Source organism: Heteronotia binoei, chromosome 14, assembly GCF_032191835.1.
Source record: "Heteronotia binoei isolate CCM8104 ecotype False Entrance Well chromosome 14, APGP_CSIRO_Hbin_v1, whole genome shotgun sequence".
In the NCBI taxonomy this organism is placed as follows: Eukaryota; Metazoa; Chordata; class Lepidosauria; order Squamata; family Gekkonidae; genus Heteronotia; species Heteronotia binoei.
Genome location: NC_083236.1, coordinates 13,628,300 through 13,700,388, shown reverse-complemented (window position 1 = coordinate 13,700,388; position 72,089 = coordinate 13,628,300). Strand labels below are relative to the sequence as shown.

The 72,089-nt window shown below is 47.6% G+C and overlaps 1 non-coding gene across 1 annotated transcript; it reads right to left on the bottom strand.

The window, feature by feature from the left end:
• Positions 1–44,518: 44,518 nt before the first annotated feature.
• Positions 44,519–44,628, bottom strand: LOC132582823 (U6 spliceosomal RNA). The gene has a single exon (XR_009556204.1). It is a non-coding gene; the product is annotated as a U6 spliceosomal RNA (small nuclear RNA).
• Between the last annotated feature and the right edge of the window lie 27,461 nt (positions 44,629–72,089).

Genomic DNA, 72,089 nt, shown 5'->3' with positions numbered 1-72,089 from the left:
CAGCTGCGGAGAACATCCTCAACGCCACTGAGGATGTTCTCTGCAGCTGAGAACGAAACGTCTGGAAGAAAAACTTTCTCCAGTAGAACACAGCACTTGAGCCCAAAAGATTCTACAAACCCTAACCTGCCATGGAAGGTTGCTGGGGGAGACACTCTCAATCAGAGCTACCCCCACATGGCTGGTGTGAGGATAAAATGGAGGACAGGAGAACAATGAAGCTTTCGGTCCTTGTTGGGGAGAAGGAATAGGTATGGTATTTGTAATGGCATTTGTAATGATGTTTTTTAAAATTACATCATTTGCCGAATAGCAAAGTAGGCTTTACAAAGGGCAATCTGATCTTCCACCAGCATAATAATGATTAGCCTGAACTGGGAGTTGTAACTTGTGTTCCAGGAGTATAATCACTAAAACAGATTAATGTTTCATTGGCTTGCATGTAAAGGGTGGGGGGAGTGACGCATCATTTTACTAATTTGTTAAAACATAGGGAAACATTAACTCCCCCCCCCTTCTATTCATAATATTAACAATTGTTTGCTGCCCTACTGTACTACTATTAAGTACATTCTGTTCCCAAGCAGGAAAGAGCTGAGAAGGTCTTGAGACCAATAATTAAAAATTAAGGGGCGGGGGAGGGGACATGGAAAAATTAGGTGAAGAGAGTCAGAAATGAATGAGAAAGTGCAGAAAAGAGGGAAGAAGAAGAAGATATTAGATTTATATCCCGCCCTCCACTCCGAAGAGTCTCAGAGCGGCTCACAATCTCCTTTACCTTCCTCCCCCACAACAGACACCCTGTGAGGTAGATGAAGATATTGGATTTATATCCCGCCCTCCACTCTGAAGAGTCTCAGAGCGGCTCACAATCTCCTTTACCTCCCTCCCCACAACAGACACCCTGTGAGGTAGATGAAGATATTGGATTTATATCCCGCCCTCCACTCCGAAGAGTCTCAGAGCGGCTCACAATCTCCTTTACCTTCCTCACCCACAACAGACACCCTGTGAGGTAGATGAAGATATTGGATTTATATCCCGCCCTCCACTCCGAAGAGTCTCAGAGCGGCTCACAATCTCCTTTACCTTCCCCCCCACAACAGACACCCTGTGAGGTAGATGAAGATATTGGATTTATATCCCGCCCTCCACTCCGAAGAGTCTCAGAGCGGCTCACAATCTCCTTTACCTTCCCCCCCACAACAGACACCCTGTGAGGTAGACGAAGATATTGGATTTATATCCCGCCCTCCACTCCGAAGAGTCTCAGAGCGGCTCACAATCTCCTTTACCTTCCTCCCCCCCACAACAGACACCCTGTGAGGTAGATGAAGATATTGGATTTATATCCCGCCCTCCACTCCGGAGAGCCTCAGAGTGGCTCACAATCTCCTTTCCCTTCCTCCCCCACAACAAACACCCTGTGAGGTGGGTGGGGCTGGAGAGGGCTCTCACAGCTGCTGCCCTTTCAAGGACAACCTCTGCCAGAGCTATGGCTGACCCAAGGCCATTCCAGCAGGTGCAAGTGGAGGAGTGGGGAATCAAACCCGGTTCTCCCAGATAAGAGTCTGCACACTTAACCACTACACCAAACTGGCTCTCCAGGGAGAGAAATTAAGAGGGACAGGTTGTTTTTATCTTGCTGCAACACCCTACCCACTAGGGCTGCCAGCTCTGGATTGGGAAATACCTGGAGATTTTGGTGGTGGAGCCTCAAGAGAGCAGAGTTTTGGGAGGGGAAGGACTTCAGTGGGGTGTGATGTCATAGACTCCACCTTCCAAAGTGGCCCCTTTCTCCAGGGGAACTGAGCTCTGTCACCTGGAGATCAGCTGTAACCACCTGGAGGTTGGGCTACCCACCAAAAGAATACACAGAAAGAAAGGTAAGTAGGTAAGTAATCCTAAGGTTCTGTGATAACAAGCCTCATACACCTTCAAAGATACTGGGAAAGTAAGTATTTATAATTTCTTAAGCCAAAAATACAATTGAAGATCGTAAATATTATTTTATTTATTTATTTCATTCGATTTATATCCTGCCCTACCCCACCGAAGCGGGCTCAGGGCGGCTCACAATACAGAATTCTAACAATAAAATCAAGAATTAAAATACATTAATAATTTACACAGTAGACATGAACACAATTCGTCAGCGTACTATCCTACAGTCTTCCTTAAAATTCAGATTCAGATGCCGGTCAGTTGTATGCCAACTGGAAGAGGACTGTCTTACAGGCCCTGCGGAACTGCCCAAGGTTCCGCAGGGCCCTCACCTCTTCCGGCAGCTGGTTCCACCAACAGGGGGCTGTGATCGAAAAAGCCCTGTCCCTAGTTGACTTCAAACGGGCTTCCTTTGGCCCAGGGATTGTAAGGAGATTCTGAGAACCCGATCTCAGTACTCTCCGGGGAACATATGGGGAGAGACGGTCCCTAAGGTAAGCAGGTCCTACCTTATTATTACCAACAATACAACATTCCAAGTGTACAAGGATTCCAGATGATGGGTCAAAAACCCATTTTATATCCAAATATCAATTAGAAATTTCCTAAGTGTCCATATATACATATTAGAAAAGTCCAATCCTGTTCTTCATATGTGCAGCAAAGCACAGATTCTGGCTGCGTAGCTATGCACAAATATTGCCTTGGTGCGACAAGGTAGTACTCAGTTTTCCTCATTTCACATTGAAGCTTTGTCTAGCCCGCTCTAATTGGTGGTGGCAAAAGCCTCGTCACGTCACAAGCAAAAACGCTGGCTGCCTGGTTTCATGGAGACTCAACATGTGCAGTGTTTCCATTTAGCGTGCTTCATAATGATTCAATAACAACAGGGCCGAATCTAGGGAGGAGCAGAGGGGGCACTTGCCCTGGCCACCACCGGGTAGGCTTCCCAACCCTCCTGCCCTGGCAGGGGATTTTCAGCCTCCTCCCCCGCTCTTAAAAAATTTGGGAGCGGGGGGGAGAGAGAACATACCTGTAGGCATCATGTTGTTTTACAGCTTGGGATCCGTATTTAAAATGTTTCCCTTTAAGGCTGCACAGGAAACAGGAAACAGGAACGGCCCCTTCCTTTTTTTCCTGTGCAGCTTGCTTTCGTTTTCACAGCGAGCAAATTCTGCTGGAAGAAGATCAAGTACGGTAAGTATTTGTGTGTGTGTGTGAGAGAGAGAGAGGGAGGGGGCAGGGAGGGGGGATTCCCTGGTATGGAGGCCCCCCCTTTAGAAAGCGTGGGGGGAGGGAAATGTCTACTAGGCACTCTATTATTCCCTATGGAGAACGATTCCCATAGAGAATAATAGGGAATTGATCCATGGGTATTGGGGGCTCTGGGGGGGGCTATTTTTTGAGGTAGAGGCACCAGATTTTTAGTATAGCAGCTAGTGCCTCTCCCCAAAATACCCCCCAAGTTTCAAAAATATTGGACCAGAGGGTCCAATTCTATGAGCCCCAAAAGATGGTGCCCCTATCCTTAATTATTTCCTATGGAAGAAAGGCATTTTAAAAGGCGTGCTGTCCCTTTAAATGTGATGGCCAGAACTCCCTTGGAGTTCAATTATGCTTGTCACATCCTTGTTCCTGGCTCCACCCCCAATGTCTCCTGGCTCCACCCCCAAAGTCTCCTGGCTCCGCCCCCAAAGTCCCCAGATTTTTCTTTAATTGGACTTGGCCACCCTACCACCGGGGGTGTGTGCCAAATTAAGTATGGAGTCCATTCTATTCTATGAGCCCATAAGATGGAATGGGCCCATAAGGGGGCGTCATTTTTAAATCCCCCCCCCCTCAAAAAACACGTAGATCCAGTCCTGAATAACAATCTAGTTCCATGACTGTGAACAGAATACTATTTTCATTAGGATTGTGTAGGAATCTTCACTAGCTATTTTATTAGTTGGTGACAAAGGAGGAGCAGGGGACCTTCGAAATGGCAGCAACCAATGTCCCTCTAAGCTTAGCAGTGTCGTGAGCAGAAATTTTACCCACGGAGAGGAAAAAGCTAGTAGCAATAAAGTTGTGAGCAAGTCTACATTTGACTATCATGTAAATTATTTTTTTAAAGCAGGTTACTTCCATAAGCTTGTAACATTTTCAGAATAAATTCTTTTAAATTATATTTCAACCATATTTTAACAAATAATTTAAACAGCATAAGACAAAACAGAACCGAGTCAAATTCCACCGACTCCCTTCCATTGTACTGGTAGACCTGTCCCTCCAGTTAACAGGTCTACCCACCCCTCTCCACTATATTGGGAGACATGGCCTCTGGAGAAAGGGTCTACGAACCCTTTCCCACTATACTGGTAGACCTGGCCTCCAGAGAACAGGGGTCGGCTCACCTTCTGCCCTGCCTGCTCTGCCCCTTCTCCTTCCCTCCTCACAACTGGGAACTCAGATGGTCTCCTGCTCGTTCCTGGCAGTTATGTGCACTCTTGGTGCCACCGTCTCTCAGTGTGCAGGCTGGGCGGCTCTGGGGATGGCTCACCCCCTGCCCTGCTCTGCCCAACTCCGCACTCTGCCCAGCTCCGCCTGACCCCTTCCATCCCCACAACCGGGAACTCAGTTGGTCTCCTGCTTATTCCCAGCAGTTCTGTGTGCTCTTGGTGCCACCATCTCAGGAGACAGTGTAGTGATTCCTTGGCCCCAGCCTGGCCCCACCTCAAAGCCAGCCACTGCTCAGCCAGCTACAGAGCCCCCTTGAGCACCAGCTCGGCACAGCACAGTGGAACCCACGAGGGACAAAGGGTTTCCCTCCCTGCTACTGCCTCCTCCCTCTCCCACGATTCAAATCCTCGCAGTTCAAAGGCCATGCTGATCGGTTGGTTGGCGGGCCCTTTAAATGGTGCAGAAAGGCCAGCGGCTGCTTCTGTTGCCCCTTGCCTGTGGTTTGAATCGTGGGGCAGGGAGGAGGCCTCAGCAGCAGTTGCAGTGGCGATTGTGGGGGTGGGAGCCACAGGTTGGGGGGCCCTGCCAGGAAGTCAGGGGGGCAGGGCTTATGGGCCTGCACTGATCTGTCCTCTGTGAATCTGTCTAATCCCCCTTCAAAGCCATCTTTGCCTGTGGCCATCGCCAGGTTAAAATGGATAAAAGGAAGTACTTCTTCACCCAAAGGGTGATTAACATGTGGAATTCAATGCCACCGGAGGTGGTGGCAGCCACAAGCATGGCCACCTTCAAGAGGGGTTTAGATAAAAATATGGAGCAGAGGTCCATCAGTGGCTATTAGCCACAGTGTGTGTGTATGTATAAAATTTTTTGCCACTGTGTGACACAGAGTGTTGGACTGGATGGGCCATTGGCCTGATCCAACATGGCTTCTCTTATGTTCTTATGTTCACATCCTCTGGCAGTGAATTCCACATTTAACCACTCTCTGTATAAAGTAGTATTTCCTTTTGTCTGTTCTGGATCTCCTACCCATCGGCTTCTCTGAATACCCTCTCACGCGCTGGTATTTCGGAAGAAGGAGAAAAAGTTCTCTTTGTCAACTCTCTCTCTCTCTCTGCACCCTGCACATACTTTTATAAACCCAGAGCTTTTTTTGTAAAAAAAAAAAAAAAAAGCCCAGCAGGAACTCATTTGCATATTAGGCCCTAGCCCCTGCCAACAAGCCAGCCGGAACTGTGTCCTTGTGTCTTCCTACTCAATAAAAGCCCTATATAAACCTTGGACTGCAAGAAGATCAAATCAGCCTGTCCTAAGGGAAACCAACCCAGACTGTTCCCTGGAAGGTCAGATGCTGAAGCTGAAGCTCAAATACTTCGGCCACCCAATGAGAAGGGAGCCCTCCCTGGAGAAGACCCTGATGCTGGGAAAGACAGAAGGCAAAAGAAGAAGGGGATGGAAAAAGATGAGATGGCTGGACAGTGTTACTGATGTAACAAACACAAATTTGAGCAGACTTCGGAGGATGGTGGAAGACAGGAGGGCCTGGCATGACTTTGTCCAGGGGGTCGCAAAGAGTCGGACTCGACTGTGCGACTGAACAACAACGAATAAACCTAAGAGGATGAGCGTGACTCAGAGCAGTGAAGTATCCCCCTTGGGATCCTGAATGAAGCATCACAAATTGGGCGGCAGACAGAATTCCATGATGGAAGAAAGCAGGCAACGAAGGCAGTAAACAAGTAAATAAGGAATAGTCTGCGTATCTGTGGATCAGGGCAACTGCCTTTTAAAACTATCTCTTAACTAGGTGTAAGTCAAGGGTCTGTGCATTTGAGTCCCTGAGCATTGTTTGTGACATCTGCTTAGCAGAAGGAGTGATTGTAATAGCCAATTATTCTCATTCCATTTCAGAATTGAATGATTTGCCTGATGGGATCATTACAGCATCAGCAATTGAGTGTTGGCGGGAGGGGTGGGGAAATGGAGTTTGACTCCAGTGAGAATCCAAGGCTGCCACCATGTGGCACTTTCTGGGAATGTCAGCTGGACAAATTTAATTGTTGGAATAAATCCCCGTTCTTTTTATTTGCTGCTGTTGCGGGTCAGAAAAGGAACAATGCTTTGCCAGTTGATTGCTTTGTGCCAGTGCTTTTGGGGGAGTTTTTGCAGGAAATTATCTTCTCTTTGTCATCTTTACTGAAAGCTGCTGCTTGGGAAAATGTTCTCAGAATGGTTACTGGGTACAGTGAGTGCCTTGCTATTCTCAGCTGTGCTTCGAGAACAATATAAATCAATTGTGCGTTTCGGGATGAAGCGCTCTCTATTATCTGTCAGGGACCTGTTTCATGGAGTGACCCTAGTATGCGGCACACCATCTTTCTCAGGGATTGCCTCTTTCACATTTTTTAGTTCTTTGCAGCTGACCCCTGCAGGGTAGGCATGCGGACTGTTTGGGGAGGGCGCTTAGGGCTAGGCAGACAGCCTGAAAGTAATTTGCCTATCATGGTACGGGGGCGAGTCAAGAGCCTCACATCTGTTCGGCCTGCCAGCAAGTACAAACAACACTGTTATCATTAGGGTTTGTAGAATCTTTCAGGATCAAGTGCCGTGTTCTACTGGAGAAAGTTTTCCTTCCAGACGTTTCGTTCTCAGCTGCGGAGAACATCCTCAGTGGCGTTGTAGCTGGAGCAGGCGCTCTGACCTTCTTGGCTGCTGTGCATTGAGCATTGAACTCAATGCACAGCAGCCAAGAAGGTCAGAGCGCCTGCTCCGGCTGCAACGCCACTGAGGATGTTCTCCGCAGCTGAGAACGAAACGTCTGGAAGGAAAACTTTCTCCAGTAGAACACGGCACTTGATCCCGAAAGATTCTACAAACCCTAATGATGTTACCAGCCGTGAAAACCTAAAATCTTTGATAACACTGTTATCTCTACATATCAGGCACAGCTTTTGAGAACAAAATAGCTTGTGCAAATGTAGGGCTGGATTTATATAGAACCAGAAAGCCCCTCCCATTCAGAGCCAGAGCAGTGATTGGCAGAAAGCAGACCGGTATGCAAAGATATATATTTTTTTTCCTTTTGATTGGATTTATACCCTGCCCTTCACTACCCGAAGTAGTCTCAGAACAGTTGACAATCTCATTTCCCTCCCCCTTCCCAGAGCAGACACCCTGAGAGGTTTGTAGAGTTGAGAGAGCTCTCCCAGAACTGCTCTTGAGCAGAACAGCTCTGAGAGAAGTCGTGGCTGACCCAAGGTCACACCAGCAGGTGCATGTGGAGAAGTGGGGAATCAACTCCGGTTCTCCCAGATAAGAGTCCACGCACTTAAACCACTAACCACTACACCAAACTGGCTATACCAGCTGGGATGATCCCATTGGATGGGAAGAAGAGCTAATGTCCTTTGGTTGGATTTACCTAAACCTAGTTGTAAGATGAATGGGGAGGTGGGAGATCCGCCCTCCCAGGACCCAGTCAAGAAGCTGTACTCCTGATGGCTGCTGGGGATGGATTAGTTGGATTCCTTCTTTTTGTGGCATTTTTGTCCTGCAACAACCTTGGGGGTTGTCGTTTTTCCGTTTTGTTTTTATAGCATTTCTGCTAAGTAGATCAAGTTAAGAGACAAGAATTGTGCCTCCTCACAGCCCAAGAGTTCTCGTGGCATAAGCCCTGCCTGCCTGCCTGCCTGCCTATGGGGAAAGGCAGAGAAAAGAAACACAGCAAGAACCACCGTGCAAGAAAAGATTCCATTTAACCTTCTTTCTAAAGCAGCTTTTCCCATCTGAATTTCTGAAGCTGACGTTAACGTTGAATCGCAGATTTAATTTTCCCGAATTTGAAGAGCCTCTTCCAGTAGAGGAAGGCTCCTTAGCTTGGAGAAAGGCTTCCACTAGCATGGCTGAGTAGGGCGGTAGGTTACAAGCCCAAGTCCTGGGCAATTATCATGAAGCACTTGTCCCCTCTTGCGGCTCGATGGTGGTGGTGGTCTCCAAAGTAGACAAGATGACAATCGTTTCTTCCTGGAGTCCCCAGAAGATGGCAGCACTGGTTTCCCACAAGGATGGGAAAGTGGAAGCCATCCTTCCTTGCTGAAGTCACAGCATTTCCTTGTCACCTGCCTCCTGAGGCCACCAGGTGAGCTGCTGGAAGATGAGGCTGCCCTTTGCGAGCTGAAGCTTCATCCCTTGACTTTGCATCAATGAACGGATCATTTTTCAAGCTGTCCTAGACGGGGAAAGCGCCCCAGCACAGACTTGTGGTTTGCTCCTTGTCACATAATCAATCCTCTGGCCCAATACGCCAGTTGTACTCTTATTTTATGAGCCATACCTTCAGGCTTAATTAATGCAATTAATCAAACTTTTACTTCGGCAGGCATTATCTTCATTTGTCCACTGACTCTCTCCTTGGAGAGCTGCGTTTGTCGCCTGCGTGGTTGGAATCACCAGGGCATTTTGCAGGAGTCGGGAGTCTCGGGGATTGTGTGGGGAGAAAGTGGCACAGAGGGGAAATCAGGGAAAAGAAAAAAGGCTGCGATCAGATTACAGAAAGCAGCAGGTGGGGGATCCAGCCTGGGTTGAGGGGAAATCTAGAAAGATCCAACCTGCTGCTGTTAGTGGAATTACCCTGGGGCACTAACAACACAGTCAGGGACACTCCATATGAAGCTGCCTTCTACTGAATCAGACCCTCAGTCTATCAAAGTCAATATTGTCTACTCAGACTGGCAGCGGCTCTCCAAGGTCTCAAGCTGAGGTCTTTCACATCTACTTGCCTGGACCCTTTTTAGTTGGAGATGCCAGGGATTGAACCAGGGTGTCAAGTCTGCTTAAAATCTCTGGTCAGGTCTATGCTTAAACTTTGGTTCAGGGGAAAAGCACCCTGGGTAAAGCCATACTGTATTCCATTGCTGCTAGCTGAACTATCCTCCCCCCCCCCCCCATTTCCTTTGTTATGTAGCATCGCTTTGAAATGGGAATGTGTGAAGCAGTTTATCGGGCCTTCTCAGGCTGGGCATCGGGGGAGGTTGGAGCCAAGAGACGCTCAAGGCCATACCCGGCCTAAGAAATTGTAACATCAATGTGTGAATGTACCCTGCATAGTACCCCTCCCTCAAGAATCCCTTTGAAGTGTACCTTATATGATTGCATTCTATTTTATGATCTTTAGTCTTTCAATCTTACTGTAGTCGAGAACTATGATATCAATAAAGTAGCTACTTTGTTTCAATGAAGACTCGTTATTGAATCAGCCGACTTGACATTGGGACCTTCTGCTTACCAAGCAGATGCTCTACCACTGAGCCACCATCCCTCCAGACAACCAACTTCTGGCTAGCTAATCACATACTCTAAAACTCCGATATAATTGCACAGGACTAAAAACCAACAAAAGCATTCATAGAAAGAAAAGTTTGGAGAAAGGTATCTTACATTTTTTACAATTTATTTTCTGTTTCTTCTGAGTTGCAAAAATAGGGAGAAATCATGAAGTATCAAGGATACATTAAAATAAAGGCCGTTCGCTAATTAGAAAACCCTGTACATTGAAAGTGGGTTGAAAGTGCATTATTTTGTGCATGTTAAAGTGCCTAAAGACACCTAAAGCTGCTTCTGTTGAGTCTGGCCCTTGGTCTGTCATTAGGCTTCAAAGCCCCCAGGTTCTGGTGAGGGATCCCCTGGTTTCGCAACCTCCTCCCCGCTGCCAGCCAGCTGGCCAGTGGGAGGAAACCCTGCCCTAACAGCCTGGGGCGGCGCTAGGGTTTTTGCAGCCCCAGGCCGCTGCCCCAACCGCGTCCCTCCCCATGGGGGATCTTTAAAAGGGGGAGGGGTTGCAGCACAGTCTCTTTCCTCTGAGAGGGGAGGAGGGAACGTGGGGCCTTCTCCTTCACTCTTCGGCTACCTCCAGGAAGCAGCCCAAGAGTGAGGCTGAGCCACCTCTTTCCTCCGCCCAAGTCTTAGGTGGGGGAAAGAGGTGGTGCGGGCCAGCTTGTGTGTGGGTAGGGGGCACCTAGGCAGCCGCCTACATGGCCTACTCTCACCCGCCGGCCATGCTAACAACCATGATGTGCCTTTTGATCTTTAGAAGCTTGCAAACTGCTTGTGTTTTGGAACATGTGTGTGCCTTTAAATCTCAGCGAGACAAAAGCTGGGGTTGGGGTGAAAGCAGGCAGAGCCATGTGACTCTTCCCAGTGAGCGTGTGAGAGAGGGAGAGAGTGTTTTGCATTAGCTTCAGAAGTGGTTTAGTATTATGGATTGTAAAATGGATAGTAAAGTTAACTGGAACCTGATTATGGGATGGAGGAAAACTCCACCCCCTAGACCTCTCTCTCTCCTTATTTGCTTTAATTTTTCTGTGTTAATCTGAAGAAGGTTGAAATACAGCATATTGTTACATTCAGCAACTCCTATACCATTGCCCCAGAGATCTCACAAAAGTGTGGGCTTGCAAACTATTTATTTTGGCTGCTTTGTGGGAGGCGGATGTTCACTTTCATTTAGCGGAAGTGCAGCTGCTCGGGGAAGGCAAAAACAAGGAGGAAATTAAGACTGTATTAAGGGGGACTGCACTGCTGTATTTTATTTATTTATTTTTAGGGAACAGGAAAGTCTCCAGGTTTCACCCCCAAAGTCCCCAGATATTTCTTGAGCTGGACCTGGCAACCCTATCTGTCATGGTCAGTACTGTCTACTGTGACTGGCGGTAGCTCTCAGTCAGAGGTTTTTCACATCACCTGCTACCTGCTCCTTTTGACCAGAGAAGCCAGGGATTCAACTTGCATTGCCAGGTCCCCTCGGCCACTGGCAGAAATGCAGTGTGTGTGTGAGTGTTAGGAGTGGACCATAGCAGTGGACCATATCCCGGTTGGAAAATTCCTGGAGATCTGAGGCTGAAGCCTGGGGGATACAGGGTCCCACCCTCCAAGGCATCCATTTTCTCCAGGGGAATTGATCTTTGTAGTTTGGAGATGAACTGTAATTCCAAGGGATCTCTGGGTCCTAACTGGAGGCTGGCATCCCTAGATGGAACCAGGGCCGGTGCGTGGGAGTAGGTAAAGTAGGCAGTCGCCTAGGGGGCGCCATTGGGAGCCATATCCCTGACGCATGACTCTGGCTCCTGACCACTGTCCCCTTGTCCTCTCCCATCACCAAGCTGCCCTCAACAAAGCCAAGCCACCCCCCTCTCCCCAGTGTGTGACTCGGCCTCCCACCTCATCCTATCCTGCCACCCTCCTTCTTAACATGGCCGGCAAGCACTTCTTCTCACAATTTTTTTTTATAACATCACATTTTTTTTTTGAAAAATTAAAGATCAGTAAATTAAAAATGTGAAAAGTTTCAAGTTTGGCGCTCTTCGATTTCCCTATGTTTTTAATAATGGGGGGGGAGGGGGCGCTAGTGGGTGATTTCTCCAGGTGCTGGAGAGTGTCTGTTGGAAAGGAAGGCAGTGGGAACTCCAGCTGGCGGGGGTTTCCCCAGGAGGCATTCTGTCACCTTGCCCAACTCCAAGTTCCCCCAGACCCACCTCCTTGGCAGCCTGAAGGGGGAGCCAGCCCCAACACTAGGGCCCAGGGAGAGCCGTTTTCGGGACCGCTCCTTCTCTGAAGGTGGTGAGCGTCTCTCTTCAAGATGGCCTTCAACTAATGATAAAGCTAGGAATACTGCTGAAGATGCCTTTTATTTACTGAATTCCGCCGATGATTTAATGTTATAACGCCATATTCTTAATGTTAAATTTAATAATTTATATTTGTTTTAACCATGTTTTTATATGTATAATTGATGTATTGTGTATTTTATGTTGTGAGCCGCCCTGAGCCTGCTCCGGCGGGGAGGGCGGGATAGAAATAAAAGATTATATTATATTATATATTATGATTTGCCTAGGGTGCCTAGCACTGGCCGTGCAACCAGGGATCTTCTGCATACAAATCAGACGCTTTGCCATTGAGTCCTGCCCCCCGAGGTTGATTGATTGATTGATTTACTTTCTTGTTGAGACTCAAAGTGGATTACTGGATATACACAGTGCAACACCAGATAGCAGCCACAAAATGGCTGCCACAGCTTAACTTCAGGCGCACAATGAAGATCCTTGTGCTGGGTGGAAGCTGCTGTTAAAACAGTGGGTTTTTTTTTAAAAAAAAAAAATCTGCACTGCCAATCAAATCTTTCATGGCCAATCAGATGCCTTGCTGGGCAAAACCCCACCTTGCCCCGCCCACTCCCTAAAAACACTTGGCAGGTGCTGGTGGGAGCCCTGGTATCCACAGGCACCACATTAGAGATCCCTATCTGAGACAATGTATACCATACAGTAGATTACAAGGTGTAAGACAGAAATAAATAATCATAGCAGTGGACTGTTATCCTGTTCCATTATGAAGGTGCTATTCTGGGCTGCAATCCATTGATTCTTCTGTCTCCATCTCACAGGAAACAGCTTTAATCAACAGTATGAGCAACAGAGTGGAAACGATGGCCAGAACTGGGGAAAGTCTATTTCTTTATTTCATTTTACTTCATTTATACCCCACTCCAACAGGGATCCAAAGTCAGCAATTAGGCAAGATGCTGAAAACACCCAGCATGCTTCCAGTACCTGCAACCGCTGAAGGAAGGAGAAGCTGCAACATCCTAGGAATGTGCAGAGGACATGGATCTACCACCACAGGTTGGACCAACGAGCTGGCATAAGATTGCCAGTGCTGAGTTGAGAAATACCTGGAGATTTGGGGTAGTGGAGCCTGGGATGGGCAGGGTTTGGGGAGGAGAGGGACCTCAGTGGAGTATAATGCCATAGACTCCACCCTCCAAAGCAACCATTTTCTCCAGGGGAACTGATGTCTGTATCCTGGACACCATCGAAATACTATATCGGGAGATCTCCAACCACCACCTGGAGCCCTGCAACCCTTGCAGCTTCCATTCCTTCTGCCCTTCTGGCCCAGCGAGGACCCGTCACGTTTCACTTGGCATTATTGGGCAAGTGCTGTTATAGAAACATTTCGATATTTTGTTAACTTTTGGGTGGGGGGGGGGGCGGATATAGCACAATACAATCTCAAAACACCAAGAATATGAATTTCCATCAGATGATGAATGAAAAGGTGAATCATATCAAACCTGGGACCTTCTGCATGCTAAACAGATGCTCTGCCCCTGAGCCACAGCCACTGTCTACGGGGCAGCTGACAATATACTCATGAAACTATAACACAATCCAGACTTTGAGGGCTTTCAGCGCCAACACCTCAAACAGTGGCTCAAACTTACTGGAAACTGGGAGAACACTCTCTGAATCTGTGTGAGAGTGCCAGTGGTCTGACCCGGATGAAGAAGATATTGGATTTATATCCCGCCCTCCACTCCGAAGAGTCTCAGAGCGGCTCACAATCTCCTTTACCTTCCTCCCCCACAACAGACACTCTGTGAGGTAGATGAAGATATTGGATTTATATCCCGCCCCCCACTCCGAAGAGTCTCAGAGCGGCTCACAATCTCCTTTCCCTTCCTCCCCCACAACAGACACCCTGTGAGGTAGATGAAGATATTGGATTTATATCCCGCCCTCCACTCCGAAGAGTCTCAGAGCGGCTCACAATCTCCTTCACCTCCCCCTCCCCCTCCCCCCGCCAACAACAGACACCCTGTGAGGTAGATGAAGATATTGGATTTATATCCCGCCCTCCACTCCGAAGAGTCTCAGAGCGGCTCACAATCTCCTTTCCCTTCCTCCCCCACAACAGACACCCTGTGAGGTGGGTGGGGCTGGAGAGGGCTCTCCCAGCAGCTGCCCTTTCAAGGACAACCTCTGCCAGAGCTATGGCTGACCCAAGGCCATTCCAGCAGGTGCAAGTGGAGGAGTGGGGAATCAAACCCGGTTCTCCCAGATAAGAGTCCGCACACTTAACCACTACACCAAACTGGCTCTCCTCTATAAAAAGTTCTATAAAATGTCACCACCTGCTGACAAACAAAAATATCTTGTGTTACCTACAAATTGTCACATCCTGCATAGCTAACCTCTCTTTTCTTGTCTTTCCTGCAAAGAACGAGTGGATTCCTGAAACGGCTTATTTCTGCAGTCAAGAGCCTTGATTCTTAGTATCTCTCTAATACCTTTGTATTGTGTGCTCAGTATGCATGGCTGTCCCTTCCATTTTTCATCCTCACAACGACCCTGAGGGATCGCTTAAGCTGAGAAAGAAGAGACTGGTCCAGGTTTCATGGCAGAGAGGAACGTTGAAGCTGGGTCTCCCAAATCATAGTCCAACACTCTTAACACCTGCGCTCAACTGTCTCCAACATGTTTGAGTCAATATGGTCATAGAATCCTGTGCCAAATATAGGGCGAGGTTCCAAATGAGAACATTTTTGGACTAATCAGTACCAACATTAACTCAGCACATTGTCCGTTACTCTTGGCCCATCAAAATGGTCTGGTTGCATGAACAGTGAGATTAGATCTTATGGTAGCTGTGCAGACCCAAGCTTTCTCAAACAGAGCCCTTTCCCTCTGGAGCAAGCCACCCAAATGAGACATGCAAGATCTAGGAATGACAGCCTCCAGGTGGAACCTGGAGATCCCCTGGAATTATAGCTCATTTCGTCTGGAGAAAATGGCTGCTTTGGAGAGTGGAGCCTGTGGCACTGGCTGCGCCCCACTGAAGTCCCTGTCCCCCACTCTTCTGGGCTCCACATCCAAATCTCCAGGAATTACCCAACCTGGATCTGCCAACCCCCTCCCATACTCTGCTGGTGGCCAGGGAGGACCTGGAACTCTACTGAGGCATCTACATGGGCAGCCAAAATGCTTTTTTTGTTTCTTGGGGGGTATTATGGTATTCGTTGCGGGAAGTTACTTCGGGCTTGGGTTTGTAGTTAACCTGAAGAGTTGTTCATTTGTATTATCAGATAGTATTGTTGGTGGTTTCAGACTATTTATTTGACGGCACTGGGATTTCTGATGCTGTTCCCTTGTCTCTGTTGTGAGCTGCCTTGGGTTACTGAGGGACAGCTAGATATCAGTCAGCGTTACCCACTCTGGGTTGATAAATATTTGGAGGTTTGAAGATGGAGTCTGGAAGAGGAGAGTTTAAGGTGGGGAGGGAACCCAGGCATGACACCATACAGTCCAGCGTCCAAAGTAGCCATTTTCTCCAGGAGAAGTGGAATAGATGTTTTTGATAAATAAATAACAATTGATGTATTCTAGAAAACAGTTGTAATTCTGGGAGACTGCCAGTCTGCACCTGAAGGTTAGGGCAAAAATAGAAACAACCATGAATAAATAACTAATAACAATGCACAATCAATACTTCATATATTATTTCCTATGTCCAGGCCTCAGTTTGGGCAGGAGCTCACAGGAATGAAGATCCGGAACCTCTACATTTTATTGTGTTCTTTCTTTCTCTCTCTCTTTCTCTCTCTCTTTCTCTCTCTCTTTCTTTCTCTCTTTCTTTCTCTCTCTCTCTCTTTCTCTCTCTCTCTCTTTCTCTCTCTCTTTCTTTCTCTCTCTCTCTCTTTCTCTCTCTCTTTCTCTCTTTCTTTCTTTCTTTCTTTCTTTCTTTCGGGTGTGGCATATGCAAATGAGTTGTGCAAATTTGCTAATGAGCTCCAGCACCTCTTTTTCTATGAAATGACCCCTGGCTATGTCTGTCTCAACAGCTCACAAGCAACCAAGTCCATATCAATAAAGTCCACATTATTGGTATTTGCAATCAGTTCAGCAGGTATTCTTCCACAACTCCTTAAAGTGCAATGATTTTCTCAATTTTCAAATTGCAATGGTCTTCTCTGCTGCTCCTTTAAATCTATAGAAACTAGTTAGCATACCAGAGTCTAGTTCTTTATCAGAATTAATCAAACAAATCACGCTACCCATTAAGAACAGCCATGCATAAAGGAATTAGTTATGTGGCCCCCAAGTGCAGGTTTTACGCGGTTCCGTGCCAATACTGGAATATGAAACAGATGTAGCTCACCAACAGGATGGTTGCAAGCACCTTACTCAATTTTTGGAACTGGCACAAGCACTTTCTATAGATTTGAAGGAGTGGCAGAGACAACCATTGCACTTTGAAAGTTGAGAAGAAGATCGTTGCACTTTAAGGAGTTGTGGAAGAATACCTGCTGAACTGATTGTGATTACCAGTAATGTGAACTTTATTGATTTGGACTTGGTTGCTTACTCATATAGTGAGCTGTTGAGATAGACATAGAAAATAATATATGAAATATTGAATTGTGCATTGTTATTAGCTATTTATTCATGGTTGTTTCTATTTGAAATGAAATTAAAAGACGTTTGCTCCTTAGCAGGATAGTTATGGTGAACCTGGACAGTATTTATTATAGAGACATCACCCTGCCAACAAAAGTCTGTATAGTCAAAGTGATGGCATTCCCAGTAGTAATGTTTGGCTGTGAGAGCTGGACCATAAGGAACGCCGAGCGCAGAAGAATAGATGCTTTTGAGCTGTGGTGCTGGAGAAGAATTTTGAAAGTTCCTAGGACTGCAAGAAGATCAAATCAGTCAGTCCCAAGGGAAATCAACCCAGACTGTTCCCTGGAAGGTCAGATGCTGAAGCTGAAGCTCAAATACTTTGGTCACCAAATGAGAAGGGAGCACTCCCTGGACAAGATCCTGACGCTGGGAAAGACAGAAGGCAAGAGAAGAAGGGGACGGCAAAAGATGAGATGGCTGGACAGCGTTACTGATGTAACAAACATGAATTTGAGCAGACTTAGGAGGATGGTGGAAGACAGGAGGGCCTGGCATGACTTTGTCCAGGGGGTCGCAAAGAGTCAGACTCGACTGTGCGACTGAACAACAAGTTTCTATTTTCGCCCTTACCTTATTCTGTGAATCTCTCTTGGCTACTGCACCTGAAGGCTGCTGACTCTAATATTTTTTTAAAAAAAAATAAAAATCATAACTACAGTGATACCGTAGACATCCTAAGTAATTACATTCACCTAACAGTGTCATTTTTGCTCAATTGGCTACCTGCAGGACTTTTTGGGTAGCAGGAACTCCTTTGCATATTAGGCCTCACACCCCTGATGTAGCCCATCCTCCTGGCGCTTACAGTAGGCCCTGTACTAAGAGCCCTATCAGCTCCAGGAGGATTGGCTACATCAGGGGTGTGTGGCCTAATACGCAAAGGAGTTCCTGCTACAAAAATAAAAGCCCTGGCTACCTGGCTACTTATTGGTCAGATTTCCAGGTCCTGATGGGGGGGGCGGGGTTGGAGCCGGAGAAGGATGGGTTTGGGGAAGGGAGGGACTTCAGTGTGCTCTAATGCCAGAGAGTGAGAACCAGGCATTCTTCTGTCAGCTGGAGTTCAGGAGTAATCCCAGGACATCTCCAGCCACCACCTGGAGGTTGGCAAGCCTAGTTATCGAGGCACCCGACCTCTGCCGCATGTGACAGTGAGCCTGGGTTCCCAAAGTGCTGGTGGGGGCGGTGGGTGGAGGAGTTCCAGTTTCTGCTGAATCTCCTGCAGAGGCTTGGCTGAAACCCGAACCTGTTTTGCTCGGCCTTCACGGGGAGTGTTAAAAATAGCAAGGTCAGAGGGTTGGTCTTGAAAGAAATTGCCTGACAACAGAGGCGGTGGCGGCGGCAGCAGCCCGGAAGGCTGCAACTAATCTCTCTCTCTCTCTCTCTCTCTCTCCCTCTCCCCATTAGTATTCTGAGAGCAGCAGCAGGCCACGGCGGAGAAGCATCGGCCTCATAAACCTAATGAGGGAAGGAGATAAAAACCCTTCGCGTGGGACAGCCGCAGCTCCGGCTCAGGTGCCTCTCCTGCCTGCCTGCCTTCCTTCCCTCCCCGGCTGGCTCAACTCTGCAGCAGGCCATGCGGCACTTTGCAGCCTATCGCAGCCCTTCCCGGGGAAAAAAGCTGCTCCGGCTGATTGGCACTGGCACCGGCTCCACAAAGGTTAATTGATGCTCTCACACTCCAGAAGCCCCACTGTCAGCAGTCTGCCAGCAGCCGCCCCCAGCCTGCTCGGTCTTCCCTGCCAGGGCCAGCTCTCCCTCACGACAACCATTTCTCCCTCCCTCTCCCTGACTCCTGCCATCCTCCTCAAAGAATTCCCTTCTCAGCTTCCAAAAAACCCAGCAGGACTGCTGGTCATAGGACTCATTGGGGCTTTACGGACTCTTCCTCTTCCTGACATGGCCAGCCCTCTTGGGAAAGGGAAACTGCTGTGCTCACTGCCTCCAAACACACCCCTGTTGGTTTTCCACACAAAAGACCGCCTGCAATGTTTTCATCCTCTCAGTCAAACCCCACCCATCCCCACTCTGGCCTGACTAAAATTATTAGAAGCCGTATATTTCTGTTGCCGGGTGGGGCCCAGAAGACTAGAACATAAAAAGAGCCCTGCTGGATCAGCCCAGTGGTCCGCCTAGTCCAGCCTGTGGTCTCACACAGTGGACAACTGGGTCCTCTGAAGGGCCAACAACAGGGCAGAGAGGCTGAGTCCTTCCTCTGATGTTGTGTCCTGGCTCTGGAACAGGGCCAGCTCTTCCATTAGGCAAATTAGGCTTTTGCCTAAGGCTCTGGGCTGGGTGGGCACTGAATTGAGTGTTCCCCCTCTCCCAGTGCCCTAGGCAAATGCCCTGGCTTGTGCTTCACCCAGCAGGCTTCACTTCACCTCACTTCCGGAAGGGAGGCAAAGAGAAACCACCTGGCCATTGCGCCCTGGTTGGCTTAACTCAGAGGCGAGCAAAGCCAGCCAGGGCACAACTGTGGGCTTTGCTCTGCCTCCCTTCTGGAACCGGAAGGGAGGTGAAGGAAGCTGGCTGGCCAGCATGAAGCCAGCTGCCTGGGTACCCTTCCCACCCTACTTCACCATGAGCCCCCAGGGGGCTCAGTGCTGCAGAGGAGGGCAGCAGGCTTGCCTAGAGCCCCATGCACCTTAGGGTCGGCCCTGTTCTGGGATTCAGAGATTTAGCGCCTTTGAATGTGGAGGTTCCCCTCAGCCACTGTGGCTAGGAGCCATTGAGAGACTTCTCCTCCATGAATCTATCTCATCCCCTTTGAAAGTGGTTTATTCCCATGGCCATCACTGCATCCACTTTACCAAAGCAAAATGTTGCAAATACAAGACAATTGACCACACCTGTAAATACAAATTACTCAGATCATGTGGAACAACAAAGAATGTTGGGAAATACAGGCCACGCAATGATGTACCCAAGGCAGTTGTGAATTGAACTGTGGTGGCTTCTAAAAAGAAATGGGTGGATTTATAAGGGGAGGGGGAGAAAAAGAGGAACGGTGGCATGGAAACATTCATTCTGGGTGGGGAGAGAAGCTCCATTTGAAAGGCAGAAATGACATCCACTTTCACTTAGAGCGCAGCAGAGAGAAACTGCATAACAGAAAGAAGATTATGGCAGTCCACCCCTGAGAAGGGGGAAAGCTATCAAGTCCATTTTAACACTTAACATAAAGGAATTAATTTTAACGGATTAAAAACGTGGCTCAAAAAAATAGACAGCGATGAAAGAACATAGATGCCCTACTAGCATCAAAGAATCATCCACATACAGGTTATTGGAAAACACTGTTCAGGGAAGGTTGAAGTGGGGCTCCATAAACATTCAAGTATCCCCAAAGAATTGACAGTGGATGTGCCTACCTGGCTGTATTTGTGGCTTTTATTATTACGACATTCTATGCGGCAGCTTGATGTTAATTTTATGATGCTGTCCCATTCTTCTGGTTTTATTGATTATTTGCTGTTTTAACTACTACAGCTTTTATTTTTGTTTTACTTTTAGGTTTCTTTAGAAACATTTTAGTTCAGAGTGCAGGAACTCTCAACTAGAATGGCTAAAGAATCAGTGGGAGGGGACACAATTTTCCAAAAGACATCTAGTGTACAATTGCCCGTCTACCCTGCAATGAGATGCCTCTGCTTTGCACATTCTAGGGGCGGGGTCCCCAGGGCACCTGCAAACTCCTTTCCTGGCACCCATCAAGTGCTGTTAGAAAGGGAGCAGGACCGGGTCAGGCACTTGCCCAACAGGGCTTCTGATTGGCTGGGCAACTACAACAATGTGGCAGCTGCAACCCCAGTGTCAGTTTTATTCGCTTTTTCCAGTATATTTTAAAATTGCACCCTTTTCTCCTGCACTTCTGGGTGTGTGGCTCTGCCCCCCTGCAGCACCCCTTGTGTATTTGGCTCCACCCCCACGGCAGCCATTTTTTTAATTGTGTCCATTGTCCCAGGTCAGAATCCCAAAGGTGTCCATAGATTCAAAAAGTTGGGAGGGGGGCCTGTGTACAGGGCGATTTCAAGTTCCTGCAAAGGAGCAATACTTTGCCTTGCCACTGTCCTCCCTTTTCTCAACATACTGTGTGACTAGGGTTGCCAACTCTGGGCGGGAAATACTTGGAGATTTGAGGGGTGGAGACTGGGGAGGGGAGGGACCTCAGCAGGGCACAGTGCCATAGAGCCCATCCCTCAAAGCAGCCATTTTCTCCAGGGGAACTGATCTCTCTAACCCAGAGACCAGTTGTAATCCTGGGAGCAGAGCAACCGGTGGGTGATGGGAGGACTTATGAGGAGAAAGAAGAAGACCTAGGCCTCATTGCTGCTGTTGCATTGGCAGTGACACCATCATGCCAGCGGCCTGCCAACAACACATTGGGCGTTTTCGCACTGACCTTCAAGTGGCGCGACCACCCTCTTCACACCGGAGGATCTGCGCGGATTTCGCACAAGAAGCGCCGGAGCACCCAAAAGAGCCGGCGACTTCCGTCGCAAAAGCCGCTCAAACGTTTTCCTGCTTCTTGGCGGTTTCCGTTTGAGCGGGTTTCGCGACGGAAGTCGCCAGCTCTTTTGGGTGCTCCGGCGCTTCTTGTGCAAAATCCGCGCAGATCCTCCGGTGTGAAGAGGGTGGTCGCGCCACTTGAAGGTCAGTGCGAAAATGCCCTTTGTGATTTGGGTATATCTATGGCAAAACCCAGCTTTTACCATAGAGTTTTTGCCCAAATACCAGAGTGTCACCCAGATGTACAATGTGGGCAACAAGGCCTAGGCCTTCTCATTTCTCCTGGTAATTCCCCCCACCAGCCAGCTGATTGGCAGCTGAGGGTACAACCTGGCAGTGAGGAAGTCCCGCCTCCACTGGGGGTCTGACATCCTTAACTGGGAGATCTCCAGATGGGCAGCCGTGTTGGTCTGAAGCAGTAGAACAAAGTTTGAATCCCATGGCACCTTTAAGACCAACTCAGTTTTATTCTGGGTATGAGCTTTCCTGTGCATGCACACTTCTTCAGCTACAAAATGAAGAGTTAACTTCCATTTCTGGGAGATCTCTAGCCACTACAAAGAGACTGGCAACCCTCCCCCAGCACAGGGCTCACACTCTTGCAGTGCCAAGAGGTTCAAAAGGAGAGAGGACAATGCAGAAATTGTTCCTCAAAGGCAGAAAGTTTGAAGCCAGCAAATTAGAAATGTGTGGTAGGTGAGTGGCAGGAAACGGAGATGTGTGAGGTTGTGGTCAACAGCAAGGGGTGCAGATGATGGACAGAGCCCTGCTGGTGGACCTCCTGATGGCACCTGGGTTTTGGCCACTGTGTAACACAGAATGTTTTACTGGATGGGCCATTGGGCTGGTCCAACATGGCTTCTCTTATGCTGTTAAATACTCTTCTATCTGTTATCCATAATTAGGAACAGACTGGCTTGGATCCAGCAGTGCATGAGCGGAAATGTCAATAGACTATGTGCAGTTGTATTTGTGCGGGATCATTTGTGGCACACTGAGTCCACAGCAGGAGTCACTCTGCCCTTGGGCTTCTGCTTTCCCCAGCTCAACCGATTGATTCCCCACCAGTTTCTGCGCAGCTGCATTTTGACCCATGCCTTCCTCCAATTTCCCCCATTCTTCCTGATCTCTAAAAAAACAAGACCAGGAAGCCGCAGGGGGAAATTGGAGGGAGACATGGGTCAAAATACGGCCATGTAGCAACTAGTGGGGAAATCCGTTGGTTGAGCCGGGGAAAGCAGAAGCCCAAGGGCAGAGTGACTCCTGCTGTGGAATCAATCTAAATGGTTTTATTCCTGTATTTTATAGTGCTAAGAAATTACTTGCACCATATTTTGCACAAGCAGGAAAATAGATTGGGATACTCTATGTTTAACTTAGTGCAAGGGTTTTGCTTGGTTTTTTTAAATAATAATAATAATAATAATAATAATAATAATAATAATAATAATAATAATAATAAACTTTTATTTATACCCCGCAGGCTCAGGGCAGCTAACAGGACATGGTAAACCATGATATAGATAAATGACGGATAATATAATTAATAATTTAGACAATAAAACCAATAAAACAGTATGACATTAAAATACAATTGAATGGCATATAAGATGGCTCGGTGTTCCTGATCTTATCAGGAGTTCTGTCTTAAAAAGCTAGCTGGAAGAGGGCAGTTTTGCAGGCCCTGCGGAACTGGTTAAGATCCCGTAGGGCCTGCACCTCTTCCGGCAATTGATTCCACCATTGGGGGGCCTTTGTAGAGAACGCCTGTTCTCTGGTAGCTTTTAATCTAGTTTCTTTTGGCCCAGGGATTTCAAGAAGATTTTTTGAGCTTGATCGCAGTGCCCTCTGGGGAACATATGGAGAGAGGCGGTCCCTAAGGTAGGCAGGTCCTCGACCATATAGGGCTTTAAAGGTAATGACCAGCACCTTGTAACGAACCCGGTAAACAATTGGCAGCCAGTGCAATTCCCGCAGCCCAGACTGCACATGTTCCCACCGAGGCAGTCTTGGTAGCAGCCTGGCTGCTGCATTTTGCACTAGCTGCAGTTTCCGGGTTCGGTACAGGGGCAGCCCCATGTAGAGAGCATTACAGTAGTTCAGCTTCGAGGTGACCGTTGTGTGGATCACTGTTGCCAGGTTGCCGCGCTCCAGGAAGGGGGCCAGCTGCCTCGCCCGTCTAAGGTGAAAAAAGGCGGACTTGGCAGTAGCTGCTATCTGGGCCTCCATTGTCAAGGGAGGCTCCAGTAGAACTCCCAAGCTCTTAACTCTGCACATTTTTTACATTTCTGCTTGCTCCAAAACCCTAGTGCATGTGGACATCTTCTGGTGGAAGCCATTATATCAAGTTAGTCTGCAATTGAGTTTCAGAAATTTGCTTGTCAGTATTCCACAAATGCATGCAAGTTCTGGGATGCTTCTTGTTCTTGAAAGCACAGCACCCAAGCTCTCTTATGAAAACAGAACTGGGTATATGGGAAAGCACAGCCCCTGAAATGCAGTTGGCAATATCAAGAAGCAAATATTTGACCCAGAACTCGCAATCTAAAATTTGCCCTTTTGTTGTGCTGCCCAGACTTTGGTCTGTCTAAGGACAATGCAAAACAAAGCACAAAATTAGACAGCATATGCTATATTTTGGAACTGGATTTGCAGTGACCACAGAAGGGGGCATGGGCGTGTGGGAAAATACTTTGCAGTGGTTTGCAGCAAAAATGGCTGCCGCTGTTCCTAGCCGAAGGAGTGAACACAAAGCCTTGGCTGAGCAGGCTTCCGCAGCATTAGTTTCACAGCTGAATGCCAGGGGTTAGCCAGCAGAGCACAGAGGTAATTAGAAAGCAGTCCAGCCGGATGCAGCATTGCGGTGGCTGAGGCAGAAAGGGAGACGGAAAGAGGAGAAGAGGCAGCACAGTCTGTACTGCGTGCGGCAAGGACTCCGGGCTGGGCATCATTCAGCATACTGGAAGGCTCCACCAGAACTGGGGACTGTGCCAGGGATCAAGGGCCTCTTCACACATGACATTTTTAGATGCACAGTCAGTTCACGTTACATCCAGAAAAGCAAAGGGCTACATTACAACTCAATGAATGTAATAGTGACCAGAAAGTCCTCCTTCAGAAATAAAATCCTATTTTGTAGTAGAGTTGCCAGCCTCCAGGTGGCACCTGGAGATCCCCTGCTATTTCAGTTGATCTCTAGGCAGTTCCCCTGGAGGACATGGCTGCTTTGGAAGGTGGACTTGATGACATTATACTCTGCTGAGGTTCCTCCCCTCCTCAAACCCTCCCCTCCCCTCCCCAGGCTCCACCCCCCCAAATTTCCAGGTATTTCTCAACCCAGAACTGGCAACCCTACTTTGTGGAGTGGGGACTGGATGGGAGCAGAGGAGCAGCAGAGTGGGCATCCTTAACTCTGCCCTTGACATTTAGAGCTAAGATTTGCCAAATTCCGTGTGGGAGCTGAAGATCTTGAATTACAACAGATCTCCAGACTACATAAATCACTTGTTTATTTATCTTTTGAAGTATTTATTCCACTTCTTGTGGAGAAAATGGCTGTTTTGGAAGGTGGACGGTGTGGTGTGATGCCCTACCAAGGTCCTTGCCCCCCTCAAATCCCACTCTCACAGCCTTCATCCTCTAATCTCCAGGTATTTCCCTAATCCAGCCTGGCCGCTCAGGAGCCTTTCATCTTGCAGAGCTCAGCATTCATGTATGGTGCCCACTAGAAGAAGAAGACTGCAGATTTATACCCCGCCCTTCTCTCTGAATCAGAGACTCAGAGTGGCTTACAACCTCCTATATCTTCTCCCCCCACAACAGACACCCTGTGAGGTGGGTGGGGCTGGAGAGGGCTCTCACAGCAGCTGCCCTTTCAAGGACAACCTCTGCCAGAGCTATGGCTGACCCAAGGCCATTCCAGCAGGTGCAAGTGGAGGAGTGGGGAATCAAACCCGGTTCTCCCAGATAAGAGCCCGCACACTTCACCACTACACGAAACTGGCTTTCACTAGAGGCCCCATAAGGGAAAAACAACTTTTGAAATATTCAGGAGTGGAGAATTGGTGGGTGAGGAAAATGTTAAGAACCGTTTGCCTATGAGACTCCTAGCACCATCTTCAGAAGACAATTTCCTTCTTCAAATAAGAGAAGCCCCCAAGCCAGAAATTCTATGTTGAGATGGCAAAAAGGTACATTGAGTGATGGGCTCTTGTAATGCGACGCAACAAAAAACTAAAAACGTTTCGGATGGTGTCGCGCCAGGTGACCATGTACTAGGCCCTCTATTCTTTGGTGAACTTTAGTCAGTGATTTCTTGATTTTTAATGCTTAAGAAGATTAGCATTTGTATGGGAATGTAATACTATGAAATCTTAAGTGGAATAAAAGTAGAATGCCTGAAATCTGAAAGTGTTCCTTTGGGGCTTGTGAAGCTAATACATCTATAGAATGGCTATCTGGGGGAAGTGTTTTGTTCATAATATTACCATGAGCCCTTTGTCAAATTTATACCTGTGCCTCTACTGTTATCTCAAAAATTATTTGAAGGGCATTAGAATATGGGGTAGGATTCAAAACTGTTGGGAAAGGGGGTTTGGAGTGCCAGAGTTGGCTATTAACCCGTGCCTTAACAAATAAAACTGTAACGTTCACATTTTTATGCCTGCCTGCAAATCATTGCCCCCAGAATAGGTTCTTGGCTTTACGTCTACCTGAGCGTTGTGCCTCTTCAGTTCTAATATACCTAGCACACCAGGGCATAGAATATGGCTTAACAAATCCACAAAAGGAAGCTGAGGACAGATGAGAGGATTTCTTTACAACACCTGAAGAAAGTCCCAAGTTTCTAGGAAGATCAATATATATATTGTTTTTAAAATTACATTGGGGGATTAAAATTCCGTATAATAATGGGGAGGGGGGGAGTGCATAGCTTTAAGAAAAGAATCCCCACTGAACTATCAGCAGATATTTTGAAAGTTGCTAGGCAACCACAACAGTATTCTAAAGCCATGCTGTTTGTTTGTGGGTCCCTGGAGGTCCAAAAGCCACTGGAAAAGGTCTATCCTACTTCCTCTGTCATGCCTACTGATAGAACAGGACTTGCTGGAGCAGGCCCAATGGTTGCCTGGCAACCAGTGGGAGGGTTGGGGGTGGGGATATGAAGAGATGTGTAACATTGGCAGTGGCACCAATGTCACTAGATCACAACCAGGTACAGCTTGAAAGTGTCAATGGATAGCTCTAGGAATCACCAGAAATTCTATGGAAAAACCAATGGCTACCAATCATGATGGAGATCTACCATAGGTAGTATGTCTCTTCAAATCAGTTGCTAGGGAGTACAGGCAGGACAATACTGTCGCAGTCTTCCTGTTTGCAGGCTTCCTAGAGGCAGCTGGTTGGCCACTGTGTGAACAGAGTGCAGGACTAGGGCTGTTCCAGCAGGACTTTTATAGTTCTTGTTTTCTTACCCATAGTCACTGCTGGTTGTACTCAGAAGTGACACACTGCTGAAGAGTCCAACAGCAATGGGCCACCATCATTCCTAGTGGCAGTGGCCAACAGAGATGATCAGCAAAAGGAGAGGACTCCTGCCGTAGTGGAAGGCCTTATGTCTGTTTGAAGATTATATACAAAGAATGTGTGAATATTCAGTAGTATTGTGGATTTGTTAATGATGGCTTTTGTAAAGGTGGGTATTTTTGGTGAGTATAGGCTTCCCAATCTCCAGGTCCCAGAGGGGATCCCCCGGTTTTACAGGCTTCCCCCCTCCCCCAGCCAGCTGGCCGGCAGGGGAAGCCCCGCCCCCACAGCCATCATGTACCTCCATGAACAATTCCCATAGGGAATGATGGGGAATTGATCTGCGGGTATCAGGAGTTCTGGGGGGGCTTTTTTTTGAGGTAAAGGTGCCAAATTTTCAGTATAGCATCTAGTGCCTCTCCCCAAAATACCCCCCAAGTTTCAAAAGGATTGGACCAGGGGGTCCAATTCTACGAGCCCCAAAAGAAGGTGCCCCTATCTTTAATTATTTTCTATGGAAGGAAGGCATTTTAAAAGGTGTGCTGTCCCTTTAAATGTGACGGCCAGAACTCCGTTGGAGTTCAATTTTGCTTATCACACCCTTGCTCCTGGCTCTGCCCCCAATGTCTCCTGGCTCCACCCCCAAAGTCCCCAGATATTTCTTGAATTGGACTTGGCAACCCCAGGGGAGTAACTGTGAGGTGTTTTTGTACTGTATTTGCAGTAAATGTTGAAGGAGGCAGAGTGTGAGGTTACCTTCCAGTGGAATGTTGTAAATCTTATGGGAGTCGTATAAGTAAGTAAATATGTGTTTTTTTTATCGATGTATGTAGCTGATAATAAAATGTTATATAGTGTGTAGGAATGAATGATAATTATTTTGGTAATACTTACCTTTACAGCCCCATTGTGGAATTAATGTAGAGTGCACCTTTGCTGGAAGGAAACTTCGAAGCAGGATAATTAGTCGGCCTCCTGTACATTGGAACTCTACTAAACATGTATTTACGAATGACGTATTTTTGTAATGTGATGTTATTTCGTTATAAACAGTTCATTGTTGTGCCTAAAGTTTAGTAATTTTGTCACTATAACCGTTAGGTGGTTTTCTACACGTAGTGGAAGGCCTGACTACCCTACTCAGTGGTCTCCGTGGGAGAGTCATAGGGTTGCCAATCCCCAGGTGGGGGCAGGGGATCCCCCGATTTGGAGGCCCTCCCCCCGCTTCAGGGTCATCAGAAAGCGGGGGGAGGGGAAGGAAATGTCTGCTGGGAACTCTGTTATTCCCTATGGAGATGTATTCCCATAGAAAATAATAGAGAATTGATCCACGGGTATCTGGGGCTCTGGGTGGGCTTTTTTTGAGGCAGAGGCACCAAATTTTCAGTACAGCATCTAGTGCCTCTCCCCAAAAGATCCCCCAAGTTTCAAAACGATTGGACCAGGGGGTCCAATTCTATGAGCCCCAAAAGAAGGTGCCCTTATCCTTCATTATTTCCTATGGAAGGAAAGAATTGAAAAGGTGTGCTGTCGCTTTAAATGTGATGGCCAGAACTCCCTTTGGAGTTCAATTATGCTTGTCACAGCCTTGATCTTGGCTCCACCCCTAATGTCTCCTGTCTCCACCCCCAAAGTCCCCTGTCTCCACCCCCAAAGTCCCCAGATATTTCTTAAATTGGACTTGGCAACCCTAGAGAGTCATTACTCACATAGCTGGGTCCAACATGGTGGCTGCAACCATGCAACTGTGTCTGACACAGTGGTGGCCATTGTGCAACCATGCCCAGATGGGTGGTAGGCACCACACAGTTGCTGCTGCTATGCAACTGGGCCCAGAGGTGATGGCTGCTGTCCAACTGGGACCAGAACACTGGCAGCTGCTCCCATTCACCTAGGATTGGACTAGCCTGGTGGCAGCAGAGCCCACACAGCTGGACCTGGCCCAGCCGGGAGGCAGCAGGCAATAGACAATTGTGCCAGGCCTTGGACCAGCCACTGTGCAACTAGGGTTGCCAATCCCCAGGTGGGGGCCGGGGATCCCCTGGTTTGGAGGCCCTCCCCCCGCTTCAGGGTCATCAGAAAGCTGCAGGAGGGGAGGGAAATGTCTGCTGGGAACTCTATTATTCCCTATGGAGATTTATTCCCATAGAAAATCATGGAGAATTGATCCACGGGTATCTGGGGTTCTGGGGGGGCTGTTTTTTGGGGTAGAGACACCAAATTTTCAGTACAGCATCCAGTGCCTCTCCCCAAAATACCCCCTAAAATACCCCCAGGGGGTCCAATTCTATGAGCCCCAAAAGAAGGTGCCCTTATCCTTCATTATTTCCTATGGAAGGAATGCATTGAAAAGGTGTGCCGTCCCTTTAAATGTGAGGGCCAGAACTCCCTTTGGAGTTCAATTATGCTTTTCACAGCCTTGATCTTGGCTCCACCCCTAATGTCTCCTGGCTCCACCCCCCAAAGTCTCCTGGCTCCACCCCCAAAGTCCCCAGATATTTCTTGAATTGGACTTGGCAACCCTATGTGCAACTGGGCCCACTCTGGCACCACCAACTCAGACAGATTTTCTCAGGGACAGGCTGCCAGGGGAAGGAAGCAGGGAAAGCAGAACCCAGAAGGAGATAGTGGTAGGTTGGCTGGTGAGAGGGAAGAGCAGAATGAAGCAGGGAAAGAGGCAATGGTGGGGGGAGGGGATACAAGTGAAAAAGAGATTTCCCCCAAGTACATCCTTGCTAATTCCCTGCTTATTTAGCCCTAATCCCATCTTTTAAGGGAGGTGAAGATAGGCGTTTGGCAGTGGTCACTCACTGCTGAGTAAATATCATCCAGAAACACGCTCAGGCACACAGTATTCTTTCATCCAGCAACTTACAGCAAAGTTGCTCGCAATTTGAAGCCAGCTACCAGGCTGGGTTCCCATTTTACTTCTTCTGTTTCACCTATCCACCCCCCCACCCCCCATACACCAAAAACAAGGCATCCCCCAAACAGTACAAATCTCACTCAGATTTTTTCTGCCTGCAACTTTCACTTTTCATAGCTGTTATTAAAAAGGAGAGGCGGCAAACGAGGAAGAAGAGAAGAGGCAAAGGAGTGAAGGTTACAGAACAAAGCAGATGAGAATGAACTCGATAACCGAGGGGCAAACGCGAGACATGAACTCCGGAACTGTGTTACAGCTTTTCTTTCGCCCTTTTCGCATCTCTAAACACCTTCCACATTACCCATTCTATCTCTATCAGGAAAAGGGCTCAAGACCCCTTTCTGTCTCCTCCCCAGAAGCTGGAAGTGCAGAGAGAGGGCACAGGATGCTCCAAAGGGTGCATGACATCCATCGCTTCCACTCCCCAAAACCCCTGGCTGGACCGCCCAGCCTTTATTCATAAAGAGCCGGATAAAAACAAGTGGATGTGCCATACTCCTCATGGTGCGTCATCCCAGGAAGCAAACCCAGTCCCCAGAAGCTGCATTAAATAAATCCCTTCTGCGTCCTAGAAGTTCTCCACCCTGATGATGGAAGGGAAGGGATGTTTTCATTTGGTGACTGAGCAGAAGTGAGGAATGGAAGAGGGGAGGAGGACAGGGCCAAGGCTGCAACTGGGCTAGGGTTGCCAGGTCCGGTTTGGACAATACCTGGAGACTTTGGGGGTGGATCCGGCAGAGGGTGAGATATGGGGAGGGGAGAGGCTTCAGCCGGGTACAATGCCACAGAGTCCACCCTCCAAAGGAGTCATTTCCTCCAGGGGAGCCGACCTCTGCCAGCTGTAGATAAGATGTAAAACCAGGAGATCTCCAGGCCCCACCTGGAGGCTGACAACCCTAAGTTACTTGGCAGTGGGACAGGCCTCAGTAAAACCCAAGGCCTCAGTAAAACCCAAGGCAAACCCTAAGTTACTTGGCAGTGGGACAGGCCTCAGTAAAACCCAAGGCCTCAGTAAAACCCAAGGCAAACCCTAAGTTACTTGGCAGTGGGACAGGCCTCAGTAAAACCCAAGGCCTCAGTAAAACCCAAGGCAAACCCTAAGTTACTTGGCAGTGGGACAGGCCTCAGTAAAACCCAAGGCCTCAGTAAAACCCAAGGCAAACCCTAAGTTACTTGGCAGTGGGACAGGCCTCAGTAAAACCCAAGGCAAACCCTAAGTTACTTGGCAGTGGGACAGGCCTCAGTAAAACCCAAGGCAAACCCTAAGTTACTTGGCAGTGGGACAGGCCTCAGTAAAACCCAAGGCAAGTGGAAGAGGTAGGGTTGCCAATGTCAGTATTGCTGCCATGCAGTAAATGCACACTCTGGCACATATCGGCAGCCAAGTTGGGTTGTTCCACTCTAGCCGAGTGTACTGCTATCACCATCATCTTGTCCAGGCCCATAGCTACAGCGGGGCAGGATGGGGCCACACCCCCTTCGTCATGGTGGTGGGTCACATGGCTGAGCTGGTGCAGGTGCAGTGAGGCCACCACCACGCCGAGTCTTCTTCCTCTGCGGCAGACAGGCTTGCAGCTCATGGCGCGAGTGGCTTTTAAAGGGGGGAGCCGAGTCCTCTTCCTCATCTACAGGACTCGTGAGGGTGACGGGGGAAGTAGACGGCAGCCTTCCACCCCCTTGAAGCAGACTTCTCCTCCTCTTCTGTTGGCGGCAGGCAGCAAAGCCATTCGGTCAGTAGCTTCCAACTCTCTTAAGAGCCCCGTGGCGCAGAGGGTTAAGCCTGCAGTACTGCAGTCCTAAGCTCTGCTCAAGACCTGAGTTCGATCCCTGGTGGAAGCTGGGTTTTCAGGTAGCCGGCTCGAGGTTGACTCAGCCTTCCAAGGTCGGTCAAATGAGTACCCAGCTTGCGGGGGAGGGGGGAGTGTAGATGACTGGGGAAGGCAATGGCAAACCACCCCGTAAAAAGTCTGCTGTGAAAATGTGAAAGCAATGTCACCCCAGAGTCAGAAACGACTAGTGCTTGCACAGGGGACCTTTCCTTTTCCTCCAACTCTCTTATTTCTCTTCCCCCTCCCCACTCTCCTGCATCTCAGGATTTCCCAGTGTCCCACCACCCAAAATTTTCTGTCTGATGGACATGTAAGAGAGGGGCTATTTGAAACTAGTACTATTATATCATGATACTGGTGAGAATGTGTGCTATTTCTATCCGCCGGTGATATTTCTGGCATCATGATGCAATAGCACTTAAGTGCTCACCCGAGGAGGGGGGAAAAGACTATATACTTCTGCCGGGGTCAGTAAACAGAGTGGGGGGAGCAGATTCATAATGGAATAGATCTGTATGTGGATGGGAACATCCAGGTGGTAAATGATTTCAAATACTCAGTATTCTCTGATATGTGGATCCTCCATTAGAATTCCCCATGTTACATGCTGGGACAATAACTTAGTGGTGGAGAACAGCCTCAGTGGGGAACCATCCATTGGTTCTTCTCCTGTTCTTCTTATGCATCTAGAAGGAACACAGCAACTAGACAGGCTGGTGAAGGCCCCCTGAAGAGCTTGCTTGTTCCTGAGAGATTGGGGTTGCCAGCCTAGGGCTGGAGAGCTCCTATAATTACAACTGTTCTCCAGGCTACAGAGGTCAATTCTCCTGGAGCAAATGGCTACTGTGGAGAACATAAGAGAAGCCATGTTGGAGCAGCCAATGGCCCATCCAGTCCAACACTCTGCATCACATAAGAACATAAGAGAAGCCATGTTGGATCAGGCCAATGGCCCATCCAGTCCAACACTCTGTGTCACATAAGAACATAAGAGAAGCCATGTTGGATCAGCCAATTGCCCATCCAGTCCAACACTCTGTGTCACATAAGAACATAAGAGAAGCCATGTTGGATCAGCCAATGGCCCATCCAGTCCAACACTCTGTGTCACATAAGAACATAAGAGAAGCCATGTTGGATCAGCCAATGGCCCATCCAGTCCAACACTCTGTGTCACATAAGAACATAAGAGGAGCCATGTTGGATCAGCCAATGGCCCATCCAGTCCAACACACTGTGTCACATAAGAACATAAGAGAAGCCATGTTGGATCAGCCAATTGCCCATCCAGTCCAACACTCTGTGTTACATAAGAGAAGCCATGTTGGATCAGCCAATTGCCCATCCAGTCCAACACTTTGTGTTACATAAGAACATAAGAGAAGCCATGTTGGATCAGCCGATTGCCCATCCAGTCCAACACTCTGTGTCACACAGTGGTCAAAAAAAACAGGCGCCATCAGGAGGTCCATCAGTGGGGCCAGGACACTAGAAGCCCTCCCACTATTGCCCCCTCCCCCAAGAACCAAGAATACAGAGCAACACTGCCTCAGAGTTCCATCAATACGCTGTGGCTAACAGCCACTGATGGACCTCTGCTCCACATGTTTATCCATATGTTTAGACCCCATTGACGTCCCTCCACTCCCCAAACCCTGCCCTCCTCAGACTCCACCCCCAACATCTCCAGGTATTTCCCAACCCAGAGCTAGAAACCTTATCCATCCGAAAGTGGCAACTGTTAGCAATGAACATAAGAGAAGCCATGTTGGAACAGACCAGTGGCCCATCCAGTCCAACACTTTGTGTCACACAGTGGCCAAAAAAACCAGGCGCCATCAGGAGGTCCATCAGTGGGGCCAGGACACTAGAAGCCCTCCCACTATTGCCCCCTCCCCCAAGAATCAAGAATACAGAGCAACACTGCCTCAGAGTTCCATCAATACGCTGTGGCTAACAGCCACTGATGGACCTCTGCTCCACATGTTTATCCATATGTTTAGACCCCATTGACGTCCCTCCACTGCCCAAACCCTGCCCTCCTCAGACTCCACCCCCAACATCTCCAGGTATTTCCCAACCCAGAGCTAGCAACCTTATCCATCCACAAGTGGCAACTGGTAGCAATGCTCAGGGATTGTTTCATGAAGTCCTGGCTTCAAATCCTTCTCCACTATGAAACTGCCTGTGACCACTGAACTTCTCTTCAAGAATTGTTGTGAATATACAATGGGAAGGAAACTCAATGTGGCCACACTGAGCTTCTCATGGGAAGGGCGAGATAAAAATATCCTCCTAAGTAACTTTAGACCTGCTAATAATACGGAGGTGAAGTTCGTTGATTCCTCCCTTGCCAAGACGTTCCTATCATTTCCGAGTGTAAAATCTAGCTGTGATTTATCACAAATGGAGGCAAGCAGAAAATTCTCCCTGCTTGGGAGGCTTGGGACACGGCTAGAATTTCATCCATCTGTGATTGGCCCTTGGACCGTCATAGCCAATTTATTCTGCAGCCAAAGTTGTGCAGCCATCTGCTCAAGTGGAACCACTTCCAGCATCTATTCCCCGCAGTGCTCCTCTGAGAGCAGGTGGATGTTTTTCTCCCAGTGCAACAGCATTGCTATTTTCCAAAAAAACCCACTCCACCAATCCAGCCCAGAGAAGCCCGCTGTCTCCAGCGCAGCCTGACCTTGAATTTTAAGCAGTTGTTCAAGAAAGCACACACATCTTGTCCCCCTGGCAAGACGAAGGCTTCGAAACACCTTCAGCCACAGATCCACTAACGAATTTGTCTCTGATTTTGGAGCGTGTCATTTTTGCATCCCTGTAACTTTAAAAATATATATGTTATATATATATACACATACACAAAGCTGTCACTGACAGTCACTTGTGCAGGGGGAAAACCTTTGGCCGCTGAAAGAGCTGACATTGATTCAAATTCAAATTGTAGATTTATTTCTTGGCCTCCCTGATGGTTCCATATACCAGGTTGTATCCTACCACTCTGCTTAGCTGAATTTGAAGTCTTCTTGTGGAGTGAAGTGGAAGAAGTCTCCTTGGCCAAGAGAAAAGCTTCCGCCTTGGCTGAGTAGCATGGTAGGAGATGATCCATGATCACTACCAAAAGTCCATCATAGAGTTCAAAAGGACAGAAAGGACAGGATGAAATTTCAGGCAACCCCTGGTAGGGATGCCAGCCTCCAGGTGGGAGCTGGGAATCCCTTGGAATTACAGCCAACTAATGATGATAGAGTCTATGCTTTGGATGATAGAGTCTATGGCAGGGGTGGCCAAACCTGTGGCTCGGGAGCCACATGTGGTTCTTTCACACATATTGTGTGGTTCTCAAAGTCCCCACTGCCTCATCAGCTGGCAGCTTGGAGAATGCATTTAAAGTTGCTTTCTTTCTGCCTCCCCTCCCTCCCTCCCTTCCTCTTGCAGCTCTCAAACATATGACATTGATGTCTTGCGGCTCTCAAACATCTGATTCTTATTCAATGTGGCTCTTACATTAAGCAAGTTTTGCCACCCCTCGTCTATGGCATTGTGCCTCACTAAGGTCTCTGTCCTCCCCAGGCTCCACCCCCAAATTTCCAGGGGTTTCCCAGCATGGATCTGGCAGCCCTATGCACCCATCTCTCACCAGTGGCCAGAAGGTACCTAGCAACCCTACAACCCCATAAGCACCTTTGTAATGCTCCACTATTGAGTAATCAATTTCATTAGTTAAATTCTGATGTTTAAGGACAGTGCAAGGTCTTTGAGGAGGTCATCCAAGAGTTCTCCTTTGAAGCTCATACACATCTGGGCTGGCATCAGAGTTAGCAGGAACTGACCAAACTCCCTGCTATTTCCAGCATCATGAGAAAAAGTTGGTCCATGGGAGAAGAATTCCTTTGGGACACAGATAGGGAAAGTTCTACTCATTACCAGTCACTGCACCAGTCATGACATGGCATATAGCAGGGGTCCCTGAGCTTTTTGAGCCTGGCACCTTTGAAATTCTGACACAGTATGGTAGGCACAGCCACAAAATGACTGCCCCAAAACGGCTGCCGCAAGAGGTGGAGCCAGCCACAACAGATGGCTACCACAGTTTATGTTCCTTGTGCTGTGGTGGTAGCAGCTGCCAAAGCAATGTTTTTACAAATCTGTGCAACCAATCAGATCTCTAAGGACCAGTTAGAAGACTTGGTTGGCTGAAAACCCATCTGGCCCTGCCCAACTTCTAAAGACATTTGGTAAGCCCCTGGAAAGGTGTCATTGGGTGTCACGGGCACCATGTTGAAAGCCCCTAGCATAAAGAAAGCCTGAGGGGTTTTTTTTAGATCTATATGTTGAAAAGCCACAGACATAGCAGTAATGTTCAAATAGGGTTGCCATTATACAAATTTCGTCCACTAGTTATGAAAGCTTCCTTCACTGGAGGAAAGCCACCGGCTGAACAGATTGACAGGATCCAACTTGGTCCTTCAGGCCTTATTGTGGACCTTCTGCCTTCAATGGTTGAGGTTTTCTCACCTGTTCCTGTTGTAGCCCACACCTCTGAGGAATGCCTTGGCCAGGAATGTTTGTCAGGCACCTTCAGAAACGTCTTTGAGCCACCAGGAAAACACTTTTTTTTTTTGGTTAAACCAAGATTTTTGATCGATTGAGTTTTATGATCTCTTTAGCAATCTTTACTGGCGGAGAAACAGCTCTGCAATGTCCTTTTTTGAGATACAGTGACCACAACTGTACTGAAGTCTTATACCTGCAGCTCCTGTTCCTTGTGGCTTTTTCCCATGTAGCTCTCATGATCTGCAGCACAACCTTTATGGGTGGTCAACGCAGGGAACCTTCCTCTCTTTTTCAACAGCAGAAAAGCCGATTCGGTTCAACTATCTGATATCACACACATTCAGTCAAACCATTCACAAAAGGATGAGCTCTTGTGGTATGATAATCCCATCACACATGGAGCTGACTGAGACAATATTGTTTAAGGGTTGCCAGCTGTGGCTGACAGTGGCCCAGAAGGAACGGAAGGGTGGGGACAGATGTACTAGCAGCACACCAGTGTGTTGTGATGTCACTTCCAGCAAAAACCAGAAGTGACAACATTACATTGCGGGGAAGCTCAGATTTGCCAAAAACTCTGTAGTTAACCCATAGTATTTGGAGCAAATCCTAGAGCATCACCACTGCTGTAATGAAGTCAATTTTTGCTGGAAGTGATGTTGCACATCAATGCAACACCAGCATGCTCACCATTCCCACGTCCATTTTTCTCATCCCGGCCTGGCAGGTGTCGGCGGGGACCGGCAGTCAGCAGCGGGAGACCAGGCCTGCCTATATTGTTGAATCCACTTACCTCTATGAAATGCCACTCATATAAAATCTCAGTATGATAGTCCTCAAGATCCACATTTATGAAATCAACCCAATGAATGACTCCGTAATTCCTTGAAAGTGTTGCTCCTGTATCATAGGAGGGCTGCTGTTAAGAGAACTGGCCCCATCTTGAAACAATGATGGCCATGAAGAATGATTGCAGTAAAGCGGCACTTTCTCCACTCCAGAGAGATCTGTTGCTGGACTCCAAGATTCTGAGCCCCAACTCTCAGAAGCATCTGCAGCCGGAGCACCTTTCTGAAAAGATCCTTCTCAGTGCTGCAGGGAAAACAAGGGCAATTCCTCTGCACAAAGGACTGCCAGTGGCAACCATTAAGTGCAGACTGAGACATCCTTGCTGTCAAGCAAGCATATTTCTAAGTGCCATGATGGTTTCTTAGACAGGAAGCCACCTGTCTTAGACACCTGTGACAGATGGTTTCTTAGACAGACTGCCCCCCTTCGCTTTACAACGGTTGGGCAAGCAGTAAATCTATCTAGCCCAAGGATGTTTACGCTACCGCCTGGCTGGTAAAGCTGTGAGGTGCCTCTCCCCCAGATTCACACAGACAATTCTTATCAGGTCTCAGAGAAGTGTGAGAAAGGGAGATGTTTTTAATAGCCTGAATTCCTTAGTAATAGAAGAGATACTGTGTAGGAACCTTTGAACCCATGACTCAAATTGCATCTTTATACTATCCATTGAAGTAATCCTATCGATGCTTGACACTCGCATTAGAAGGCAGAACTTTCTGCTGTGCTGCCTGCTCCCTCCAGGTTGCCCAGAGGCCAGAGTCTGGTGGGGATGGGAGCAGCAAAGCAAGGCTTCATGTGCATGGAGAAAACATTGGCCAAAGCTTCTCCCGCAAAGATAGGCCCGTGCCACAGAGTGTTAAAGCTGCAGTACTGCATTTCCTAAGCTCTGCTCACGATCTGAGTTCAATCCCCGGTGGAAGCTGGGTTTTCAGGTAGCCGGCTCGAGGTTGACTCAGCCTTCCATCCTTCCGAGGTCGGTCAAATGAGTACCCAGCTTGCTGGGGGGGGGGGGAGTATAGATGACTGGGGAAGGCAATGGCAAACCACCCCGTAAGAAGTCTGCCGTGAAAACGTTGTGAAAGCAACGTCACCCCAGAGTCGGAAATGACTGGTGCTTCCACAGGGGACCTTTCCTTTCCTCTCCCGCAAAGGAGCTGCGACAAATGGAAACATCCAGAATTGCAAAGGGCATCTTTAAAAAGTCACCTGCGGAGGTTATTCAAGTCCAGTCCAATCTTGTCCAGTCCAATCCAAGTGCAACCTTGTCTAAGAAAGTGTGATAACTAAGATGAGAAAGCGTGAATGAAGAAGAAGACTGCAGATTTATACCCCACCCTTCTCTCTGAATCAGAGCAGCTTACAGTCTCCTATATCTTCTCCCCCCACAACAGACACCCTGTGAGGTGGGTGGGACTGGAGAGGGCTCTCACAGCAGCTGCCCTTTCAAGGACAAACCTCTACCAGAGCTATGGCTAACCCAAGGCCATTCCAGCAGGTGCAAGTGGAAGAGTGGGGAATCAAACCCTATTCTCCCAGTTAAGAGTCCGCACACTTAACCACTGCACCACACTGGCTCTCATAGTTGTATATTGTTGTATACTGGGTTCTATGGTAACAATTCAGTAGAAGACAGAAACAGGATACAGGATGACCTTGGCAGGCTGGAAAACTGGGCTAAAATCAATAAAACGAATTTTAACAGGGAGAAATGTAAAGTTCTGCATTTAGGTAGGAAAAATCCAATGCATGGTTATAGGATGGGGGAGACTTGTCTTAGCAGTAGTATGTGCGAAAAAGATCTAGGGGTCTTCGTGGATCATACGCTGAACATGAGTCAACAGTGTGATGCGGTGGCTAAAAAGGCAAATACAGTTTGGGGCTGTATCAACAGAACTATAGCATCCAGATCACACGATGTGATGGTATCACTTTACTCTGCTCTGGTAAGACCTCACCTGGAGTATTGTGTTCAGTTTTGGGCACCACATTTTAAGAAGGATATAGACAAGCTGGAACGGATCCAGAAGAGAGCGATAAAGATGGTGAGGGGTCTGGAGACCAAGTCCTATGAGGAAAGGTTGAAGGAGCTGGGGATGTTTAGTCTGGAGAGGAGGCGGCTGAGAGGTGATATGATCACCATCTTCAAGTACCTGAAGAGCTGTCATATAGAGGATGGTGTTGAATTGTTTTCTGGGGCTCCGGAAGGTAGGACCAGAACCAATGGATTGAAATTAAATCAGAAGAGTATCCGGTTCAACATTAGGAAGAACTTCCTGACCGTTAGAGCAATTCCTCAGTGGAACAGGCTTCCTCGGGAGGTGGTGGGCTCTCCTTCCTTGGAGGTTTTTAAACAGAGGCTAGATGGCCATCTGACAGCAATAAAGATCCTGTGAATTTGGTGTAGGTATTTGTGGGTTTCCTGCATTGTGCAGTGGGATGGACTAGATGACCCTAGAGGTCCCTTCCAACTCTATGATTCTATGATTCTACCTTTCCTGGCCATCCAAACTGCCAGGGAGCGCCAGGGAAGCATCATGTTTCCTCTCCAGCCATGCAAAAAAAAATGTCCAATTGAACTATTACAATTAAACATGAGGTCAAGTTTTTAACATGGACTGGTAAAAAGAAATAAGCAACTCAGCAACACCAGCAGCGTAATAAGTGGAAATGCATCAGTGGGCAACAACACCATACAAAAACCAAGAGAAATGAGAAACGGATGTTTTGTTCAGCCCTGGCTTCATGTAGCTGCTTCCTGGGAAACCCTGGGAATGCTGTAGGCTTCCCAGTCCCCAGGTCCCAGTGGGGGATCCCCCAGTTTTACAAGCTTTCCCCCTACCCCAGCCAGCTGGTCAGCAGGAAGAAGCCCCCCCCCCTCCCACAGCCACCCTGTACCTCTAGATGTCTGGCAGGTTTAGAATGCAAACAGGCCCGGGTTGTTGTTTTTTTGTAAAACAATTTTTTATTATTCTGCAACATATTATATTATTATTCAGCTATTATTAAAAATTTAGTACCAATACATTGCATCACATTTTCCACCTCCCTCCCCCCGCTTTTTGTGACCTCCACCGGTGCATTTTACTTGAAATACAAGAAATAAAAGGTAGTTTTAACATTTTAAGCATCTTCAATCCTTTTAAAATGTGTGTGTGTGCGCCTTTAAAGTTGAGCAGGAAGTACTTCATGGCCATCTGACAGCAATGAAGATCCTGTGAATTTAGGGGGAGGTATTTGTGAGTTTCCTGCATTGTGCAGGGGATTAGACTAGATGACCCTGGAGGTCCCTTCCAACTCTATGATTCTATGATGAGGATGCCAGGCATAGTTATCAGCTCCTTTTATTGTGATTCCAGCAAAAGCTAACTTGCAACACACAGGCCTCAGCTTGGTTATATACACTAAAACTCCACCCACTCTTAGGGTTGCCAAGTCCAATTCAAGAAATATCTGGGGGCTTTGGGGGTGGAGCCAGGAGACATCGGGGCAGAGCCAGGAACAAGGGTGTGACAAGCATAATTGAACTCCAAGGGAGTTCTGGCCATCACATTTAAAGGGACCGCACACCTTTTTAAATGCCTTCCTTCCATAGGAAATAATGAAGGATAGGGGCACCTTCTTTTGGGGCTCATAGAATTGGACCCCATGGTCCAATCGTTTTGAAACTTGGGGGATACTTTGGGGAGAGTCACTAGATACTATACTGAAAATTTGGTGCCTCTACCTCAAAAAACAGCTCCTCCAGAGCCCCCGAAACCTCCAGATCAATTCCCCATTATACCCTATGAGAATCGATCTCCACATAGGGAATAATGAAGTGCTCAGCAGATGTTTCCTTTCCGCCCCCCCCCCCCCATTTCTGGCCACTCTGAAGCAGGGATTGGCCTCTCTACTCACGAGCTGCTGCCAACTTCTTCAAAGTAACACAGACACACCATCCCAAGAGGAAGCCTTTCAATCAGCGACTGAAGCCTCCCGAGGTAGAAACGCACAGGGTCCTCTGGGGGCGGAGCTTCCCCGCCAGACTCGCCGAGGAGACGCCACCCGGCAGCCAGAGAGGACGCAAGGACTATGAGTCCCAGCATGCACCTCACGAAGGGAGGCCGGACTGGAGCGAATAGCAGGCCGGCGGTGGGCGGGTCTTTGTGACCCGGAGGAAAGAAGGAGCCTGAAGCCTGTGAGGGAGGCAGGCAGGGAAAGAGACATGGCGCCGTTTCCCTGCCCCACCTCGCTTCCGGATTTTTTGAGAGCGGGGGAGGAAGCCGCTAATTCGGGGGTCCCCCAGCAGGGCGGGGGGGGGGGTTGGGAAGCCTACCCATTCTCCAGAATATTGGAAGGTTTAAACTGACACTACTCTGTCTGTGGCAGCCCATCCAATCGACCTGCGGATTCCACAATCCTAGTGGTCTATTGTTCTAAACTCCAAGCTCCCACTGGGTTTTAGAGAACAAGTCCAGGCATGCCCCCCTCCCCCCAGTCAGTCGCTATTCAGCAAGGTATAAAAAAACAAGCCCAGACATAACAGTTATCAAAAAAATAATGCTGGAGTGAAGCCTTCTACTATAGTCTGAGTGAGGCTCTATACCAGGGGCTGCCAACCTTTTTGAGCCTATGGTAGATTTGGAATTCAGATACATGGTGTTGGGCACAATCACAAAATAGCTGCTGTGGGTGGTGGAACCAACCACAAAATGGCGACCACAGGAAGTGGAGCCACGTGCAGAGGAAGCCCAAGTGCAGGGGATAACAGCAGTACTTTTTTTTTTAAGATATGCTGGGAAAGAAGAGTATAAGAGAGAATAAAACCAACACTGTTTTGGTGAGTGCCACCCAATGTTGTTTTAATCTGCCCAGCCAGTCCAGTCTCCAGTGGCCAATCAGGAGCCCTTCCGGGCAAGAGCCCCACTTGCCCTCCCCTTTCTGCAAATGCTTAGCAGGTGCCAGGAAATGTGCTGGCGGGTGCCAGGGCTCCCACAGGCTCCATACTACGCAGAGCCTTGCTCATCGTGTTGAATCTCCTGCTGGTGGGCAGTTTGTCTTTGTGACAGGCTGGGACACAAAGAATTTATGGACCCCTCTTCCCAGCATAACCAGAGGCTGCAGCGATCCAGCTGCAGCTCTGATTTGTTGGCGTGTGGATGTGCATCTGCACTATGTTTAAATATCTGCAAAACACCCAGCTTTATTCATTTATTTGAGATATTTGTATTCAGGGCTTTTTTTCCCTAGGAGAAGAGGGAAACGAAGAAGAAACACACGAGTGCCCCTCGTGAAGTTTTAAACGTTTTTTGCATAATTTTGCTTCTGTGAAGAGGTTCCAGAACTCCATTCCACTGCATTCCCCCAGGGGGGGGGGAAGTCCTGTTTGTATCCTAATGTTTATTCTGGGGACACATCCTCCTTCCACAGACCATCCCCCTGTACTGCACAAACAACATTTTGCCTTTCTCCCCTGCAGAGATGTTGCCTGCCCTGGGGTAGCGAGAGAGAGGCTGGTATGGAACTTTCGTAACACACATGCCCAGGGCTTCTTTGGTAGAAAAAGCCCAGCAGGAACTATTTTGCATATTAGGCCACACCCCCTGATGTCACCCTTGTTTTGCACAGGGCTTTTTTGCAGCAAAAGCCCAGCAGAAACTCATTTGCATATTAGGTCACACCCCTTGGCACCAGACCAGCCGGAACTGCGTTCCTGTGCATTCCTGCTCAAAAAAAAAGCCCTGCACATGCCCATCTGAAGCTGCCCGCTTTTCTGAGGAATACAGGCAAAATGTCCTCCATCTCCTTCAAGTGCACAGCCTATTATAGTGAGAGGGATGCAGCCTCCTCCTCTATTCTCCAAGGCAGAGAATGACATGGCAAGCAAAGAGGAGACAGCTACTTTAGGAAGGCTGGAGGAGATTGGTGCAAACTGAGGACTTCTACACCTTCTCATTTTCCTTGCTTGTGTGTTCCTGTTGCCTCGGGGTCTCTTCCCCACCCAGTTCTGCACATCTTTTGCTTCCTCTAGTGGTTGACTCTATATTACATCAGTTTATGTCCCGCATTCCCCCCTGAAAATTTAAACTGTGGGTTTTTATGCCAGACATAAAGAGATGCAATAGTGAATCAACCGCTAGAAGGAGCAAATCATACATGGAACAGAAAACCCACCCCCAAGGCAACAGAAACACACAAATGAGAATGCAGAAAAGCCCTCAATATGCTATGCAAAGGAATGCCTATAGAAATTGTCCTGTCTGGTGGGGAAATTTGCTAATTCTTGTGTATTCAAGACACCCCTACTCCTTAGATTTCCTGCTGAGACTCTCTGCTCTCATTACCCCTTCTGCTTTAATTTCTTATACTCACACAAATGTGAAAAAACAGTGGAAGTCAAGAATGATCAGTTTTGAAGATTTACTGAATGGGGGTTTTGTTTGTTTGTCTGTTTTTCATGTTCATATTAGTTACTTTGAAGAACAGAGGAAATCAGGCTGGGATTTTGATTAGGTAATTTTTGAATGTACATCCCTACTACTGCCTTGAATGTACTAAGTGGCCTGCAATTTTCGACTCCAGACTTATAATTCAACCCTCAAAAGCTATTGGGTGGTGGGAGGAATTGTTCTGAATCAGAACCCTGTAACTGGAGAATGGGGGTTGACTTTTGCATTTGCACTGTTTCCCTAACTCAAGAGAACCCTAATTGTTACTCTACTCCAGGGGAAGAGACAAGCACAGTATGAGGACCTGTATCTTCCCCTGTCTCCAAGCCCTGTTGGAAGCTCCTTCAGTGAAATAAGTGGTTAGAACAAGTAAGATAAGAACATGAGAAGAGTCTTGCAGGATCAGAGAGCCAGTTTGGTGTAGTGGTTAAATGTGCGGACTCTTATCATGGAGAACCGGGTTTGATTCCCCACTCCTCCACTTGCAGCTGCTGGAATGGCCTTGGGTTAGCCATAGCTATTGCAGGAGTTGTCCTTGAAAGGGCAGCTGCTGTGAGAGCTCTCTCAGCTCCACCCACCTCACAGGGTGTCTGTTTTTTGGAGGGGGGAGGTAAAGGAGATTGTAAGCCACTCTGAGACTCTGATTCAGAGAGAAGGGCGGGATATAAATCTATGGTCTTCTTCTACTACTATGGCAATATGGGGATAAGATTAATTTAGAGTATTGTATCAGGACAGAAATAACAGACATAACATGCTTCAAATACTCTTAAAACACTATATCATTCCAAATCATACTATTTATTACCCATGTTTGTCAATATGATTGTAAGGTAATCTACATGCATCATTATTCCATTGCCATTTAAAAAACCTGGTCTCATATGACTCTTATGTTTACTATTCAATGCTTTCGTTTAAACGTTTCCCCTAATCTTTGATCCCAAAGCAGTATAGCTAGCTGGAGGATCAGGCCAACATATTCTTTCTTCTACTGATCCAAACTTTTCTGTAAATTCTTCAGAGCTGTTGAGTGCTCTTTGAAAATCGAAGTAATCCAGAGTAGATCAATTTTTTTTCCTCTTTCTTCTTAATGACAGCATAAACTGCAAATCTGTTTTAAATATCTAAACTATGCGGGGAAACTGAAATGACTGACTGAATGCACTTGCCCACCTATGATCACACAGTTGCCAGTCTGTTACTAATTATCAGCAGCATTTCACAAATGTGAATTCCACATTCCTTGTGCAGGGGGCATGCTAATCTTCTGTGTATCATTCTAATTTTAGTATATGTGTTGCTGAAGCGAGCACAATTCCTCATTCATTTTTTTAAAAAAAATAATAACCTGCTGCTCAACACTCCTGCAGAACGGAAAAAAATACACAAATAGCAACACACAGTGCCTACAGGTGGTTTCTGTTGTGAAATGCAAGCAGTGTGGACTAATGTCATAGACTGCTGCATAAATCGAACATGCTATAGATGCCTTGTTCTTCAGGCACGACGGTACTGAACACACAGGGCAATAATCAATCAAAAAAGATGAACTTGAATACACAGGAGACCCAAAGGGAAGTGGTCACAAGAAGACATCCACACACAACCAAACAGACACAACACTTGCAAGCATCCAAGTGACGTCAAACAAAGGAATGGGAAGACAGTAAAATGTAAACCTTCCTGCAATCTGGACCAACAGAACCATTGGGCTTTTCCACATTTTCATTTTCATTACATGTGGGTTCTTGCTGCTTGCAGTGTGTGTGTGTTTCTGTTTTGCACATGTTTTGCTCCCTCTAATGGCCAATTCGATATTACATTGATCTATGACTGTCAAATTTCCCTGCAGATTTAAACTGTAGTTTTTTTACTGGACATAGTGATGTAATATTTATCGAATTGTCCACTGCGGGGAACAAAACATGTGCAGAAAAGACCCCTCCCTCTCAAAGTAGCAGGAACACACCACTATGGAAAACAAAAATGCAGGAAAGTCCCTTGGAAAACAGAATAAATATTTCAGAACAGACAAGTCCCTATAAAGAAATGGAGAATTCATTGCATTTCCACATTTTCATTTTCATTACATGTGGGTTCCTGCTACTTGCGGTGTGTGTGTGGTGAGTGAAGCGTCGGGCTCTGGCGGGGCTGGACGCCAGAGAGCAGGAGCGGCCATGGGGCATCAGAAAGGAGACACCGGTGGCGGCTGGATTGCCAGATGAGGTGCCAGGGAAGCAGTAAAAAGCACCCGGGTAGCTGTGAATGCAGCACTTCTACTCGCTGCAATTCGATCAGCGCTTCCTCCGACGGTGGTGGTTGGCTGCTGCGGCGGCTCTGACTCTGGCCGGGAATATTATTATAAACAGCCGTCTGGGCGCCAGCCACGAGTGGAGCTTCTGGAGCCCTGTTTGCGCGACGAGGAGGTGCGAGGGGGGCCTTTACCTCCCCGGATCTGCCAAGCTGCACGGAAGGGTCAACGGGTCAAAGACTCTGCTGGAAAAAGATGAAGAGCTAGAGATCTCGCTTTGTACCTCACTGCACGACCGCACTTTGGAGAACTGGGGAGCCTGCCTTTGCACAACCGCACTTTGAGGATACTTTGTATAACATCTGCACTACAGAGGCACAGCAGCACTTTATTTGGTCATAACATCTACCTCAAACTATCTCCGAGCTGCTAATTTATAATGATTGGATTTAACTGCTAATTGATGAATTGTTTTTGGTTAACTAATTTATAGATTAATTTATTGTTGAATTGATTGGCTTTCAGATAGAATAGAATATTTTTGGCAAATTAATTAAGGGTGTTCTATTGTTGGGGACAGTTTTTATAATTAATAATGCCATTAGAATTAATTTAAGTATTTAGCTAATTGATTAAAAGGGAGATTGTGGGTTGGGCTTAATTGGTTGGTTAACTTTTAGAATTGGCAGACTGGTAAATTAAGGGGAATTGGATTAGCAAGAACGGAGTGGGTTGGGGAGTTAATAAATTGCAGGGTGTGAGTTGTGCTTTCTACGTTGGGTGAGGCTGAAGTAGAGACCAGTGGGAGATGACAGGCCTGGGGATTCCAGTACTCCTGGTGAGGGGGAAGTATGACGGTGGGAACAGACATCGATATAAGGGAAGGAGGCCAAGACAAGGTAGTGCTCGGCCACCTTCTGGTCCATGTCCCATCCCGACGGTGACAGGTAGTGGGGCCAGGTTAAATTACTCACCTCCATCATTGGTGTTATGCAATGCCAGGTCCATAAATAATAAGACCTCGGTCCTCCAAGAGTTTCTGCTCGAGCAGGACGTGGACCTGGCTTGCGTGACTGAGATCTGGGTGCGAAAGGGCGACATTGTGGCCCTCTCTCAAATGGCTTCCCCGGGCTACTCAGTCTTTCACCAATCACAGACTAGCAGGTGGGGGTGGAGGGTTAGCTCTATTCATACGAGAGGGTTACTCCTTTAGGGCTCTCCCGGCCCTGGAGATCAATGGTATTGAATGTGCCGGTCTGGTGTGGGATGTTGGGGAGGGGTTGGCGATATGGCTGGTGTACCGTCCGCCTAATGCACCAGCCAGCACCTTACCATCCCTGATCGAAGCCATAGCAGGCTGGGAATTGGAGTACCCAAGGTTTGTGATCCTGGGTGACTTCAATGTCCATGCTGACGACGTGGCCTCCAGTCAGGCGATGGACCTAGTGTCATCCATGGCAACACTGGGACTCTCCCATTTTGTTACATCGCTCACTCTCCAGGCGGGGCACATGTTAGGTTTGGTCTTTGCGGCTGGGGTTTTGGTGGACGATATTACTGCAGAGGCAGTGCCATGGTTGGACCACTTTGCCCTTAAGGTTCAGGTGGATGTTCCACCCCAAGCCTGTTTGGGTGGCGAGCTTCTTTTGGCTCGCTCGCAGAGTCCGATGGACCCTGAGCGGTTCCAAATGGCTCTACAGGATCCTTGGCCCCCTGTTGATTCTCTTGATGATCTGGTTGAGTCCTGGCATGGCTGGCTCTCCAGAGTCATTGATGAGATTGCACCTCGACACCCTCTGCACCCTTGTATTAAGCTAGCCTCATGATATACCCTGGAGCTGCGACAGCTGAAACGAGGGCTCAGACAGTTAGAGAGGCAATAGTGGCATACTTGAGACAAAGCAACTAGGACATCTTATAGAGAGTTCATGAGGTCCTATGAGATGGCAGTCAAAGCCAAAATTGCGTCTGCAAATTCGCGCCCGGCGCAATTGTTTAGGACAATTCGGGATTTTATAACACTGCCTCAAAGCAGGCCATATGCTAGGGAATTAGAGATAGGCTGTGAGGCTTTTGCGAAATTTTTTGCAGATAAGATCTCGTCACTCTGTCACGACCTCTCCACCACATTGGATACAGTACGTGAACTCAAGGCCCTGTGCCTGTCTTCTGGTCCAGTTTTGGATCGTTTCAACACACTCAGCTTGGAGGAAGTTGACAGAATCCTCTTTACTATACGCCTAACAACTTGTGATCTGGACCCATGCCCCTCCTGGCTAATTAAAGCTTGCCAGAGGGAGCTTAGGTGCCCTATACGGGACATCGTAAATAGATCTCTCTTGGAGGGGCATTTTCCAACGCCTCTTAAAGAGGCTGTGGTTCACCCTCTCCTGAAAAAGGCTACATCAGAATTGGCTCATTACCAGCCGGTCTCAAATTTGCCCTTTTTGGACAAAATTATTGAGAGGGCAGTAGCATTACAGTTGCAGAGTTTTCTGGATGACACTTCCGTCCTTGATCCTCACCAGTCCGACTTTTGTCCGGGTCATGGGATGGAGACAGTGCTGGTCACCCTGGTGGATGACCTCCAGTGGCATCTGAATTGAGACAGCTCAGCAATGCTGATGTTGTTAGACCTATCGGCTGCGTTCGATACGGTTGACCATCAGTTACTGAGCCGTTGGCTCACCGATGCGAGGATTCAGGGGTTGGCCTTGCAATGGCTTAACTCTTTCCTTAATGGTTGAGGACAAAGGGTGGCGATTGGGGGAGAACTGTCCCAGAGGCATCCACAATTGTGGGGTGCCACAGGGGGCGATGTTGTTTAACATCTACATGCGCCCCCTTGCCCAGATTGCTCAGAGATATGGGCTGGGTTATCACCAATATGCTGATGACATCCAGCTCTATCTACTGATGGCCGGCCTAGCTGGGTCCCAAAAAATCTGGACCTGGCGTTGCAAGCCATGGCAGGACGGCTCAGGCTGAGTAGGTTGAAGTTGAATTCAGCGAAGACAGAGGTCCTTTGCCTGAGTCGTGGCAGCCTGGGAAGGAAAATCCCCCTACCAGCTTTTGACAGTGGAAATGGTGAGCAAGGTCAAGAGCTTGGGGGTGCTACTGGAGCCTTCCCTGTCAATGGAGGCCCAGATAGCAGTCACTGCTAAATCCGCCTTTTTTCATCTTAGGAGGGCGAGGAAGTTGGCCCCCTTCCTGGAGCGCGACGACCTGGCAACAGTGATGCATGCAACGGTCACCTCAAAGTTGGACTACTGTAATGCCCTCTACATGGGACCTTCCTTGTGCTGAACCTGGAAACTGCAGCTAGTGCAGAACGCAGTTAGTGCAGAACGCTAGTGCAGAACTGCAGCTAGTGCAGAACACCAGGCTGCTATTGGGGCTCCCTAAGTGGGAGCACATACAGCCGAGACTGCGGGAACTGCACTGGCTGCCAATTGTGTACTGGAATCGTTACAAGGTGCTGGTTATTACCTTTAAAGCCCTATATGGCCGAGGACCTGCTTACTTTAGGGACCGTCTCTCCCCATATGTGCCCCAGAGGGTACTGAGATCCGGTTTGCAAAATCTATTGACAATCCCTGGGCTGAAGGAGGCCAAACTGAAAGCTACAAGAGAAAGGGCCTTTTCGATCACAGCTCCCCACTGATGGAACCAATTACCAGAGGAGGTGTGGGCCCTGCAAAGTCTTGCCCAATTCCGCAGGGCCTGCAGGACTACCCTCTTGCAGCTGGCCTTTTCCTAATGTGGAATCTATTGTACCGTCGTCACGAAAAACTATAAGATGAGTAACACCGAGAATGTAGTACCGAGAATGCAGGAATCAAATTTGATGGTTTTAATTAGATTGTTTTAATGTAATAGTATATATAAGTGAATTGTAAAATGTTGTGTAATAGTTGTTTTTGTTATTGTAGTCCTTGTATTTTATGTTATGCTATGTGAGCCGCCCTGAGCCTGCTTCGGTGGGGAGGGCATGATACAAATTAAATATTATTATTAGGCTTCCCAACCCTCCCGCCCTGGCGGGGGACCCCCAAATTTTCAGCCTCCTCCCCCGCTCTTAAAAAATCTGGGGACGGGGGGAAAGAGAACATACCTGTAGGCATCATGTTGTTTTACAGCTTGGGATCCGTTTTTAAAATGTGTCCCTTTAAGGCTGCACAGGAAACAGGAACGGCCCCTCCCTTTCTTTTCCTGTGCAGCTTGCTTTCGTTTTTCACAGCGAGCAAATACTGCTGGAAGAAGACCAAGTACGGCAAGTATTTGTGTGTGTGAGAGAGAGAGGGAGGGAGGGGGCAGGGAGGGGAAATTCCCTGGTATGGAGGCCCCCCCTTTAGAAAGCGTGGGGGGGGGAGGGAAATGTCTATTAGGCACTCTATTATTCCCTATGGAGAACGATTCCCATAGAGAATAATAGGGAATTGATCCATGGGTATTGGGGGCTCTGAAGGGGCTATTTTTTGAGGTAGAGGCACCAGATTTTTTGTATAGCAGCTAGTGCCTCTCCCCAAAATACCCCCCAAGTTTCAAAAATATTGGACCAGAGGGTCCAATTCTATGAGCCCCAAAAGATGGTGCCCCTATCCTTAATTATTTCCTATGGAAGAAAGGCATTTAAAAAGGCATGCTGTCCCTTTAAATGTGATGGCCAGAACTCCCTTGGAGTTCAGTTATGCTTGTCACATCCTTGTTCCTGGCTCCACCCCCAAAGTCTCCTAGCTCCGCCCCCAAATTCTCCAGATTTTTCTTTCATTGGACTTGGCAACCCTAATTATTATTATTATTATTATTATTATTATTATTATTATTATTATTATTATTATTATTATTATTATTATTATTATTATTTTCAGATAGTGTTTGAGATGGTGGAGGCCTACGTGGGACAGAGAACTGCTCCCAGCATCAAAAGTTATAAAGTATTCATTAAAAAGAAAATGTTTACAAGCATTCCTTTAGCCAGGGCCCCCCCCCTCCCTCTCTCCCTTTTTTTTTTTTTTTTTTTTTGAGCAGGGATGCACAGGAACTCAGTTCTGGCAGGCTTGGCATTGGGGGTGTGGCCTAGTATGCCAATGCATTTCTGCCAGGCTTTTTCTACAAAAAAGCCGTGTGTGGAACAATCGCGCCATCAGGGGTGTGGCCTAATATGCAAATGAGTTCCTGCTGGGCTTTTTCTACAAAAAAGCCCTGCCTTTAGCGCAGCACCAGACTGAACAAGGAATGCAAAAGAAATTGGTAAAAATGCTAATTATTTGTCCCTCTCTCTATAAAATATGTTAAAATATGTCAGACTCTTCAGCTTAGATCAGGGGTGTCAAACTCATTTGCTATCAGGGCCGGATCTGACATATATAAGACCTTGTTGAGCTGAGCCATGTCAGAGCAGGCCATACGTGTATCTATTTAAGATTAGGTAGCAGAGATATAAACCTTATAAAGGACACAGACAAATACAATTAAAAGTGTTTTTTTTTAAAAAAACACCTTAAAATAAAACATGCTTAAAACATAAGCAACAGGAACACAAAAATGAGGAAAATGAAATGTGAAAAAGCCCTTTGTTTAGAATTGTGCCATAATTTGAGAATAAAGTACCAAGGACTCTGCAGATAAACCACTTGGTTTTTAATCTGTATCCTAGTTTTTCCCCCAAAGCTTTTTCCTTTGTTCTTTCCATGTCATGTAAATTAGGCTGCAATTGGATAGACCTGAGCAGGATTCTGGGTAGTCCTGTTTAGGATTGCTCACACAATCTTGCTTTTCAGATTTTTAATCTTTCCATACAGTCAAAGAAGAGTTGAATGTCAAAAAAGTGCAACAGAAGGCATTGCTTTCTTTCCAGTTACTCAGAAACATCTGCTTGCATATCCCCACAGTGGACTGATTCTTTGCATCTTGTTCCTGCTGTATTCTCCCTTGAGAATATTCCGCAGCCATTGAAGAGTTTCCACACCTATAACGGAGGAGAGCTTGGTTTGGATCTGCTGGAGCAGCTCTGAGAATGGAAGGATTTCTATCCCCAGAGTGTGGACATTCTCACTTCTCCCCTGCTGCTGAAGCCCAAAATGCCTCCTAAAAAGATTGGGGGCGGGGGGGGGGGAATCTCCAGCAACAGTATTGAGGGGCACTTGGGCTTCAGCAGAAAGGAGAAGGTGAGAACATTGCACTCCATGAACGAAAACCTTTCCATCCATGGAAACACTCAGGTCAGCCCCGTCCTATGCATCTTTGCACATCCAAGGCTGAAGCCTTTCTTCAGTCCAGCGAACCTTCCAAGGAAGAGACACTTCTGTAATATTTCTGATCCTACAAATACAGATTACCAGAATGAGCAGAAGCTTAGATCACCTTTAAAATGAAAAGCAACTAAAATATCTTGCACAGCAAACTGTAGGCTCTGGTCTAGAACAAACCAAGGCTCTGGTCTAGAACTAGTAGGGTTGCCCACTATGACTTGGGAAATTCCTGGAGATATGGTGGTGGAACCTGGAGGGTGGCAGGGTTTGGGGGTAGGGGAGGGACCTCAGTGGGGTAAAATGCCACAAAGTCCACCCTCTTACGCTGGCATGTTTTCCACAGGAAATGATTTCTGTAGACTGGAGATTGCTTGTAAATCTGGAAGGTCTGGAGGCCCTACCTAGAGTCTGGCAACCCTAAGTAGGTCTACTCAGAAGCCTTCTCAAGTCTTTTCAGTGGGGCTTGCCCCCAGGAAATTGTTCCTAGGATTGCCCTGCAAATTATAAAGCCTACCACCACTTAATTTGCTGGAGAAAGGCTCCATGGCAGAGTGGGAGGCTTCAAACTTGGCTAAGCAGAGGGGCGATGTACAAACTGGTCTTTTTGATAAGGAAACTCCATGTGACTGGGAAAGGAGGCATCGCAACAGAGCAAGGAGGGAACCCATGAAGACACAGCAGCTGAGCAAACAGCTTTGCCTGCCATTGTGGGACATTCTAGGCTGGAGGAAAATACCTTGCTTGCTTGAAATCCACAACGGTGTCACAGGCATTTCAAAGGTAGTGGGGAGAATGCACAGGTATGAGAAAATAGGATTTTAAAAGCTGCTGTCAGGATCACAGTGTGAGCAAGATTATTCCTAGGAGATCTTGCTGATTCCTGAAGCTATAAATTGATCACCTATGATCACCGTAGGGAAGAGGGGAGGCTGCGGGGGGGGGAGGGGAGGGCAGCCTTTGCCCCTCTGCTCTGCATTGAAGAGTTGAAGGAAGATTTTGTAGCATGGTCAATATGTTGTTTTGAAGCGCAGTAGGGAGCAAGAACATGGCAGTGTTGTTGTGACACTGAAAAGAAGGATTTCCTGCACCCACCACTATACTTTTCCGACTGGTGGTTTTAAAAAAATCACCTGTCTTCCAAAATGGTAATGCCTCCTGACTGAGAAAAGTAATAACAGTGAGATACCAGGCTGCTGTTCATTATCAGAGCAATAGTCAAGATTTCTGCGATGTCTTCTTTATCCTGTCAAAGGTAGAAATAAATAGAGGACAGCTTATCCTGTAGTCTGTACTTCCTCCACTCTCTTAGCAGTCTCTGGTCCATATCCAATCTTGCAACCTACTGGTTTATAATGCAACATCCCATCTTGGGGCCAGAGTAGCCGAAGGACTGCTCTCTCCAATATTGCCTAGCCTGTCAGCTATGATCCACATCACAAACCCTGCTTGCAGACATGGTAGATGGAAACCAGAGACAGGGCTTTTTCAGAAGTGGCCCCTCACATATGGAATGCCTTTCCCTTGAGTCTTGCCCAGCACCTACATTGCTTTCTTTTAGGTGTCAAACCAAAACCTGCTCACCCAGTAGGGTTGCCAAGTCCAATCCAAGAAATATCTGGGGACTTTGGGGGTGGAGCCAGGAGACTTTGGGGGTGGAGCCAGGAGACATTGGGGCGGAGCCAGGAACAAGAGTGTGACAAGCATAATTGAACTCCAAGAGAGTTCTGGCCATCACATTTAAAGGGACAGCACACCTTTTTAAATGTCTTCCTTCCATAGGAAATAATGAAGGATAAGGGCACCTTCTTTTGGGGCTCATAGAATTGGACCCCCTGGTCCAATCGTTTTGAAATTTGGGGGATACTTTGGGGAGAGGCACTAGATACCATATTAAAAATTTGGTGCCTCTACCTCAAAAAACAACTCCCCCAGAGCCCCTGAAACCTCCAGATCAATTCCCCATTATACCCTATGAGAAGACGTTTCCCTCTCCACCCCCCTTTCCCCCGCCCCCCCCCCCCCCGTTTCTGGCAAATCTGATGCAGGGGACTCTGTACTCACGAGTTGCTGCCAGCTTCTCACAGCAACACAGGCACACCAGCTGGGCACTTTATGGCATGGAATAGGAAGCCGGCAGAACTCACCTCCGGAGGTGCAAAGGCACATGGTCCTTTGGGGGCGTGGCTGGGCTCCCCTGCCTTCACCGGCCAGCTGACTGGGGGCGGGAAGCAGCCTGAGAAAATGGAAGAGCTCTGGCTGCTGCGATTGGGCTGGGTGGGAAGGGCTACCGTTCTCCCCCCTCCCCCCCGCTTTCCCTTTTATGGCCAGCGGGGGGGAGGAGGCTCCAAATCGGGGGTCTCCAGGCCTAGCGGGGGATTTGGGAACCCTATCACCCAGGCTTTTAATTAAGAAGCGGTTTTTAGACACTATTTTAGCCTGAAAATTTGTTTTAAATTATCTGTTTTTATCTATATTTTTTATGCCGGGCTGGAGTTTTTTAAATGCTAGATTTTAACGTTTTGTTCTTATTGGTTTGGTTTTGTAAGCCACCTTGGGTTTTGTAAGCCACCTTCCTTCCTGGAGAGGCGGAATAAAAATGTTCTCAATACATAAATATTCGACGTATTTTAACAAAGATCCTTTCTAAACCCATAGCACAAACAATTATTTTATTCTCAAGTTACATTTTGTGTTACGTGATTCCCTCATGAGGAAATGGTATTCGTTTTTCTTTCCAAACAAGGAAAGAAATATCTTTTTATAAAACCTGTCATGAGAGCCTCAGCCACAGTTGTCTGGAAGCTCCAGCCACACAAGTAGCCAGCAAGACAGATGCCAGAAGGAATGAGGACCTTGAGTGAATTTTCCACAGAAGTTCAGGCTGTGGGTATTATTCATTTTTTTTTAATTTATCATTTTTGTGCTGCTTCTCCAGGAACCTGCCCAAGGCAGCTTAAAAAAACAAAACATAATAAAAACAAAATATCAAAAGATATGAATTAAAAACCCAGCATTAAAAACCCAGCCCAACGTAAAAACATAGGCCATGAAAACAGCACAGACCTCTAAAAACACAGCTATGCTCCCAGTCTGAAATAATGTTAACAAATCAACCCCTTCATTAAAACCCTGAGTGAAGAGAAACATGTTGGCCTGGTACCTTAAGAAGGGTTGCCAGGTTCCAGGTGGGGTCTGGAGATCTCCTGGAATTACATCTGATCTCCAGGCCAGATAGGGTTTCCAAGTCCAATTTAAGAAATATCTGGGAACTTTGGGGGTGGGGCCAGGAGACTTTGGGGGTGGAGCCAGGAGAAATTAGGGGTGGAGCCAAGATCAAGGCTGTGACAAGTAGAATTGAACTCCAAAGGGAGTTCGGGCCATCACATTTAAAGGGGCGGCACACCTTTTCAAAGCCTTCCTTCCATAGGAAATAATGAAGGATAGGGGCACCTTCTTTGGGGGCTCATAGAATTGGACCTCTTGATCCAATCATTTTGAAACTTGGGGGATATTTTGGGGAGAGGCATTAGATGCTGTACTGAAAATTTGGTGCCTCTACCTCAAAAAACAGCCTCCCCGGAGCCCCAGATACCCGCAGATCAATTCTCCATGATTTTCTATGGGAATAAATCTCGATAGGGAATAACAGAGCTCCCAGCAGACATTTCCCTCCCCTACCCCTGCTTTCTGACAACCCTGAAGCGGGGGAGGGCCTCCAAACCGGGGGATCCCCTGCCCCCACCTGGGGATTGGCAACCCTAAGGCCAGAGATCAGCTCTGCTGGATAAAATGGCTGTTTTGCAGGGTAGTTTCTAAGGCATCATACCCTGCTAAGGTCTCTCCTCAAACCCCACCCTATCCAGGCTCCACCCCACAAAAAAATCCACCAGGATTTTCCCCACCCACAGTTGACAACTCTAGACAGCCAGGCAAGCTGTAATGACAAGGGAACTCCACAAGCTATGTGGTTACCGCCTAGGCTTGCCAAGTCCAATTCAAGAAATATCTGGGGACTTTGGGGGTGGAGCCAGGAGACACTGGGGTGGAGCCAAGATCAAGGCTGTGACAAGCATCATTGAACTCCAAAGGGGGTTCTGGCCATCACATTTAAAGGGACGGCACACCTTTTCAATTCCTTCCTTCCATAGGAAATAATGAAGGATAGGGGCACCTTCTTTTGGGGCTCATAGAATTGGACCCCCAGGTCCAATCTTTTTGAAACTTGGGGGGTATTTTGGGGAGAGGCACTAGATGCTATACTGAAAATTTGGTGCCTATACCTCAAAAAACAGCCTCCCCAGAGCCCCAGATACCCGCAGATCAATTCTCCATTATTTTCTATGGGAATAAATCTCTATAGGGAACAATAGAGTACCCAGCAGACATTTCCCTCCCCTCCCCCCGCTTTCTGACGACCCTGAAGCGGGGGGAGGGTCTCCAAACCGGGGGATCCCCTGCCCCCATCTGGGGATTGGCAACCCTATTACCGCCTATCTCACTTCAGAAGGCACAGAGAGCACAGCTTGTGAGGCAGACCTTAAGTGGCGGGATGGACAATATGGGAGGAGGGGGTCCTAAATCCTTTGAGTGCTTCTCTTCCTAGAAGCAAAAAGAGTAAGCCATCACAAGCCTTCTTCCTTGTGTACCTTCAGGATGCCCCTTTATTGCCCTTTCTTTCCCCAGTGCAGTTCCTTGGCTTTTGATATTTTCCCCTCTTGATAATATTCATGCCTTTTTTGCCTTGGGAAATCCTACCCTGGCGTTGTTCTCACCAGGCCTCAGAATCAGTGGGAGCTCACAGGAGCGCAGCTCCTGAACCTTTCTGAGAGTTCCTCCTCCTCCTTCTGAGAGTTCCACCTCCTTGTCCATTGAAGAGTAGGTGCAGCTGCAGAACAATCCCTGGATGAGCTCCACCGCCTATTTTTCTACAAAATTACCCCTGGTTCTCACTTCCATATTGGTCTGTCATAGTGCTCCACTCCTCCAGTTGCTATACTTTGGGGTTACCTGGGGGGGGGAGGGGTTCTGCTCCTTGAAACCCCATGATGGTGTTTTGTAGAGACTCCAGCATAAAAACGATTCCAGAACTCATTTGGTTCCCAGGATCACAATGACAACTGGATGCAACTTTGCCTGGGCACGACTAGGCAATGGCATGAGTCAGATGTGCATCACCATATGGCTGACGGCCACTGAGTCATGCAAAAATGTCCTTGTGGACACGTAATTACTGTGGGACCCATAATGCCAGTAGGGAGCTGCTGTACCTGGGCCTCCGCATTGCTACAGTGGGAAGAAAACCGTATCTTGAAATATTAATAACCCCTACGCCTTTTGCATTAAGCTTCCTCCAGGAGGTCTGTGGAGCATGAAAGCCACAATGCTCTGACTAAACCGTTGCTTTTATTGGTCACTTTGTGCCAATTGTGCAGCCTTTTGTTTTCTTTTTGTTGGACCTCCACATGGCCAGCTTTTATACTTGTCTTTTTAAGAACATAAGAGAAGCCATGTTGGATCAGGCCAACGGCCCATCCAGTCCAACACTCTGTGTCACAGTGGCAAAAATTTTTATATATACACACACACTGTGGCTAATAGCCACTGATGGACCTGTGCTCCATATTTTTATCTAAACCCCTCTTGAAGGTGGCTATACTTGTGGCCGCCACCACCTCCTGTGGCAGTGGATTCAACATGTTAATCACCCTTTGGGTGAAGTACTTCCTTTTATCCGTTTTAACCTGCCTGCTCAGCAATTTCATTGAATGCCCACGAGTTCTTGTATTGTGAGAAAGGGAGAAAGTGTCTTTTGCCGGTCTTTTGCCGGTATAATATTTTCTCCCACTTCTGAGTTTTGTAATAATAGTTGTATGAGCAATGGAATCTTTGGCTGTATTTGAGCGATTATACTTTTAGGATGGTGGAAGACAGGAGGGCCTGGCGTGACTTTGTCCATGGGGTCGCAAAAAGTCGGACTCGACTGTGAGTCTGAACAACAACACTTTTCGTTTGTCTATGACTTGAAACTTTGTCAGCCGTCTTGAGTCTTGTGTTCTGGGAGAAAAGTAGCAGATGAATATGTGAGACATATCAAAAAATATACTGGGTTGCTGGAGGTACAATGGGGCCAAAGTAGAGGGTGAAGAGGCAATGAATAAACATCTTCTCATATGCACACAAATGCCACCATCTTCTTCCTGACTGGCTTTCTCTCAGTGCCTGCTGCTCTGGATAGGAATGAATGTCCTACACATTTCCATTCACAAGGAAGCATTATAGGGTTGCCAAGTCTAATTCAGAAAATATCTGGGGACTTTGGGGGTGGAGCCAGGAGACTTTGAGGCGGAGCCAGACTTTCCCATTCCCAAAATGAATGCATAAAAATACAGCAATGAAGTTCACCTGAAGAGTCATCATTTCCTCATTGCTCAATAGCTGCAATTCTAGTAAATGAAAATGAATACACACAAAGCAGCCAAAATGCACAGAGTTTGCAAGCTCACATTTCACTGGGGCTTTACTCACAGGAACTGCCGATCTTCAGGCTAACACCGGCAAACGAAAAGAGAGAGAGGTGAAGTTTTCTTCCATCCCATAAACAGGTTCTTATACAAAGTCTCTGAAAGCAATGCAAAACAAGCACAGAGACACACACACCCTCTTACTGTCTCTACAAAGACTTCTGAAAAATACAAGGGATACTTTCTTTCTATCTTTCTCTCTCACACACACACACACACTTAACTGTCTCTGGTTCCTCCACAACAAGGTCTGAAAAGTACATGGGCTATGCTGCTCTCTCTCACACACCCACTCACACCGACCCACCCACTTACTTGCTCTGAAACGAAAGCAAAACAAATGGAGCAGCTGTGCTCTGACAGGCTCTGCTACTGACTCTTCCCCATGAAGTACTTCCTGCTCAACTTTAAAGGCACACACACACACATTTTAAAACCGGACTTTTTTGCATTCTAAACCTGCCAGAGATCTAGAGGTACAGAGTGACTGTGGGGGCAGGGCTTCTCCCCGCCAGCCAGCTGGCTGGGGGAGGAGGGAAGCCTGTAAAACCGGGGGATCCCCCACTGGGACCTGGGGATTGAGAAGCATTCCCAGGGTTTCCCAGGAAGCAGCTGCATGAAGCCAGGGCTGGACAAAACATCCATTTCCCATTTCTCTTGGTTTTTGTATGGTGTTGTTGCCAACTGATGCATTGCCACTCATTATGCTGCTGGTGTTGCTGATTTGCTTATTTCTTTTTACCAGTCCATGTTAAAAACTTGACCTCATGTTTAATTGTAATAGTTCAACTGAACATTGTTTGTATGGCTGGAGAGGAAACATGATGCTTCCCTGGCCCTCCCTGGCAGTTTGGATGGCCAGGAAAGGAACCCTGGAAACACATCAACGATTTGCTACCACTTACTACCTGGTCGCTTTTTGAAGCGGCAGAGCAACAGCAAAGGACGAGGTAAAGGCAGGAGCAAGGTGGAACCCAGATGTGCACATTTGAACATGCCATTTAATTCCAGACATGGGCCATCCCTGTGTCAGCCCAAATTGGCCATCTGAATTCATCCAGAGGTTTGCTTCCTCTATATGTGAAAGTTCCATTTAGTCAACATGGCTAGTAGCCCTTGATGGACCTCTCCTCCACAAGTCTGTCTCATCCCCCTTTCAAGCCATCCCATCCTCTTTTAATGACATTCTTCCAGATTCTTCTCCCATTTCAGTGCTGGAAGTACAAGCGTATAAATTAGAGGGCTTTCAGCCACAGACTCACTGGGAGGCCTTTAGCAAATCACCTGCTTTCCACATCAGTTCACCACCTCGGAAGCCAACAGGAAAGACAGGAAAGAACAACATAAGTTTTTTTACTTAGATCCATTTGTCTCCTGCATCCCCCACAACAAAGCTTGATGTATCTTACAATGATGACTTTGTTTAAGCAAGCGTGGCTCCTTCATTAATTTTCTTCAAATACCTTGAGAAAAGGATCAAAACCTTACAAATGTGTCACAGGAAATAGTTGCTAAGGAGGTACTGTTTGTGGAAAGGGCCATGGACTGTCGGGAAGAGGCTCATCTGTCATCTCAAGAGAAGTCAACAGATGATCCAGGGGACCACAGATGGAATTCACTGACTAGTTAAGAGACAGGGGTGTGGTCCCAATGTGTTCTGAGCCCAAAGTCCACATCAGGAATATGAACAAAGACTGACTCTTCAGTTAATTGCAATATTGAGTGAGGTCCTGTAGGGCAGTGCCCTTCAACCTTTCTAGACCCACCTTGCATGGGACCCATGGAGGTGCCTACAGGACTGAAGGACTGATAGAGGCCCGAATTCACTGCTGCTTGTTGCTATGAGATTAACAAACAACTGAAGGACCCCAGGATGGATTCCACCCTAGCCAACTCCAGCTGTGGATGTAGAGGAAACATATGCCCCCTGGAGCTCTTTTGGCATTTCCAATATGTGGGCCATTGATCATCTTTTGTGACCCACCCATTTATAAATCTTTAATCCTTTCATAATTTTTGTGAGATGGATTTGCATACGCGGGTAGAGTTCCTGATCAAGTTCAGGATCAAAGAAGATAATCCGCTGTTCCCATGACTTCATCTCCTCAGAACAATGTACAGCCCCTTCTTCAAAAACAAAATACTGGCATCTTTGTCCGCTATGAACAGGGTCCACAAACCCAGCAAGCTTGCTGACTGCACAGAGTTTCAAAAGATAGACAGGGAAGCAGACAGTGTAACTTGAAAAAATACCGTGTCCCTTGTCCCCTTTTCACATCCTCTAGGGAGAGCTCCAGCCACCACCTGGAGGTTGGCAATCCTGCTTCATTAGCAATGTCAGTTGGTGCCTGGAGAAAATGGCTGCTTTGGAAGGTGGCCTCTACAGCATTATATCCTGCTGAGTTTCCTCCTGTCTTCAACATCGACTGCGGGGTGACACGATAGAGGTTTACAAGATTATGCATGGGATGGAGAAAGCAGAGAAAGAAGTCCTTTTCTCCCTTTCTCACAATACAAGAACTCGTGGGCATTCGATGAAATTGCTGAACAGTCAGGTTAAAATGGATAAAAGGAAGTCCTTCTTCACCCAAAGGATGATTAACACGTGGAATTCACTGCCACAGGAGGTGGTGGCGGCTACAAGCACAGACAGTTTCAAGAGGAGATTGGAAAAGCATATGGAGCCGAGGTCCATCAGTGGCTATTAGCCACAGCATGTTGTTGGAACTCTCTGTCTGGGGCAGTGATGCTCTGTATTCTTGGTGCTTATGGGGGGGGCACAGTGGGAGAGCTTCTAGCCCCACTGGTAGACCTTCTGATGGCACTTGGGATTTTTGGCCACAGAGTGTTGGACTGGATGGGCCATTGGCCTGATCCAACATGGCTTCTCTTTTGTTCTTATGTGACGCAGAGTGTTGGACTGGATGGGCCATTGGCTGATCCAACATGGCTTCTCTTATGTTCTTATGTGACACAGAGTGTTGGACTGGATGGGCCACTGGCCTGATCCAACATGGCTTCTCTTATGTTCTTATGTGACACAGAGTGTTGGACTGGATGGGCCATTGGCCTGATCCAACATGGCTTCTCTTATGTTCTTATGTGACACAGAGTGTTGGACTGGATGGGCCATTGGCCTGATCCAACAGGGCTTCTCTTATGTTCTTATGTGACACAGAGTGTTGGACTGGATGGGCCATTGGCCTGATCCAACATGGCTTCTCTTATGTTCTTACATGACACAGAGTGTTGGACTGGATGGGCCATTGGCCTGATCCAACATGGCTTCTCTTATGTTCTTATGTGACACAGAGTGTTGGACTGGAGGGGCCATTGGCCTGATCCAACATGGCTTCTCTTATGTTCTCATCCACTGTAGACTGGTTTCTCTCCGGCTCAGACATCCGCAGGGCGTCAGGGTGGCACCTTTTCCCAGCCCAGAAATCTTGGAAATGAATGACTTAGTCAGAAGTATTTTTTTAAGCAAGCTGGTTTTAAATAGAAGAGTCACGTTGCACTCCCTGGTGGCTCAAGACACTCCGTGGTGACACTCCAGGTGCCAAGGAGGTGCCAGCCAAAGACACAAACAAGCCAGTCATTCCCTTCCTGCTCAAAAAAAAAATCCTTGATGGGTAACATCCTCCAAGTTCAGCGCCTGCATCTCAAATAATAGCAAATAGTGCTTTTGACCTGCTACTGGAGCTCTTTATTCCAGACCCCTCCTGTGAATGAAATTGGCTAAAACCAGGGTGGTCCTAGCAATTTCACTCACAGTGGGAGCTGCAGGTAAAATGCTGTTCTGCGCAACAGAAAGGTGCCGTTCCGAACTTTCCCCATAGAGCTTTGGGAAAGCAGAAATGGTGGAGCCGCAGTCAAGGAGTAGGAGAAAGAGGACCCCCAAGAGGAAAAGAATAGCAAGGAAATGAGTTGAGCTGTGCCCCGTGCTAGCAATCTGGTGACTCCAGGGAGGCCAAGATATCCCCAGCCTCCTTGCATGCCTCTTCTGTGGTTTTGCTTGTGTCAGGAGTGGACCCGGAAGTGAAAATTACCCGTTTCATTCTCCTTGAAATGGGCAGCAATGCAGGAGGAGGCAAATGGGTGAGCTGACACCAACTGAGACGTTGCTAGTGAATAGGCTTCCCAATCCCCAGGTCCCAGTGGGGGATCCTCCGGTTTTACAGGCTTCCCTCCTCCCCCAGCCAGCTGGTCGGTGGGGGAAGCCCCACCCCCACAGCCATTATGCACCTCCGTGAACAATTCCCATAAGGAATGATGGGAAATTGATCCACGGGTATCAGGGGCTCTGGGGGGGCTGTTTTTTGAGGTAGAGGTGCCAAATTTTCAGTATAGTATCTAGTGCCTCTTCCCAAAATACCCCCCAAGTTTCAAAAGTATTGGACCAGGGGGTCCAATTCTACGAGCCCCAAAAGAAGGTGCCCCTATCCTTCATTATTTCCTATGGAAGGAAGGCATTTAAAAAGGTGTGCCGTCCCTTTAAATGTGATGGCCAGAACTCCCTTGGAGTTCAATTCTGCTTGCCACACCCGTGCTCCTGGCTCCGCCCCCAATGTCTCCTGGCTCCACCCCCAAAGTCTCCTGGCCCCACCCCCAAAGTCCCCAGATATTTCTTGAATTGGACTTGGCAACCCTACTAGTGAAGCGGGATTGCCGACCTCCAGGTGGTGGCTGGAGCTCTCCCTCTATTACAACTGATCTCCAGGCAACACAGATCAGTTCCCTTTGAGAAAATGACTGCTTTGGAAGGTGGGCTCCGTAGCATTATACCCTGCTGAGTTCCCTCCTGTCCTCAAACCCCGCCCTCCCCAAACTCCACCCTAGGTCTGAGCCAAGCGCCCCCTAAAGAACCGCTGGCCAGCAGCATCCCTCTGGGATGGTGACCCACCAGGAACTTCCTCTGTAAGTTAAATGGCCAGCTTGTGATTTTTATTGCGTGATTGGCTGGTGAGTTCATTTCTCTGGGGAACATCATCATGCCACATAGCCAGTCAGAGTCGGCTACATGATTATGGAACCAAGCTAATTCAGAGGGAGGGCAGCAAGTGTGGCTCACGAGCAGAGACTTTTATTCCCACTGACCGCCCCGGCCCCTGCCCCAGCCGGGATTGGAGTGCTCTTCACAAGTCTCAGAAAAGCAATCCTGCAAAGTGTTCCTCCCCTATTTTGTTTGAGTCCTACTGAGAGAGAGGGAAAAGGAGGAGAAATGAAAAAAGACTCATAATGGAAAAACTTTTTACAATTAATTTATTTATTAGAGCCCTGTTTGATCTGCTTTTCCAAATATTAAGTTTCTCCGGGGCATCTAAAAATATATCAATAAAAAATAACAATCACACCATGGAGCAAAAAAGCAACAAATTTTAAAACAACCCAAAAAACGCTTGCATGTGTTGTACCTGTTGTGTTCTGCCTCAGAAGAAGAAGAAGAAGAAGAAGAAGAAGAAGAAGAAGAAGAAGAAGAAGAAGAAGAAGAAGAAGAAGAAGAAGAAGAAGAAGAAGAAGAAGATATTGGATTTATATCCCGCCCTCCACTCCGAAGAGTCTCAGAGCGGCTCACAATCTCCTTTCCCTTCCTCCCCCACAACAGACACCCTGTGAGGTGGGTGGGGCTGGAGAGGGCTCTCACAGCAGCTGCCCTTTCAAGGACAACCTCTGCCAGAGCTATGGCTGACCCAAGGCCATGCCAGCAGGTGCAAGTGGAAGAGTGGGGAATCAAACCCAGTTCTCCCAGATAAGAGTCCGCACACTTAACCACTACACCAAACTGGCTCTCCCAGTTTGGAAGACTGTTTTGAAGACTGTTTGGAAACTTTAGCCAGCTCGAAACAGGGCAGCAGGCTGTTGTCTTGGATGGGCCAGTGGGAACATATTTTGCCAGTGTTCAAAGAGTATCCTGGCCTTCCAATTGGTTCCTGGGTGCAATTCAAAATGCTGAACGGAAAGTGCTCTAAAGCCTGACATGGACTAAGATCAAGTTATCTTACAGACCTCTTGTATCCATATGAATCAACACGGCTGCAAAGCTTTGTATTGGAGGCTCCTTTCCATGTGTGTCCGCCTTCCAAGGTAAGGCAAGGAAGTATTGGGGACAAAGAAGAGATGCCAGCCTCCAAGTGAAACTTGGGGTTCCCTCAGAATTCCAGGTCATCTCCAGACTCAAGAAATCAGTTCCCCTGGAGAAAATAAAAGCTTTGGAAGATGGACTCTGAGGCGTCATAACCCACTAAAGTCCCTGTCCTCGCAAGGCCCCATCCCCAAATCTCCAAGAGTTTCCCAACCTGGACCTAGCAACCCTACCCGCCCCCCAGCAACACCTGGACAGGGACTTTTCTGTGTCATCACCATGGCTAAGGAATGTCTTCCCAGGCCTGGTGTGTATTATCTTCAAGGTACCAGTTGTGTATTATCTTCAAGGTACCAGTTGTGTATTATCTTCAAGGTACCAGTTGTGTATTATCTACAAGCTACCAGGTGATGTCTCTCCTGTTGTCTATATCTAATGACATCTAATGTGAAAGACTATATCATACGTGATTTCGATCTGATCAGAAAGCCTTGAGGTCAAACTTCATATTAAAGAAAGACACCTACAAGCACCAGCTCCTTACCTCCTTCGGATGCTCCCTCCTGTAGACTGTATGTGATGATGTGGAGAAACAGTGGAGCATGTCGGAGGAAAGATGTTAGTAGTCTTCTCTCCAGTGTGCTGGCTTCCCATATGCAGGGAGGTTTTGTTGTGAGGGGTCATGAGATCAGGTAATCCCCACCTTAGTTTCGAAAGCAACCTAGTCCCAGAGGGTCTGTGGCATGTGGTTCTTCAGCATATATAACCTGGCCTTTAGGGTTTTTGTTAAACTATAAAACACAAAAAGCCACATGAAAGGAGATATTCATAAGAATAATTTTTATTTTGTTACAGTATTGCAAAGATTTTCCACTTGTGGCAAAATCCGTGAGAAGCAACAGCCGCATTTCTGGAGCATGCGAAATAGATAACATCCAATTCCCACCAGGATGGTAAAAGTGACGTTGAGAGAGATGTCGTGCAGGGACTAGCCACAAGGAGGCAGGAAAAGCTGTAAACAGATCTTTAAAAGGTAACCTTGGTTGGTGCTTGCAGTTATGCCAAATGCCCCCAGTTTAGATGGAGCTTTCTGCTTTGGGTAAAGAAGATACCGTGTCCTTTATGCTGTGGGTCAGCTAAACTTACAGGGCCCGGAATCAAACAGACAAGTCATAAAGGGCTGAATTCCATGTCTGAGAGGGTGGTCGGCTGCAATCTGGGAAATTCCTGGAGATTTGGGGGGTAGAACTTGGGAAGGGTAGAGCTTGGGGAGGGGCTTAGCAGAAATGTGATATCATAGTGTGCCTTCCTTCCGAAGCAGCCATTTCCTCCAGGGGAACTGATCTCTATCAGCTGGTGACGAATTGTAACTCCTGAAGATCTCCAGCCCTCCCAACACCCCCCCCCCCCGCCCCCGTGGAGGTTGGCACCCCTGTGTCTGAGCGTGACATGGAAGAAGTCTACGCTGCTGCTATTTACTCCCATGGGGAACAATGATTAGGGGAAAAGCTGTTTCCTCCTCTGACTGATAAATGGGTCGCACAGGAAGTAAAGCATCCCTCATTCTGAACTTGAGTGTCATCAGCACACAGTGGACGATGTTTATAAAATAGTTGATCAGCGCACACACACACAAAAAAAAAATGCCAGGGAAGATTTGCGGGAGGTTTCTAGTCACACCATCCGAGTTCATAGAATCTACAACACTGATTTCCTCCCAAATTTCTTGCAGTGGCTTGGTCTCCTCTCACACAGTCTGCTCCCCCTCCTCCGCCCCCCCCCCCCCCTGCAACTATTTGCAATCAATGTATGTCCATTGCTTGATATACACATCTGCGCTTCTCTAGAAGAAAACCAGACCCCACATTCAGGGTATCTCAACAATTCCCTAACAAGCAAAGCCAAGCAGGCATCTATTGACGCTTTACCAAGGGCAGCATCTGAAATTACTCTGGGCCTTATAAGGGATCTGAGTATTCTGGTGAGTGTGAAGGAGACAACTCATTAACGCAGGACTTTCTATCCGCAAAGGGAGCGCAGCCATTTTTCTTCCCGCTTCTCTGTTCTAGCAGCCCCAACGCTGCCTAAATCGGCCTGCGTGTAACACCAACTAATCTAATTAGCTCTCCGGCATAGCCTGCATTCTGTCTTCGAGTGGCACTGGCGGACAATTCCACAGTGCCCTGGCACAGCAGGTTTTCTGCTTCACCCCAACACTGGTTTAGGTTTGGTGTTTTGTACTGAATGTATAAACGGATCAAGAGTTCTGGGCAACTTGAAAGCTTTCGACGACGTTTGTATTTCTCCATTTGCCAAATTTATATCCTGCTGTTCTGCCCTCGCCAGATCCACCAAGATGGCTAACAGGTTAAAAACATTCATAACGAAAATGCCTCTTAAGATCCATTAATTTTTTTTTTATGTCCCTCCTCTTTGGGCCTCTGATGAAAATGTCTTCCTTCTGGGTTTGGGAGGCTGAGCCTGTTTTGCCCTCTAGACCCCCAGGAGAGGCAAGCTCCAGCTTCAATAGCAGGGGTTTCAGAGAAAATGAGATTTCTCATACTGATCAGACGTTTGAAGTAGTCAGTCAAGAAATATGTCCTCTTTTTATGCTTTTCAAAAGATGGTAACCCTAATTAAAACCAAACAAAACCCCATTAAAGCAATTAAAGCAATTTTACTGTAGCAGTGGAAAAAAGCAAGAGTCCAGACCAGTAGTGCCTTCAAGACACAAAGACATGGAAGACATGGGGGAGGACTCTATAAAATTGAATCAGGAACCAAAAAGGTAAGAAGAAAACCTAGGAGAGAGCCAATAGTTAAAACTTCATATATACTTGCTATTGGTAAACAATACATGTATCTATTACGATAGAAGTTTAAAAAACATACAAGGACCCAATGAAAGCCTCATTGCAAAGTACAAATGACATACACGCACAAGGACCAATGATTGTGATCTTATGCATTTTGGCCCAACAACGTTTTTCTTCAGAGGTCAACCAATATGAGGTACAAATAGGCCTATGTTACAAAGAACTGGCAAACAATATGTCAATACTGGACCAAAGAAAGAAATATTTTAAAGTGAAATTAATAGACACCAGTCAGGAATGTTTATTAGGAATCAGTCATGTGTCCCGTGCATATGCACAAGTGGTAAAAAAACAAACACCCTTACATCCTTGCCTTCTCTAGAACCAGTCTGGTGTAGTGTGTGGACTCTTATCTGGGAGAACTGGGTTTGAAGAAGAAGAAGAAGATATTGGATTTATATCCCGCCCTCCACTCCGAAGAGTCTCAGAGCGGCTCACAATCTCCTTTACCTTCCTCCCCCACAACAGACACCCTGTGAGGTAGATGAAGATATTGGATTTATATCCCGCCCTCCACTCCGAAGAGTCTCAGAGTGGCTCACAATCTCCTTTACCTCCCCCCCACCCACAACAGACACCCTGTGAGGTAGATGAAGATATTGGATTTATATCCCGCCCTCCACTCCGAAGAGTCTCAGAGCGGCTCACAATCTCCTTTACCTCCCCCCCCCCCACAACAGACACCCTGTGAGGTAGATGAAGATATTGTATTTATATCCCGCCCTCCACTCCGAAGAGTCTCAGAGCGGCTCACAATCTCCTTTCCCTTCCTCCCCCACAACAGACACCCTGTGAGGTAGATGAAGATATTGGATTTATATCCTGCCCTCCACTCCGAAGAGTCTCAGAGCAGCTCACAATCTCCTTCACCTCCCCCTCCCCCCCCCCGCCAACAACAGACACCCTGTGAGGTAGATGAAGATATTGGATTTATATCCCGCCCTCCACTCCGAAGAGTCTCAGAGCGGCTCACTATCTCCTTTCCCTTCCTCCCCCACAACAGACACCCTGTGAGGTGGGTGGGGCTGGAGAGGGCTCTCAGAGCAGCTGCCCTTTCAAGGACAACCTCTGCCAGAGCTCTGGCTGACCCAAGGCCATGCTAGCAGGTGCAAGTGGAGGAGTGGGGAATCAAGCCCGGTTCTCCCAGATAGAAGTCCGCACACTTAACCACAACACCAAACTGGCTCTTTGATTCCCCCACTGCACCACTTACAGCTGCTGGAATGGCCTAGGGTCAGCCATAGCTCTAATAGGAGTCGTTCTTGAAAGGGCAGCTGCTAGGGTTGCCAAGTCCAATTCAAGAAATATCTGGGGACTTTGGGGGTGGAGCCAGGAGCAAGGGTGTGACAAGCAGAATTGAACTCCAAAGGGAGTTCAGGCCATCACATTTAAAGGGACAGCACACCTTTTTAAATGCCTTTCTTCCATAGGAAATAATGAAGGATAGGGGCACCATCTTTTGGGGCTCATAGAATTGGACCTTCTGTTCCAATTGTTTTGAAACTTGGGGGGTATTTTGGGGAGAGGCACTAGATGCTATACTAAAGCTCTGGTGCCTCTACCTCAAAAAATACCCCCCCCCCTCAGAGCCCCGAATACCCGCAGATCAATTCCCTGTTATTCCCTATGGGAATCGTTCTCCATAGAAGATGAAGAAGAAGAAGATGAAGATATTGGATTTATATCCCGCCCTCCACTCCGAAGAGTCTCAGAGCGGCTCACAATCTCCTTTCCCTTCCTCCCCCACAACAGACACCCTGTGAGGTGGGTGGGGCTAGGAGAGCTCTCCCAGCAGCTGCCCTTTCAAGCACAACCTCTGCCAGAGCTATGGCTGACCCAAGGCCATGCCAGCAGGTGCAAGCGGAGGAGTGGGGAATCAAACCCGGTTCTCCCAGATAAGAGCCCGTGCATTTAACCACTACACCAAATAATAGAGTGCCCAGTAGACATTTCCCTCCCTCCCCCAAACCAGGGAATCCCCTGCCCCCTCCCTCTCTCACACACACAAATACTTACTGGGTCTTGTTCCTGCAGAACTTTGCTTGTTCTGAAAACGAAAGCAAAACAAAGGGAGGGGCCGTTCTCTGAAACTGTTACTGACTCTTTCCCATGAAGCCCTTTCTGTTTCCTGCTCAGCCTTAAAGGCACACATTTTAAAAACGGACCTGTTTGCAGGTTTGTAAACCTGCAGGAGCTCTAAAACTACATGGTGACTGTGGGGGCAGGACTTCCCCCGCCGGCCAGCTGGCTGGGGACGAGGAAGTCTGTTAAAACGGCGGATCCCCCGCTGGGACCTGGAGATTGGGAAGCCTAGCAGCTGCTGTGAGAGCCCTCTCAGCCCCACCCACCTCCCAGGGTGTCTGTTGCGAGGGGAGAAGATATAGGTGATTGTAAGTTGTTCTGAGTCTCTGATTCAGAGAGAAGGGCGAGGTATAAATCTGCAGTCTGCTTCTTGTGCCGATGCATCCTTCTGGACTGAATCAAGAGCTAGGTTTCCAGTGCTGATTTCTCCACATCTACTGCTCTTCTGCATATCATATCCAATCCAATCATGCCTGCTATTATCATTCACCTGCTATTGTCATTCAGAATCTGAAATCACTCTGCTCTCCAGGACTTTTTTGGTAGAAAAAGTCCAGCAGGAACTTATTTGCACATTAGGCCACACCCCCTGATGCCAAGCCAGCCGGAACTGTGCTGCTGTGCGTTCCTGCTAAAAAAAAAGCCCTGCTGCTCTCTGATTATAAGGGCAGATGGACTCACATGCTAGCTGTACCTGAAGATGCCTCCAAAAGGTGAGAGATCTTCCTTCTCTCAGTGGACACATGGCAACCCTAAGACCATTAACTATCAGACTGTAATTTTGTGCTTCTACATCCGGTGGATTTGTCTGGCGGATGGAAATATAAACCATGTGATTCACTTATACCTTATTTTTCTTCCCAATTGGGACTCAAAGTGGCTCGCCACATTGTTCCTCTTTTCTCTATTTAATCCTCAAGACAAGGTCCCTGTGAGTGAAGGCCAAGTGACACAAGACAATTTTTTAACACCCAGCGTGCATCCTTTTTACAGACTGTAGTGGGAGCCCAGTCTGGCTTGGGACTGGGGGTGCCAGGCTCTCTCAGCAGGGGCAGGGGATCCCCTGCATCCACTCCCCGCCCCCTGCAGTTGACCAGTTGGCAATGCAGTGACATCACTTCTGGTGTGCGCTGGAAATGAGGTCATCATGTTGCCAGCAGCATGGGATGTTCTGGTACTTGGGCAAAAACAAAGGGTGAACCACAGAGTTTTTGTTCAGAGTGTCCCACATCACCAGAAATAATGGGATGACATTATGGGCATTTTCCCACAGAGCTTACCTCGGAGTGACGTCCCTCTTCACCGCGCAGCGTCTGCGTGGATTTCCCACCAACTGCTCCGCATAACTTTTGCGTCGCAGATGTAAACCGCTAAAACCCAGTTTATGTTAGCGACGCAAAAGCCGCGGCTCTTCCTGGTTATGCGGAGCAGTTGGTGGGAAATCCGCACAGACGCTGCGCGGTGAAGAGGGACGTCGCTCCGAGGTAAGCTCTGTGGGAAAACGCCCTATATCTAATGTGCACTGGAAGTGATGTCATACCATAAGGTTTTTGCCAGGGGTCATTTTGTTGAAAAATAGGTGGTGGAGCTCATCCAGGGATTGTTATGCAACTGCACCTACTATTCAATGGGCAAAGTGCGAAGGAGGAGGGGGAACCCTCAGAAAGGTTCAGAAGCTGCAATCTTGGGGTCATTGTAGATAACTCACTGAAAATGTCAAGACAGTGTGCGATTGCAATAAAAAAGGCCAATGCCATGCTGGGAATTATTAGGAAGGGAATTGAAAACAAATCAGCCAGTATCATAATGCCCCTGTATAAATCGATGGTGCGGTCTCATTTGGAATACTGTGTACAATTCTGGTCACCGCACCTCAAAAAGGATATTATAGCATTGGAAAACGTGCAGAAAAGGGCAACTAGAATGATTAAAGGTTTGGAACACTTTCCCTATGAAGAAAGGTTAAAACGCTTGGGCTCTTTAGCTTGGAGAAACGTCGACTGCGGGGTGACATGATAGAGGTTTACAAGATTATGCATGGGATGGAGAAAGTAGAGAAAGAAGTACTTTTCTCCTTTTCTCACAATACAAGAACTCATGGGCATTCGATGAAATTGCTGAGCAGTCGGGTTAAAATGGATAAAAAGAAGTACTTCTTCACCCAAAGGGTGATTAACATGTGGAATTCACTGCCACAGGAGGTGGTGGCAGCTACAAGCATCGCCAGCTTCAAGAGGGGTTTGGATAAAAATATGGAGCAGAGGTCCATCAGTGGCTATTAGCCACAGCATATTATTTGAATTGTCTGGGGCAGTGGTTTTTGGTGCTTGGGGGGGGGGGGGGGCGCAAAGTGGAAGGGCTTCTAGCCCCACTTGTGAACCTCCTTTTTTTTTACCATTGTGTGACACGGAGTGTTGGACTGGATGGGCCATTGGCCTGATCCAACATGGCTTCTCTTATGTTCTTAATCCTGTGAGCTTCTGCTGAATTCAAGGCCTGGTTTTTGCCCAAATACCAGTGTCCCGCATCTCTGCGTATATGATGCTATATGCTGCATGCCAGAAGTGACATCACCGTGTTGCTGACAACAAGGCAACATCTACAGCCTAGACCTCTCCACATTGCTGGTAAGTCTCCTTTACCCCCTCCTGCCAGTTGCCATAGGAGATGTAGCATCCCCAAGGGATCATGGGGATGAAGGGCTCCTG